The sequence below is a fragment of the Schistocerca gregaria genome, chromosome 5 (genome assembly GCF_023897955.1).
Source record: "Schistocerca gregaria isolate iqSchGreg1 chromosome 5, iqSchGreg1.2, whole genome shotgun sequence".
In the NCBI taxonomy this organism is placed as follows: domain Eukaryota; kingdom Metazoa; phylum Arthropoda; class Insecta; order Orthoptera; family Acrididae; genus Schistocerca; species Schistocerca gregaria.
This window is the reverse complement of record NC_064924.1, coordinates 277,179,796-277,251,884: the sequence shown is the minus strand read 5'-3', so window position 1 is coordinate 277,251,884 and position 72,089 is coordinate 277,179,796. Positions and strand designations below refer to the sequence as shown.

Here is a 72,089-nt window from a genome sequence, read left to right as displayed (position 1 = left end):
AAACACACACACAACGTAATATTCCCTTCCCGCTGCAGATGTTAGGCCTAGTGGGATAGGAAAGTTTATTAGTTCGGAAGTTGATGTGAAGTTTTCACCGGTTGCGGAGTGTCAAGTCAGTATTGTCTCGCAGAAAAACATGACATGGCTCTTTTTCCGTGACATGCAGTTTTTTTATACATGACACCGTTTTCGTTAACTTCAATTTTAGTTCTGTTAAAATCATTTTCGTTTTTCCGCTGTACCCTCAGGCACTTTTGAGAGTGCAAATACGAGTACGCATCTTAGCCCAAAACATTTGCTGCTGCTGCTGCGTTCGCTGTATCTACAACATAGCATTCCAAACTCACACTGTTGTACTTAATGAAAATACAGTCTGTCCCAAAAACATTGGTTGTGGGTTCATTTCGCATTACAAATTTATATTTATAAGGACACTCATAGTTTTTCGTGCATAATATTGGCATTTTGCGTGTTCACCGCTATTGAACGTTCAATATCTGCACTTCACTGTCTATAGTCACCGTTTCACTTTCATAGTTTTTTGCTGTTCAAAGTAACTATCTCGGTTAGTTTACCAGCACTAATACATTTAACTCAATCGGAACTGGATTTTGGTTCATGCTGGGTTCCACCAGTCTCTTTCACCAAATACATAGTTCCAACTTTCAATTACAGATATGTAGTTTCCAGCAGATTTTTGACAATACAATGGTATTTGCGTCTGACCTGAGGTAAGTCCCTTGTCATGTCTGCTTATGATTACTTACTTGGCCTCCAGAGCTAGGCTCGGCTTTACAAATCTTTGCCTCAAGTATTCTTCATTCATTTTGCAACCTAGGCCTAACGTGCAAGTTCCTAGATTGTCGTTAGATTATGAATTGCAATTACAGCATGGCGTAGCAAGCTTCCTTGCCCACGACACATGAGGTACCTTAGGTTTATACCCCTTACACTCATGTTCGATAGCAAATGAGGATTAATTATGTCTCATGCTTGGAATACACATAGATACATATGGAATAATGTATACAAAATTTGCTTTCACAAGTTTCATTACTATTACAATTAAGAAAAACATTCTCTACACACTAACAAAATTCTTTCATCTATACATGCTGTTGCACGTTTTGAATAAGATTTTAAAACATCCTTTAATGAGATTTGAAAATATTCTTAAACCTACGTTTACTATTCTTTTCAAAAATGTCAATTATTTTCATGTTACTACTACTTTTAACATCTACACAAATGCATAGCACAAACTCTTTGTGCATCACTTTTCTTACATACTACACTGGAACTACAACATTTACATATATGAAAAATACATACAATAAACTTAATCTATCATTTACACATTTGAACACTGCCTCCTTTTTGTACCACTGGACGGTGTAGTTGGCATGAGAAAACGTATCGTGAGACACTACCTCGATGTTATAGGTGTAGCCTTTGACAGCACCTGGTTTCTCGGAGAACACATTCTCATAATTTACAAGTAGCTGAGTCAGTTCATCCTGTTGTGCCGCGCTCAAATATTCTGATTCCATGACCTTCATGCACATCAGATTCCTTTGCTCTTCCATGTCTTCAGTAATAGACTCTTTATAATATTCTTGTCTCCCACATAAGTCAGAATACAAGTTCATAGCCTGAAGGCCTTGAAATCTACACTGAAAGCTACGGCAGTATTTCTCTTCCATTTCCGGTGTTCGTAACAATGGCAATGTCACACATTTATCCTCGTTCATAATGCTTAATTCCCCGCACGAGAGGTCGATTTTTGCGTCCCTCTCGCCTAAAAATTCTATCCCCAGAATGCAAGCGACTCCTAATCCTTTAACCACTAGGAACGAGCTTCGTATTGCTTCATTTCCTATCACAAATTCTACTTGCACCTGGTGCTTTAAGTTTTGGGACTGTGCACCTATTGCACCTGTCACTCGACAATTCTTCACTGGCAATACGGGTATGTTATTGTTTTGACTTAAGTATCTGTAAAGGTCTACACTCATGACATTCGTTGACGCACCTGTGTCTACTATTATTTGGATTGGTGCCCCTTATACAGGGTGTTACAAAAAGGTACGGACAAACTATCAGGAAACATTCCTCACACACAAATAAAGATGTTATGTGGACATGTGTCCGGAAACGCTTAATTTCTATGTTGGAGCTCATTTTAGTTTCGTCAGTACGTACTGTATTTCCTCGATTCATCGCCAATTGGCCCAATTGAAGGAAGGTAATGTTGACTTCGGTGCTTGTGTTGACATGCGACTCATTGCTGTACAGATTTTCTGTGAACGTTTGGGCAGGGGTTGTTGGTGATGTCTTGATTAGGACCCATGTTCTTCCACCTATGCTCAATGGAGCACGTTATCTTGATTTCATATGGTATACTCTACCTGTGCTGCTAGAACATGTGCCTTTACAAGTACGACACCACATGTGGTTCATTCACAATGGAGCTCCTGCACATTTCTGTCGAAGTGTTCGTACCCTTCTCAACAACAGATTCGGTGTCCGATTGATTGGTAGAGGCGGACCAATTCCATGGCATCCACGCTCTCTTGACTTTCATTTATGGGGGCATTTGAAAGCTCTTGTCTACGCAACCCCGGTACCAAATGTAGAGACTCATCGTGCTCGTATTGTGGACGGCTGTCATACAATACGCCATTCTCCAGGGCTGCATCAGCGCATCAGGGATTCAATGCGACGGAGGGTGGATGCATGTATCCTCGCTAACGGAGGACATTTTGAACATTCCTTGTAACAAAGCTTTTGAAGTCACGCTGGTAAGTTCTTTTGCTGTGTGTTGCCATTCCATGATTAATGTGATTTGAAGAGAAGTAATAAAATGAGCTCTAACATGGAAATTAAGCGTTTCCGGACACATGTCCACATAACATATTTCCTTTCTTTGTGTGTGAGGAATGTTTCCTGAAAGTTTGGCCGTACCTTTTTGTAACATCCTGTATTTCAACTTGGAATATAGCTTGCACATCTTTATCTGTTTGGTTACATTTTGGTGGTACGTTTACCAATTCCGCATACAAATCTTATTACTGTCATGATTGAATGTGCCCTCACTACACCATCTCGCAGCCAGTAATGGAGAGCGGGTTGCGGCTGTCTTTCGTTTAATGTGTGAGTGACATTGGGCTGACAGTTATCTGTCACATCCACTATCCTCAAACTACGATTTTGGTTGTTATTATTGTGGTTGGGTTGGCTGTCCTGCGTCCGCGTTGGTGCCTTTTGATACGTCGCATTGTTCTGGTCCTGCGGCGGTCGGTTATAACCTCCAGCCATGTTTTGCGGTGGACCTGAATTTGAGTTCCACTGTGGCGCTGTATTTTGTTGCCACTGTGTTCGTGGTTCATTATATCCATGCCACTTGTTTCTGTTATTCCGTTACCATTATACCCATTGCTCATGCGCCCGTCATGACGTCTTTTTCGGTTTTGATGATTATAACCATTGCTATTATTTAGTTCACAATCCGGTTGCCTATGTTCATGCCTGTTCCCATTACCATTTGGTACTGAGTTTATTATTGTTACTATTACTGCAGTTGTAATCAGCTTTCTGTGGGTTACAGCCTGCATGACTTCACTTATTTTTGGTTTTCATATCTTCAAATAACAAATCAACGGAGTCAACTATCTGCATGAACTGCTCAATGTCATACTCGGGTTCGTTGATAAATACTTTTTACTCTCACTAGGTAATTTCATCTTTATCAGCCTGATCACATCCCGATCAGACATGGGTTCGTCCCGATACCTTGTTTTATTTATGCATTTTTCGAAGTATTTGCGCAAGGTTCCCACTTTCGGGTTGTACATCTCACGTCTGTACGGTTCCTTACGTAGTCTTTCTTGTAAGCAGTCTGACCAAAATTTCTGCAAAAATGCACACTCAAACTGCTGCATAGTTAGGAATTTTTCGGATATATGTGTCACCCACAGTGCCGCATCACCTAGTATAAAGGAGACCACGAACTGTATGCGTTGCCTTTCTGTCCAACTCCTGGGAAAAAACATTACGAAAGCTCTTAATGAATCCTACTGGGTGGACATTACGTTTCTCACTATTAAAAGGCTGAAATGTTTTGAGTTTAATTACATTATCTTCCTTCCGGTACAGTAGATCGCAACTGTCTATTTCACTCCTTAAATCATGGTGTGAACTACACGGTACTGCCGGCCGCGGTGGTCTAGCGGTTCTAGGCACTCAGTCCGGAGCCGCGCGACTGCTACGGTCGCAGGTTCGAATCGTGCCTCGGGCATGGATGAGTGTGATGTCCTTGGGTTAGTTAGGTGTAAGTAGTTCTAAGTTCTAGGGGACTGATGACCATAGATGTTAAGTCCCATAGTGCTCAGAGCCATTTGAACAATTTTTTACACGGTACTGCATATTGCTCATGTCCATCATAAACAGCTGGTTGCGTCTGCGCATAGGCGCCTTCCATACTGTTTGTGTTGTCATGACAATCGGTACGCGAAGTCTGATTAACTGTCGGTCCTCCAGTGTTTACATGATTTTCTCAGATGGCCTCTGTGCGACATCTCGTTGCCAAATTGGTAACTCTGTTGGCACACGTGACTTTATCTGTGCTAGTTCAGCTTGCATCGCGGCAGCGTTAGCGTCAGTGTTAACACTCATAGCCGCTATCGCTTGTTCCGCAGCTGACTTCACATCGCTCTCTATCTTTTCTGAGATTTCGCGATCTTTAAGCTCTAACCACTTGTCAAGTTCTTTTTCCACCTTGTGAGCTTGAAGATGCTGTGATATGCAAATGATTAGCTTTTCAGGGTTTTCGCACAAGGTTGGCGCCGGTGGCGACACCTACAATGTGCTGACATGAGGAAAGTTTCGAACCGATTTCTCATACACAAACAGCAGTTGACTGGCGTTGCCTGGTGAGACGTTGTTGTGATGCCTCGTCTAAGGAGGAGAAATGTGTACCATCACGTTTATGACTTTGATAAATGTCGGATTGTAGCCTATCGTGATTGCGGTTTATTGTATTGCGACATTGCCTCTCGCATTGTTCGAGACCCAATGACCGATAGCAGAATATGGAATCGGTGGGTTCAGGAGGGTAACACGGAATGCCGTGCTGCATCCCAACGACCTGGTATCACTAGCAGTCGAGATGACAAGCATCTTATCCGCATGGCTGTAACAGATCGTACAGCCATATCTCGATCCCTGAGTCAACAGACGAGAACGTTTGCAAGACAATATGCAATCGGCACGAACAGTTCGACGACGTTTGCAGCAGCATGGTTTATCAGCTCAAAGACCATGGCTGCGGTTACCCTTGACGCTGCATCACAGACAGGAGCTCCTGCGATGGTGTACTCAACGACGAACCTGGGTGCACGAATGTCAAAACGTCATCTTTTTTATGTATCCAGGTTCTGTTTACAGCATCGTGATGGTTGCATCCGTGTTTGGCAACATCGCGTTGAGCGCACATTGGAAGCTTGTATTCGTCAACACCATACTGGCGTATTATCCAGTGTGATGGCATGGGGTGCCATTGGTTACACGTCTCGGTCACCTCTTGTTCGCATTGACGACACTTTGAACAGTGGACGTTACGTTTCAGATGTTATGAACCATGGCTCTACCCTTCATTTGATCCCTGCGAAACCCTACATTTCAGCAGGATAATGCACGACCGCAAGTTGTAGGTCCTGTACAGGACTTTCTGGATACAGAAAATGCTTGACTACTGCCCTGGCCAGAACATTCTCCAGATCTCTCACCAACTGAAAACGTCTGGTCAATTGTGGCTGAGCAACTGGCTCATCACAATATGCCAGTCACTATTCTTGATTAACCGTGGTATAGTGTTGAAGCTGCATGGGCAGCTGTACCTGTACACGCCACCCAAGATCTGTTTGACTCAATGCCCAGGCGTATCAAGGCTGTTATTACGGCCAGAGGTGGTTGTTCTGGGTACTGACTTCTCAGGATCTATGTACCCAAATTGCATGAAAATGTAATCACGTGTCAGTTCTAGTATAATATATTTGTCCAATGACTACCTGTTTATCATCTATATTTCTTCTTGGTGTAGCAATTTTAATGGCCAGTAGTGTATAACTGACATCTGTGTGGTGCAGAATTTTAGACCACATTTACTGTGATCTTCCCAGAGACAAAAAATGTCCTTCGTAGGAATAAAACTATAGGATAAAACTACTGAGCTTGTAAGGGTTACTTTTAGATTGAATGGTAACTTTAATTAGTTTTTCATATATTTACAGAGGAATTTTTTCATTCTTTTCTCACCACAGTAATGTTTAAATTAATAATGTTAATGGAATGGCCAACTAAGCCAATGGCTTAAGAGAGCCAGGGAATATTAAAATTCTTGTGTGACATACATGCACTGTAACTTCAGGTACCTTTTGTACATCAATTTGAGGTTATTTCCCAGTCTGATTGACCACAAGTATCATGTATCAAATTTTTAATCTTGACTTCCTCTGAAATGATGTCATACATTGTAAACAGTTACCGTATGCACCCTGTCTGTCTGACCTGGTGGATATTGTTAAAAGTTCCATGGCTGTTCACAAAGGATGAAATTGTATACATGAAAGCTGCAATGCTAGAAAATTTTAGTGAAATGCAGAAAGACCTGTGAAGCAGTTTGTAGTTGACTCTCAAAACAAAAACTGTAATGTACTGTGCATAAAAGGAGGAAATACCCATTATTATTTTATAACACAGTTGCCAAAAAATCACTGGAAACATTCACATCCATTAAATGTCTGGGAGTATGTGAGCAGTTTAATATGGAACAACCACATAAAAGTAATTGTAGAAAAAGCAGATGCCAGACTGATTGACAGGCAGACGAGAGCTGGATCCTCGAAGGAGGTAGCTTTTGAAACTGTGACTCAACTGATACTGCAGTATTGGTCTTCAGTCTGGAACTCATAACTGGTAGGATTGATGGAGGAAATAGAGAAGATTCAAAGTAGGGCAATGCATTTTATCAAGGGTTCATTTAGTAAGTGATAAGATGACTACAGTTGCCCATCCAATACCAGTAGCAGATACTGTGAGAGAGGCTTTGTACATCATGCCATGGTTTAGTATTAAAATTTTGAAACTATTGGGATAACAGAGGTAACTGGCAACATGGATTTATCTTGGTGTGCCCTCATTCCCATCTTCCCCACCATGCTGACCTCACCCAATCTCACTGTCCTGTCTTGTTAGCTTGTTACATTTGAATGTGTCAACAAAGGACAATCAAAATGTACATACTTTCAGTAAATGTTGAGTATCGTAGGTACAACTAATTTTAGTTCTGGCACTCCTTGGTTACCTGATTTGAGAAATGTCATCAAACTTCTGCTCCTGGCTCCATCCAACTATACTGTCGAAACTTGCATGCTATTAGGAAAATGCAATGGACAAATGTTCTAATTATTTTGTATAATTAAATTTATTATTGTTTGGCTGCTATAGATCATTAATAGTTATTGTGTTTGACAACAGGAATCTCAGGATTCAAATTTTGTCCTCACAGAAAGAAAATATGATAAAATTAAAATTTTAAAATCAGCCTGTATAACATTTTAACTCGAAGAACGTTCAATGAAACCTCAAACTACTACAGGAAATCTTTTTTCCATTGCATGCTAATTGTCTCTTTTTAACATAGAAACTTGAGAGATATCTTATCTGAACTTGTACTTGCCCACTACACAAGAACGAAAGCTAACCAAATAATTAAAAGTAAGCTTGTTTTATTGTTATGACATTTTAAATGAATAAAAAGTATTAGTCTTTTTTATATCTGTGCAGCTCTTCAGATCAATGTTTTCACAACAACAACAAAATCATAAGAAATGCTATGCTTTTGGCACAGCATATATTCAGATAATATATGGTTTAACAATAACCAGATAAAAATATTAACCAGTTTCCTACTCACAGATGATCAACTTCATCACAAAAATACTTTCTCGCTTTTGCTGCTGAATTTGCTCAATCACTCTGTGCAAATTGGATTTGTCTGTCTCATGCCTTTCAATATGAAGCACAGGAAGTTCACTCAGTCCCATAGTGTTGTATTCTCATTGCCACTGTAATGTCTTGTATCATAGGAAACAAGGTAGAGGATGTTGTTGGCCAGTATCCTCTTTCCACAGCACAACTGCACACATGTATTAACAGGGTTCTTTATTTACATAAACAGGAAGCTACTTATCTTTAAGAGAGTCCATTTGTTGTGGTACAAACTTTTCCATAACAGTCCTCTTTAGACTCACTGCTGGAGAAGTACAAGTCCTGCTATGAACACTAATCTGGTTGCAATGTACTGACACCAACTTGGAGCGTGAGTTAGTGCGCCAGTGACTGAGACTGAGCTAGTGACTGAACGACTGACTGACAGAGACTGAGCTGGTAACTAAGACTGAGCCCTCTGGTCATGAGGGTGTTTGTGGTGTGTTGCTTGCAAGTCTGTCTTTGGCCTCTCTCCTGATAGGCATGCTTGAGCTGACACCTACTATTGATCTTCTTACTACCTCTTTGCCAACAGGTGTGCTGGCAACAGCTTATGCCAGCACATCCCCTGTCCCCATGTTGGGTAGGGAGGATGCTGGACACTGAGATGAGCTGGTAGCTGTTACTGTGGAGGACAGCATACTCCTAATTGTACTGCACCATCTGGCTTGTGAGGCAACATGAACATCCTGGAGAAAATTGCTGCCAATGCACATGTCCAGGCCTGAGGGCATTTTGTGGGGTGATGACTGTGACGTCAACAGTGATTGCGGGTACGGGTCCGTTGGGTCAGCGAGCAGGGACAACGTGGGCGAGGCCGCATCATCCATCCACTCCTTTGTGGTGCCCTGGTGGCACCAGTGGGTGACTGTGAAGGCCATGTGGTCCAGTGAGGCTGTGAATCTGGGGGAAGAAAAGCAGCGGAGTCACGGGGCAAATGACAAGTACAAATTTGGTTCTAGTAGTGGTGCTGCAAACCATCACTCAAGTACATAGAAGAGCCAAGGCATTCCTGAATCATGCCTCTTTCCCAGCATCCACAGTTGCCATAAACCCTGAAAAGAAAAGGATTGTTTGGCACGAAGTGATACTTGCAGACCATTGGTGGCACTGGATGCTGCAGTGGGTGTAGCAAGTGTAGCAGCGTCCTATGGCAGCAGCCATGCACGAGTTCCACCAGTGATGGTCCGTCTCATGGGCGGGAGCAATAGGAGGTGAAAAAGAGTTGTAGAGCCTGTTCCCATGCGTGGGTGGTCCGAAGTTTGACCATCTGTCGTTTGAAAGTTGTGTTCTGCTTCTTTGTTGGACTGATGGTGAAACAGAGCACTTATTACATGACAAATACCATTTTGTTCACAAAACTGTTCAAAATCACATGAAGTGAACTGTGGTCTGTTGACTGACGCAAGTACTTTTGGCAAACCTTCAATGCAAAATATGGAGGACAACTGTGCTATGTGCTGTGTGATGTGCTGAAGCCATAGGCACCACAAATGGGAACTTGCTAGAAGACTCTACCACTATGAGCCAATAAGTGTTCCAAAATGGCCCTGCAGAGTCTATGTGCAATCGTTGCCATGGCGATTGAATCTTAGGCCTAGCTGAGAATGTCTTTAGTGAGTGAACTGGCTTTCTGCACATTTGCAACGCTGTGATGTCATATGTTCAATGTGTTCATCCATGCCTGCCAAGTACAGTGCCATTGCGCTAAACTGTTTAGTGCGAACAATTCCCCAATGTCCTTGGTGGAGCAATCGTAGCACATCCTTTTGCACGACTTTAGGAATTAGCACATATGACTGTCCACTGTCATTTTGAACTAGAATTACACCCTGATGAATGGAAAGGCTATGCTGACTTGCAAAATATCAGTGCACAACTGAGGTCTGGATACCATTCAGTGAACAAGGCCAAGACAAGTGAGTGTAATGCAACAAAATCCTGAGATCTAGGTCTGATTCTGTGGCCTGTGCAATTTTTCTGTGGTGCAAGGGAAACTTTTCCAGCAATTGAGAGTCCTGAGCCTTGATTTGGCAACAAGATGTGGTAGATGCATCAAAATCAGAGCCTGTGCCAATCGGAAGGCAGGATAGGGCATCTGCATTGCCATGCTTTGCCATAGGTCTGTAAACAATTTCACACTGATAATGCAAAAGAAGCAAAGCCCAGTGTTGCAATTTTTGAGCAGTGTGTGTCAGAACCGGCTTTGATGGATGAGACAAGGACTGCAAGGGTTTGTGATCTGTCACTAAATAGAACTTGTGACCATACAAATAGTGATGGAATTTGATTACACCATACACAGTAGCAAGGGCGAATAATTGCACTGAGCTTGAGTTAACAACTTTGAGGCAAAAGCAATAGATCTGTCCTGTGCACCAATTCTGTGCAAAAGCAGAGCACTGATTCCAAAGGAAGGAGCATCGATATGCTAAACTACTGGCTTGGCAGGGTCAAAATGCATTAAACATCTGTCACTGAACAAAACATTTTTGAGTTTTTGAAATGCATCATTACACTCTTTGGCCCACATGAAAGGTAAATTTTTGTGATGCAATGGAGCCCCGATCTGAGTGGCAATCAGTATTAACTGAATGTAGTATGCCATCTTACCTAGTACTGACTGCAGTTCAGATACATTGTGAGAAACAGGCAGGTCATGGATTGCAAGCAAATGAGATTGGAGGAGGTGCACACCCTGAAAGTTCATCACATGAACTAAATACTGACATTCAGTTTGAAAAGAGTCACACTTTTCGAGATGACACATGACTCCTGCTTCTGACAACACCTGAAAAAGAGTATGCAAATTGGCAATGTGTTCCTCTGCTGTACGACCTGAGATGACAGTATCATCGTGGTAGTTTGAACGAAATAGCACTTTTGCTGTCAGCTGTTCCAAGTACTGGTGAAAAATGGTGGGTGCAGAAGCACTGCCGAAGGACAAATGCAAATACTTGAATGGTCCTAAGTGTGTATTTACAACAAACACTTTCTGTGATTCTTCACCCAGTGGAATTTGCAAATAGGCATCACGCAAATCTATCTTAGAAAAGTAGTGTCCTGCACCAAACCTGTCCTTTGAGTTCCTTAGGGCAAGGTAACAGATGAGTGTCATTTACTGTCTGCAGCTTGACCGTAGACTTCAAATCAACACAAATGTGAATGTGACCAGAAGGCTTAGGTAACAAAACGAGAGGGCTTGCCTACTGACTAGCTTGAAGGGGATCAATTACACCATTATCTTGCAATTCTTTCAATTCACTGGCTACTTGTCCCTTAAAGCAATTGGAATGGGACAGGGCTGGAAAAACTTAGGCTGTACATTGTCTTTCAATGTAGCATGCACTACAAAGTTATTAGCTTTTCTCATTCCCTCTGAAAATAGTTCAGGAAATTCTTTAAGCAAGCTAGCTACAATGTCTTTTGATGCAAATGTTGATACTGAAAGTACATTGTTTTGGATGCTGAAACCAAACAGATCAAAGGTATCTAAACCAAGTATGTTCTTACTGGCCCTTCATTTCAACACAGTAAAATTCACTGTCCTAGTGTGAGATTTGTAAGTGGCAGGCAAATTATACTGTCCAAGCACTGGAATTTCTTGTCCGTTTTAAGCAGTGCGGTGCTTCCTAGATTTAGAAAGGCATGGTGAGCCTAACTGTTCATACATAACATGATCAAGAAAAGTTACTGAGGCATCTTTGTCTAATTGGAAGTTCACACAATGGCTAGTAATTCATAGTGAGATGAATAGTTTGTTAGAGCATTTTTGCACAGCACTAAGGTCAGGAGGAGGCACAAACTTGATCCTACTTTTGTCCAAACCTGCTGTAGGTTTTCGAAACACATTGTTCACTGCATGTGAGTGAGCTTGTTTTTTTTTCTGGGAGTGGGCAAAATTGGCATTTTTGTGCAACTGCAAACAAAGTGCTTGGACATGGCCTTTCTCTTGACACATGTGACACATTGCATTAAGTTTGGGCAGTCCTGTCTTTTATGGCAAGTGAAACATCTAGGGCAAGACTTCACAAGATTCACAAGCCCATTTACATGTCTCCGTGACTTTCTGTGGGGCTGTGTACGTGCGTGTTGTTGTGGCTGCTACTGCGGTCATGAAAAAGGGGTGACTGAACCCAACAAATTGGGTCTGGTCAAACTTATCAACGTCTATGGCACCCAAATCATATAGCTCTAAAATTTTCAATACTTGGGGAAGTGATGGATCTGAGTACTGTAAGATCTGTACCTGTATTCTACTATCTAGAACACTGAATGTTATTGCATCACATATCATGAAATCACTGTAAAAGCTGCCACAAATACACTCCAATTTACACCTCCTAGTCATGCCTGTTAATACTGTGTACCATTGGCAGTATGTTTGTTCTCGCTTTTTTTGCAAGCGAAAAAACTGATTTCTGGCTGCAGCTACTTGGACTTTCTGGTCATTATACTGATTTAACAAAGCGATTACTTGGTCATAACTGTGTTCATCAGGAGATGCAGCTGGGAATAGTTTTTATATTAATCTGAACACTGGGGACCCTGCAATAAAAAAAAAAGTATTGTAGCTTGACAGTACTTTGAACATGATGAACTTCACAATATGCTTGGAACTGAGTAAGGTATTCAAACCATTTCTCTTCTGTGTCATTAAATTGTGGGAACAGTGGTAGACTAGTCAGCAGCACTTGTTGGGTTGGTTGGTTGGTTGGTTGGTTGTACGGCCGATGCAGCTTGTGCAGCCAGTAGTTCTTGTACCGTCATCAGTAGGGTAGCAACTGATTGGTTCTGCAACTAAAAAACTTGTGTTACATTCATCGCATTGGCCATCTGTAGGTGAGGTGCAGGGGCACGGGGTGATGGGGTGGGGTAGCTCTGGGTTACACAAATACGTTATAGCAAAAAATCCTCTGAAAAGAGAAATTTGATTAGGTACTTCTGCGGCTCCCCTCCTGGAATACATGCAAGAACACAATTGAGCAAATAGAAATGAGCACCTCTGAAAGTTAAAACACAACAGAAGCAAGCATAATCTCCAGCCAAGTTGATTATCTTTGATCATCATTGAATTATCCTCGTCACCACTATAGTGTCTTGTTTCATAGGAATCAAGGGAGAAAATGTTGTTTGGCGGCTGGTATTCTCTTTCTACAACACAACTGCACACTTGTATTAACAGGGTTATTTATTTACTTAAACAGAAAGCTACTTGTCTTTAAGGGAGGGAGTCCATGTGTTGCTGTACAAGCTCTACCATAATAGTCCTCTTTAGCCTCACTGCTGGAGAAGTACGAGTCCCACTAGGAACACTAATCTGGTTGCAATGTACTGACAGACACTAACTTGGAGCACGAGTTAGTGCACCATTGACTGAGCAACTGATTGAGAGACTGGACTAGTGACTGAGACTGAGCCCTCCGGTCCACGGCGGTTTATCTAAATACTTGCGGTCAGGAGGCCGTTGGTGGTGTGTTGCTTGCGAGTCTGTCTTTGGCCTCTCTCCTGATAGGCAAACTTGATCCAGTGCCTACTATCAATCTTCTTGCTACATCTTTGCCGACCGGTGTTCTGGCAACAGCTTACACCAGCATACACAGTATGCTCTGAATGTGAAAGTATGACCTTAAGTTTGCTAAAGAATCTCTTGTAGTTAGCAATGAATACAATGACTGTTAGTACAGCTTTTAAGGCTACTCTTACATTCAGGAAGACACTTTCATCACTGTATTTAACAATGAAATGGAATAGATATTCTGGTATTGATAGTTTGATGAAACTGCGATGTGTCAGAAGAATTCTGCAGTCCAAAGTTTCTTCATTCAGCTGTTCAGCAGTCACATCTCAGTTGTAAATATTGCCAAAACCTTTGTATTAAGACTTGAAATCCTCCTTACAGTACTACCCACTTGTGCCGAGAAGAAACCAGAACTCTTCATTTGTTTCATTCAATAAGGAGAGTCTTCTGGACATTTAACAAGTTTCCTTTCACCACTTTCTCTATTTCTTGCTTAGCAGTTAATCCTGCATCTCTGGACTTCTCATTAACCACTGATTTTCTTTGTCTGATGCATCTTGTGAAGTTGACATCCCATGACAGGCTTAAATTTGTTCCTCCCTGTGGTGACTCAGCCACTAACTCAGCTCTTTCTTCATTGAAAATATAAAGAGAGCCTTTTAGATTGAGCCAAAGTCACAGAACTTCATACAAGGATCTTGGAATCTTTTCAAACTTTTTATTCAATATTACTGCTGTAATACTCTGCACTCTTACATTTCTTACCTTTGTCTATGCAGGTTGAAAATGTTGTCCAAGAATCTCAGAAGAGTCATAGCTCAACATGCACTATCACAATTAACTTCCATTAATTCTGAATTTTTATGCATTAATTATACATAATAATACATACACATCATGGCCAAAAACACTAAAATATGCACATCATATAAAGGGCTTATTTCAATAGTGGTACAAGTCAATTTTTGTTCATTCTGAGATACAGAGTCCTAAAGTTAAATGAGCGCTAAAAAATCTGCAGTTGAGATATCAGAAATATTCAAGCATGGCTTCTTGCTAGAGATGACCCTTTCTTTCTATTTGTTTGGACCATTAATTTCAGAAGCATTATAGACAAAAAAGTGGAGGTAATGGACTTGTACCACTATTGAAATAAGCCCTTCATATATTCATGTCAGTTATCAGAGGGGTGAAGCTTCAGTCTAAGGTGTATGTGAACCATAGTGCTGTTTAGCATATATCACATACCCAGAGCATTAACAGAGGTAAAAGTGAAAGAAACTACAAGAAAAATAAAAAAGAACACAGGGCCAATTGGAGATCAAATCCATAACACTTAGTATCGTAGTCTGATTTTTTTTTCACAGACCATAGAACATGAACACTTTTTATATGCAGTATAAGACCATATATGAGTACCAAAAAAGGAATTGTGTAATTACCTTCAAATCCAAACTCACTGATTCCCTACCTCCAAAAGTGATACTGCTGATGACATGGAGGTTCATAGTAAGGAATGATGATAATACAGCTGATTAGATTAAAATCACACTAGCGGTTTCATCACCTCACTGCATGAAATACATTTATGCTTAGTGTTTAACTGCTGAGCGTGGAGCAACAATGCACCTGCTCACTGCAGTCAGGTATGCCTCATACCAAGATGCTTTTGTTGCAATTATGCAAAGTCCTGGCCATGCTAAATAATGATTGTTGCTTCACTTATTTATTTATTGAGATGAACATGACTTAACAGTGAAATAAAAGCTCCAAATTTCAACCATTATCTTTTGTGCCATACAATTCAAAACATGGAACAACATACCATCCAAAGTCACATAGCTTGCAACACTAATGTGGTTCATTTTCATTACTGACCAATTCAAAGTGTAACAAGGAGAAAAAAAAGAAAAAAACTACACCTCACACTTTCATTGCATTGGCTCACCTTGCGTACTGAAAGTAGCCAAAAGCAAAAACCAGATACCTCAGTGGCAGAAAGATGTAGGTCTCACAAAACTATTGTCCAACACAGTTTAATCCAAATCTCCTCATGAGTTATTTTCATAAATATCCATCACCTTCCAATTTTAGTGCCCTTGTAACCTGCCCCTTATTCTTCTTCTCCCTTCGTGCAACCTCCCTCTTCCCCTTTCTTTTACCTTCCTTCTTTTCTCCATTACAGATCTGTGTACCTATGAGAACAATACCCAGGGCAAGAGCCCTAGCTGCCTTACATCACCAATATGACTGCATGGGAGTCTATGATCCTAGAATAGTCCAGCCAACAAAGGAAAACTAGGGAAAATATTGTTTAGTTGCAAATTTTTGTACAGTGCTATGAGGAAGTCTCCTGGACAACACACCAAGAATCCTGATGGGTGTGTGTATTACGTTTTTTTTTTTTTTTTTTTTTTTTTTTTCAAATAAATCAAAAACTGTTTAATTATTGTTTACTGTTAAACAAAATGAGTTAAATGCAAGTATTAAATGTGTGTATCATGTCTATGTTCAGTAGAGCCATATTAAGGGGTAAATTGTGTTCTGTGACTGAAGTAGGATGTACACGTCTGGGGAAGAAGTGTGAGGGAAGATATATCACTGGAGTCTGTTCATGCACTTCCCACCTTCACAGATCTGCAAACGGAAGAGCAAGGGCATATGATTCCACACTCTGTCTACTGCACTACATCACAAGAAGCAACTACAGGGTGCAAAATTATATCAACTCTCCACAGTGTGCTTTATGAATCTCTGGTGATGAATTGTGCAGGCAAGCCAGATGTGAGTTTATTTTCCAGAAATTGCATTAAAACCACAGGGATTGCATACATGAATTGCTAACAATATGAAGGCAAGTAACACAGGTGGACAGAATCTACGTAGTTCTCTACACATGTTCAACAATGTAGAGAGGAAATTGATTCTTAATAATCCTGTATGGAAACTTAGCATTCTTCTAGGAATGGCAACTTCTCCCACCACAAGCACTGCTTGCTTTTCAGGTTACAGAGAGACTATAACTCCCCAGCTTTTCCTGTCCAGTTCACTTATGTGTGTAGACAAAATTACTTCACTGAACTTATTTTTACATAGTGGAGTTGTTTTCAGTTTATTGAGTGAGTTCTTATTTGCAGTGGTTAAGCGAACTATTGGGTAAAAAATCTCAACAGCTGCAGCTGTCAGCTGTCTGCTACACTGAAGAGCCTGTCAAAACATATTCAACAATGCCAAATTCATTATCTCCACTATCACTGTCTGGAATGCTTTTCACAGGATCAGGGCTATCGAATGCATCACCCCAGCCTCAGTCTTGACAACATCTGAAGACCCCATAAACATAAATTACTGCTCTCTGCTACAGAACTTCAGATATTTCAACATAACTCAAGCAATGCATTATGGCAGATTAGTGTACTAGACTCCAACATGATCAGTTCCATTCCACCTAATATTCAGGCCTATCTTGAGAGATAAACTGTGAATGTGTGGCAAGTGGTTCCACACAGTGTTATCAATGCCTGAAAGGATGGCATTTATGCAGACTATGTGAGAGAGGAGCAGTAACTTTCTGGTCCTTTTTTTAATTCACCACCAAGTGACTACAACACAAATACACAGCTTTACAGTATGCTGTCAATGGCAGACAGCACCAAGATGCCACCTTCACCAATCCTGTCTCTTTCCCACCAGCATTGCAATGATCACTGACAACATCACACTTAAAATTTAAACACTTTTCAGTCATTGTTTATATGAACATATTTTACATAAAGGCTTACTTAATAACTGTAAATAAGTACTTTTAAATAAATCAAAAATAACTTCAATATACAGGGCGGTCCATTGATCAGGACCAGGCCAAATATCTCATGAAATAAACGTGAAACGAAGAAACTACAAAGAATGAAACTTGTCTAGCTTGAAGGGGGAAACCAGATGGTGCTATGGTTGGCCCACTAGATGGCACTGCCATAGGTCAAACGGATATCAACTGTGTTTTTTTTAATAGGAATCCCCGTAGTTTACTACATATTCATTAGTACATAAAGAAATATGAATGTTTTAGTTGAACCACTTTTTTCACTTTGTGATAGATAGCACTTCAATAATCACAAACATATGGCTCACAATTTTAGATGAACAGTTGGTAACAGGTAGGTTTTTTAAATTAAAATGTAGAATGTAGGTATGTTTGAACATTTTATTGCGGTCATGCACTGAAACATCTTGTAGTAACAACGGTATAACATTATGTAGGAAATCAGCATACGTTGCACCATTTAGATTGCCATCGATAAAATGGGGGCCAATTATCCTTCCTCCCATGATGCCGCACCATACATTAGCCCACCAAGGTCGCTGATGTTTCGCTTGTCACAGCCATCGTGGATTTTCCGTTGCCCAATAGTGCATATTATGCCGCTTTACATTACCACTGTTGGTGAATGATGCTTTGTCGCTAAATAGAATGAGTGCAAAAAATCTGTCACCGTCCAGTAATTTCTCTTCTGCCCAGTGGCAGAACTGTACGTTCAAAGTCATTGCCATGAAGTTCCTGGTGCCTAGGAATAGGGTATGGGTGCAATCGGTGTTGATGTAGCATTCTCAACACTGATGTTTTTGAGATTCCAGATTCTCATGCAATTTGTCTGCTACTGATGTGTGGATTAGCCATGACAGCAGCTAAAACACCTACTTGGGCATTATCATTTGTTGCAGGCAGTGGTTGACATTTCACATGTGGCTGTTTCCTTAAATAACGTAGCTGTCCGGTGAACGGTCGGACACTTGGATGATGTCATCCAGGATACTGAGGAGTATACATAACACACGCCTGTTGGGCATTTTGATCACAATAGCCATACATCAACACGATATTGACCTTTTCCGCAATTGGTAAATGGTCCATTTTAACATGGGTAATGTATCACGAAGCAAATACTGTATGCACTGGTGGAATGTTACGTGATACCATGTACTTATATGTTTGTGACTATTACAGTGCCATCTATCACAAAGCAAAAAAAGTGATCCAACTAAAACATTTATATTTCTTTACGTACTACACGAATATGTAAGAAAAGATGGGGGTTCCTATTTTTAAAAAATGCAGTTGATATCCATTTGACCTATGGCAGCGCCATCTATCGGGCCAACCATAGCACCATCTGGTTTCCCCCTTGAAGCTAGACGAGTTTTGTTCTTTGTAGTTTGTTTGTTTGATGCTTATTTTATGAGATATTTGGCCTGGTCATTATCAATGGACCACTGTGTATAAATGCGAGCTCAGTGAAGTTACCTTGTCCACGATAATAAGAAACATAGACAGGTATAGCTCATCTGCAAATTGGAAAGTGAACATTGCTCGTGGTGGAGGAAGTCTCATTTACTGAAAGAACGATACAGCTGCCATACAGGATGACTAACAACCAGTTCCTCTCCATAGTGTAGAACAAGTGCAGTGATTTACAAAGATTCTGTCCATACAAGTTTCTTGTGCCACTATTATTAGTAATTCATATACAAATTCCAAGTAGTGTTATAGTACTTTGTGCAAAATAAACACCCCTGGCATCTCTGTGCACTGTCACTGGTGATTCATAAGTCACACTGTGGAGGACTGGTGTAACTTTATAAAATACCCTGCAGTTGCTTCTTGTGGTGTGATCGTGTAGATACAGTGGGGAATCACTTGCTCGCTCTTCAATTCGGAAGCCTATGAAGGAGGCAGATGCATGAACACAATCTGGTGGTCTACCATCCTCACGCTTCTACCCCAAAATCCACTCACCCTCTCCATTTACACCCTATTTCGTCCACATAATACAATTTATCCCTAAATAGGACTCTACTGTACTTAGACGTAGTACACACATTTAATATTAGTTTTTTATCCATTTCCTTTAAGAGTAAACATAATTGTAAAATATTAAAACACTGTGTTTAATTATCTGTCATTTTTCCAACCTTTGAAACAGGGGAACTATTACTCCTAGAGAAAAAATCATTAGGGTCTATTTTGTAGAAAATTTGTATTTTAATTTTTTACTCTGAAACATTTTCACTAGAAGTCATGGTTTTCATGTTATTCAATAGAGACATAACAAAGTGATCTTTAAATGCCCCTTCACCACAACTTGCAAAACCCACAGGTCAGGATTTTTAATATGTTGCTCAGGAGACTCCCACCTAGCAGTTTTTCATAAATTTGTGAGTACGGTACATGATTTTTTCGCCCCTAAATCGAAATTTTTTGGTCTTCATTGGCCAGGCTATGAAAGTCAGTTAAAGCATCGCTTCCTCCTACATACACCTCATGAAAAAATCATGGTGTTAAAATTAGAGATATTCAAGCTTACATGTGGGTTTACCAACAGTCTTCCCTGCACCTAGAAAAGCAATTATTGACTGCAGTACACAAAGTAACCACAAAGAGAACACATGAATATTATAGCATCAGCCCAGTCACAAACAGCTGATCATCTTATGAAATTGTAAGAGGTAGAACTTACCTGACATTGACACAGTTAAAAATATTCAAGGTATTCATAGACCTGGTTTTAAATGTTTTTGGTGCAAGAGTTTGATCAATTTCTCATCAAATATGAAGCACAGGAACCTTACATTTTTAAAACCACAGGTCTCTTTTCACAATAATTAAATCTAATAATGATTAAAATGCAGATTTGTTAAGAACAAACCCAAAATCCACAGTTTTTTTGTCATTTCTCCCCCCTTCCACTTCTCTCTCTCTCTCTCTCTCTCTTTCTCTCTCTCTCTCTCTCTCTCTCTCCCTCCCTCCTTCCCTCTCCCTCTCTCACCACCTCCCTGCTGTAGCATGGTTTGGGAAAAAAAGCTTCTGCACAAATAACAAACATGGGAGATATGGCGTTTTGCTTGTATTTGTTAGACAATGGTATATCAAAAAATGCTGACCTGTGGCATGCTGTTCTCATCAGCAAGTTTCCTTGAGTGAATATGCCATTATTTAATGGAAGTACCATTAATAAGCAATGATTGCATTAGAATTGTAAGGTTTTCTCAAAAACCATTTACATAACAGTTTCACAACATGGTTCTGTCAAATGGTATCAGAGGCTTTTCCAAGTTATTGATGTGCACCAGGTTTACCTGAACCATCTACAAAAAGATTGAGAGATTCTTGGTTTTCAGAATTCATTGCCGGTAGTAATTAATCATTCATAATGCATTTTGTACACTGCTAGTCCATGCAGTGTTATGATATCCACCGGGTGAGAAGGGATCCGTCTCCATTGCAGAAGCAAGATCATGAGGACCTCATTATCATCACATATTTATTGCAAGATCTGAGGATGTTTTTTCTGGTTAGGGGCATGTTATACTGAATTCCATTTTCCACAGCCATGCTTTGTTCCACGGATATGACGTATGCCATCTCTCATGAAGATAATGAGTAGTTATAAACTCTGCTATTGTCAGTATAGAAACTCAGCCTTCTACCTACTATCTGCCAGTGTTAATGAAATGAAGAATTTTGATAACCTGTGTGGGAAATGGAGAAGTGGTCTGCCACTGCCATTATCTGAGAAGGGTTATAAGTTTCAGATGATATGGAGATCATTATAAATTACGACGTGCATCCAGAAAGTAAGTTCCCCTATTTTTTAAAAAAAACAGACAACATACTTACATAAAAAGTTTTTTGGTAACAGGCACAGCAATGCTTGAGCCATTTTTCAACATAGTCACCAAAAGATTTGAGACATTTGTCATATCGTCGGACCAATTTTTGTATTCCTGTGTCATAGAACTCTGCCACCTTTGAATGGAACCAGCGTGTGACAGTTGTCCTTAGCTCGTCTGGAGGACAGGAATTTCTTAAGTTGCAAGAAAAGATGGAAATCACTGGGAGTAAGATGAAGACTGTATGCTGGATGATACAAGCTGAACTTCTGCAAAACAGGTGTTGTGCACTGAGCCGTGTGGGGACGAGCATTTTCATGGAACAGCACAACACCTGCAGTAAGCATTTCATGCGTCTTGTTCTGAATGGCATGTCACAGTTTCTGCATTGTTGCACAGTAATGGTCAGTGTTCACTGTTTTACCTCTCGGTAGGAAGTCAATAAGCAGAATGCCCTTCGTATCCAAGAACACAAACACTTCACTTTCTGCACCAACACAATCTCTTTGAACTTGTTCATGACCTGAGATCTACTGTGACACCAATGCTGCTTGGTTTCTGAGGTGGTTGTCTCATCATCTGTGACAATCCTGTCAGGAACTCGTCACTATCATCATGGTACCATTGCAGAAATCTTGGTGCTGCTTCAAAGTGTTTTGTTTTGTGCTTGGGGTTTTCGGCATCCACCTGGTACACAATTTCTTGAACAGCAGGTGCTTAGTGTCAATTTTATGCAGCAAGGACCATGATATCTGTGGAAAAGGCTGCTAAGATCTGTAATCATGAAGCAACGGTTTTCTAGGATGTGCTGCCGCATCAGCTCAACCAGGTGATCATTGATGAGGGATGGTCATCCACTGTGTTCTTCATCATGGACACTTTGACAACCATTGGAAAAAAGCTTAAACCAGCCATGCATCATCTGTTTGCTCATGATGTTCTGCCCACAGGGCTGATAGAGCTGATGATGAATTTCAATGGGCGCTATATTTGGTGCATTAAGAAACATTATCACTCACCGAACGTTGCAGGCGGCAGGACAACGAATAAGAAATGCCATTTCCGTGCACTGCTGCCAAAGTACTGGCACTAGGCAGGACCTGTCCAGCCGGCATTTGATTGTCACATCATAGATCTGTTGCACATATGCCATTTTCCTGGCTAAATACGTTTACTTTAAAGGAAACTACTTCAAGAAACTTACTTTCTGGGTGCACCTTGTATACTATAAGGCTCCACAAGGATGTCCAAATGGTACAGTATGTGCTTTATATGAAGAGTAAAAATCCAATGCATATTTGAATAAGATATGAAACTGTGCTGAGCAATGTCCATGTGTAAAGAAGACACACTGAAATCGACCCCCCTTCTCACGAGAGAAGAAACAAATCTCAAGTGACACAGTTAATGTAACTATTACACGCCAAGCACAAGAGTCATAGAGAAGTCAGAGCAACAGTTCGTTACATCTGCCATTATAATAATGTAATAAAAAGACTGCATTATTATCATCCAAAGATACTATCTACAGTGTATGTTGGCATTGTGGCATGGTCAACTTCCCTCATGTGACTGGAGGCTATGTTTACAAATTGGCTGACATAGATGTTTGCTTTCAGTGGTATGCTGTTATTGAATTTTTTGTTAAAGAGGACTAGTCTGCTGTTGAAATTCCACTCGCGACTTCAAAATGCATGTGGGGATGTCACATGGACACTGACATTGTCAGAAGATGGGTGCAACACACAAAGATGGGAATATGAGCAACCAAAATGAGCCTCATGGTAGTCACACTCAAACTACCCCCTGGGCACACAAGGAAGGCAAAAGTTGACGGGTTCATTACAGAAGACAGATGCATCACAGTGGATGAAATCACAACATAAGTTGCAATTAAACATGAAGTAGTCCAGGAAATGATGTAAAGCTTGGGCTTATTAACAGCTAACATAAATGGCATCCGCTACAACCAGACACTTTTGAAGCCTTGTCATGCAGTGCAGAATAAATATCCTGAGAAGCAGTTCATCCTGAAGTGTTATATGTTGGCTCTGCTTATTTCAAATTGGAGAAAACTATTTCATCTGGGTGGGAAAGTCATCTGTACCCTCTGTTTCAATTATACACCTTTCCCCCAACTTCTCTTCAGTTTTGTGGAAGAACAGCTGCAAGGCCAGAGCTATGAGATGCAGGACATCAGAAAGCCTTGTTTCAGTGCATTCAGTCAGTCAGAACAGATTTCTATCACAAGAAGATTTTCAGTCTTACAGAATAGTGGAGAAATATGTAAAGATAAAGGGAAACTATATTGATAACTGACATAAATGTATGTAGATTAAGATCTTGGTATGGATCCCAAACATGGTTTAACCAAAAATTAAAATAACTAATAGTAATAATGAGTTGTCCAATATGATCCTCATACATCAACCAGTTTTTAATCAGTGTGTGGCATGAGATGCAATGGTAGAGTACGTATATAAAAAAATAAAATATTGTGATGAACTGTAGATCACAAGTTTATTAGAAATGAAGCATAATCTTAGATGGACAAGGAAGAGGATGGAAATTGCTTATGCCCTTTTCAGGGGAACCATACTAGTATCTTGGTAATAATGAAAAACCTAATTCTGAATAGAGGAGATATCACAGTAAATAAGATCATAGCAGAACAAACAGTACCACACTGCATTACTGAGCTAAATGAACTATTAAGTTATGCAAATGAAAGAGGAGCGTGAAACAAAGACAATAGCTCTCAGTATCAACTCAGGCCATTCAGTTTCAACTACACAGTTACTCCCATCAGTCATCTTGCAGAGTGTCTTAAATGTGTGTAGCACTGCTTGTAACTATTACGTTTGTGAATGAAGTGTTGTTGATGTTTGTTTTAAGTGGACGTATACTGTTTTTCTATTGCAGTTTTAAAATAGAGACTATTATAAAGAGAGACAGGAAGATTCTTGCAATGGATGAAAATGTAAAACTTTTTGAGAAAGCTGAGGCTCATCATGGAACACATGTTGCACTTGCACAGGGCTTAAGGATACCTTTGTCCACATTGAATAACAATAGTGGGACAAAAGACTAAATGAAAAAATGCCATTTACTCAATATACATGAAGTTGGAAGAAATTACTATAGTATCTAACTGTTGCTGCCCACTTTGGTTTCCTGCTCAATGGCAGCACCCTGTGGGAAGCCTGGTGCAGGCGCTATTTCTTCCAGAAACTGTGCACGTCACTAGTACCTTGTATGTTATGGACATTTCCTGATTACAATGAGTTTGTTGCCAGACTAAATGCTAGCAGGCACCATTATCATTCACAAATGGTTCACATATCAACAACAGCAGCATTGCTACTTAAGGGAATTAGCTGGCATCTATGCATCATGTGGGCATCAAACTATACTGTAATTTATACAATATAATGGTGATGGAGGTGATATAATGGTGTGATGGACCTTACAAAGTTAGTAGTATGTTACAAAATTCATTACAATTGAATCATCATCATCATCGGTTCCTGAGTCAATTTTGGAATCCATGATGTTATTAAAAAGTATGTCAGTTTTTAGTATGTTCTTACCAAGCCCTCGTGCAGTGATTTTATTTCATACATGAAGAAAATTCTTCTGGCATCTTTTATAGCCATGATGTTGCATCTCCTCTTTTTAACTATGTTTCCTAGATTTTGAAATAATGAACTTTTCTTCTTAGCATTACTTAATGAGAAGGACCAAACTTAATTTTGTTTCTTTTGCAACTGTATTCTTGATATATGTGCAGCAGTGGTGCATTGCAACTGATACAGATTTTCATATTGGTGATAAATTAACTTCTACTTATTACTCATAAAAAAGCTTTTTTATATAGCAACTTTCATCACATTCATGAGAAGCAGCTCAGGTCATATCATATAAAGTTCATAATACTTCCTATGACACCAAGTTTTTTAATGTGGAGTAAGCTACAATCGAACTCTAATAACAATCATTCCATGACACAGAACATTTATGATCGAAGTACTAATAACAACAAAGTAGGAAAAGACAGATTGCTACTTACTGTAAAGAAGACACATTAAGTTGCAGACAGACACAATTAAGACACTTACATAAAGCTTTCATCCACAGTCTTCATCAGCAAAAGAGAAACACACACAATTCACACACTCAAGCAAGCACACCCCATGTATACAGGACCTCCAACCCCAGCATCTCAAGCTTTACAGTTACTGGTTTCTCAAATATTTTGAAAATATATCTAAAATTTTCTTTTTGTCTTATCCAGGTATAGAGAAATCCTTTGTTAGGGACCATGTCTGTTTAAACTCTCTGATGAGTAACTTACTAGAAACAAAATTGAAAAATCAACTAAAATGCAGATACACTAGTAAGACTGGTAAGTCTGAATCTATTAAAGTGTCCATTGACATTTCCAAGTTCAAATATTCATCCCATACAGCTTATACAGGGGATTTAATGTAATGTTTATCTTTTACAAATTTCTCTATTCAAATTCATGAAAGTGTTTTGTGGGTTATTGTTGTTCATGCTATGTTGCCAAATCCCATTGATGAGTGAAGTCTATCTGCTCTTGGTGGTGTTTTCCTCAGTGATGCATACAGTTAGTAACCGAGAAATGTTCATTTGGATCTGAATCAACATAGTGCTCTGCAAGCCACCATACAGTACAAGGCAGAGGGTATCCTGCACCATTACAAGTCATTTCCTTTCCGGTTCCGGCTGCAAACAGTGCGAGGGAAAAACGACTGTCTATATGTCTCAGTATGAGCTCTAATTCCTTGTATCTTATCTTTGTTGTCCTTACGCACAATGTATGTTGGCGGCAGTAGAATCATTCAGCAGTCAGCTTCAAATGCCATTTCTCTAAATTTTCTCAAAAGTGTTTCTTGAAAAGAACATTGCCTTCCCTTCAGAGATTCCTATTTGAGTTCCCAAATTGCGTAACACTTATATGTTGTTCAAACCTTCCAGTAACAAATCTAGCAGCCCACCTCTGAATTGCTTCGATGTCATTCTTCAGTCTGACCTTGTACTAACCTGAAACACTTGAGCTGTACTCATGAACAGATCACACCAGCATCCTATATTCTATCTCCTTTACAGGTGAACCACTCTTTCCCAAAATTCTTCCAATACACCAAAGTGACAATTCACCTTCCCCACCACAGTTTTCACATGCTCGTTCTACCTCATATCGCTTTGCAACATTACGCCCAGGTATTTAAATGACTTGACTGAGTCAAGCAGGACACTAGTAATACTGTATCCAAACATTACAGGTTTGATCTTCCTAATCATCTGCGTTAAATTACATGTTTCCACATTTAGGGCTAGCTGCTGTTCATCACACCAATTGAAAGTTTTTTGTAAGTCAGCTTGTATCTTCCTACAGTCACTCAACTTTGACACCTTACCATATGCCACGGCATCATCAGTAAACAACCACAGGTTGCTGCTCACCCTGTCCGCCAAACTATTTATGTATGTAGAGAACAACAGTGGTCCTATCACACTTCTGTGGGGGCACCCCTGATGATACCCTTGTCTCTGATGAACACTCGCCATTGAGGACAAAATACTGGGTTCTATTATTTAAAAAGTCTTCGAGCCACTCATGTATTTGTGATCCAAACATTACAGGTTTGATCTTCCTAATCATCTGCGTTAAATTACATGTTTCCACATTTAGGGCTAGCTGCTGTTCATCACACCAATTGAAAGTTTTTTGTAAGTCAGCTTGTATCTTCCTACAGTCACTCAACTTTGACACCTTACCATATGCCACGGCATCATCAGTAAACAACCACAGGTTGCTGCTCACCCTGTCCGCCAAACTATTTATGTATGTAGAGAACAACAGTGGTCCTATCACACTTCTGTGGTGGCACCCCTGATGATACCCTTGTCTCTGATGAACACTCGCCATTGAGGACAAAATACTGGGTTCTATTATTTAAGAAGTCTTCGAGCCACTCATGTATTTGTGATCTTATTCCATATGCTCATTCCTTCATTAAGAGCCTGCAATGGGACACCGTGTCAAATGCTTTCCAGAAATCTAGAAATATGGACTCTGCCTTTTGCCCTTCACCCATAATTTGCAGTACATCATGTGAGGAAAGGGCAAACTGAGTTTCCCACAAGTGATGCTTTCTAGAACCATGCTGATTCGTGGCTACAAGCTTCTCAGTCTCAAGAAAGTTTATTACACTGAAACTAAGAATATGTTCAAGGATTCTGCAGAAAACAGAAGTCAGGGATTTTGGTCTGTAATTTTGTGTGTTCATTCTTTTACCCTTCTTGCACACAGGAGACCTGTGTCTTTTTCCAGTCCCTTGGGACATAGTGCGGGTTGAGAGATTCATGACATGTTGCCTTGTCAGCATCGGGTGAAAATATTCCATCTCAAGATGTACAATGGCGTGTATGGAGTTACAAAGCCGAAGAGTACTCAACGCACGGCACACCAGCCACTGTATTCAGTCAGTAAGTATCCAGATCATCTTCTCCTCTTTTACTCATTGTCGTCCGTGATCATGGAGTTCCTTAAAATCTGTAGCTGTTCATCGTTGATGTGCTGATCAGCAGTTTTTTTAACACCACCTCACTTACCACACCACTATGGCATTTTCACATGTACCTTTTCATGTAGCATTTGCAATTAGCTTCTGTTAACTCACACTTTTCTTGATTCTTGAACATTAATTTCCCATGAGTACATTACATACAATACGATAGTTACAATAAAAATAATATTTTCTACACAGTTACACATACGTTTCCATTTAGGAACAGACACATATAAATAATACTATAATTCTACATTTTTGTCTTACAGGCAAGGGTAAGTTTTCCCATCCCAATGGTCATGTCTGTGCACCATCTCAACATTCTGTATCCCATTGAAAAATTAATGGGCTCATTTGTATCCACTGCTGTATTTAACTACAGAGCGTACAATTTTCTATGAAGTTCAGTGTAAGAGACGACACACCACAGAATTTAAAAAGAATAGAAAGAATTACTATTCACAAAGGAGAATAAAGCTATTTCAACATATAGTTACTTCATATTTTCAACCAGGCCTTACCTGATTGTCAACACTTGGCTCAGCATCTTGCTGCATCCATGTTGTGATTCAATAGTACTTCTTGTTCTTATGTGTTCTTGCATGTTGCCCTATAATGTGTGACATAAATGTTTTCTTGCAGCTTTCAAAGGTGTATGTCAGTACAGTGCACGTTCTCCTTTGCAAATGTATTTTCCTAGTACAACTAATTATTTCTCTTTTATGTACCAATTTGCATGCCATAATGTCTGAAATAGCACTGCTTTTTGTAATTGTTGATGTCTTAAGAATTGTCAGCAAGTATAGCTAAGACAATCATAAACAACTACAGATACTCATTTCATTTTATAACTTATTGTCATAATATTGTATAAGATTAATGTATACAGATGTACTCGCATTTGTGCATATTTGGAGGCATGTGGAGTTTAGAACATTAGTAACTGGGATGGCATTTCATGTTCCTTCAAGGCTAAGGTAAAATATTCTTTCTGCCTTTCTTAACACTCATATTTGTGTTTTTCCTTTAACAGGTAAATATACTGATGTACTAGGGTTCCCTAATCATTATTTTCCCATTCATAAAACACTTTCCCACAAAATACTTATAACTAGATTACAACCAGGACCCACCACCAATACCTCTGCCTTAATTATATATTCACGTCATAGAAAGTAGAAGTGCAAAGCATTATTTCCATCATCTTTAAAGTTAACTAACTAGTTAGATTCTGGTTTCCCGCAGGTCAACCAGCATGTTCATACATTCATACTCGTTCACACAGAGGGTTTCTACAGAAAGAATTATCTGCCAACAAAATAATGTGTTCATATTTGTATCCTTTTGGATTACAAGTATTTCAATTAAGTTTATACTACTTGCCTGTTGTTGGTTGAGCACAATTCTGCTCTCTGATGCATTTAATAATTTATAATTTCTCCTCCATGTAGTATCCTATTTTCCTTAGAAGTAGCTCCTTTTTAGTATCATATGGTACTGTACATTATAGCTGTAGGTGTAGTATTTAGCTTAGTTTTAGAATAATTGCTAACTTAGACTTAACCTATGTATGGCATTTACCAAGATGTAGTTAGTTTTTAGGTTGTTGTGTTCACATAGCTGTATATATTAATGTATACTTGTATACAACCTGTAGCGTAATGTAGGGGTATTCGGTGTATCACATCCTAAAAATATGCCACACAATTTATACGCATCGACTGCCTCTCATAAAATATTCATAACTCTCCAACATGTCATAACATAATGTGTGTTCTTATTTGGCACTTGTGCCCAGATAATGTAAGGTCATAGTAAAATGATATTCACTACATGCATAATTATCAGGTTTGTTCCTTAGTAGTGATGCAAAATGGATCTTTATCCAGGTGCCTTCTTACAGGATAATGCTCATAATTTAAAATTATTACTAGCTATTTACATGTTCACACTCTTCTACCTTTTATCCCAGGCTTCCTGTGTTCACATGTTTACTTCTTCACATCTTTGATGCATACTGTCCTTTGATCTTTCCCAATTTGGGATGTGCTAATAAATAGCATCCTGGATGTGGAATGTCCATTACCAGGAATGGTCCTGAATATAGAATTTTCAACTTCTGGTTTACCTTTTTAACTCAACTAAATTTCGGATGTGTTCATAACAACAGGTTGTCTCCTATCTGGAAGGTAAAAGTCTGGCTGAAATTCTAGTCATACTTGGCCTTCCTTTTTTGTTCTTGTTCACTCAGAATAATTGGAGCTTGTCTTATTTTCTCTTAGAGTGAAGGTTCATGTGCTGGAAGTACATGGTAAAGGTTTTGACCTCTTGTGAAGTTCATTTCTCCTTTACGTTAGTTTGGTAGGTGTAAATACTGTACATATGTGTGAGAAATTATCAACCATGTGTTGAAAGGGAGCAATATACTCTACCCATTTCATTTGTTTGTTTGGTATACAAGTCCTAATAAAGTGATTAAATTTTTGAATATACACTCAACAGGTCTCGCGTCTGGGTGAAGTCAGGGTACTACAATGTATTTCACATGTTGTTCTTTGAGAAAGGTTTTCCATTTAGGATTTGTAAAATATGATGCATTGTCAATTAATATGACCTTAAGTTTACCTATTCTAGGAAAATAGTTCTCTACAAGGTGTACAAAGTTGCTTCTGCCGTTTTTCCCCCAACATTTGAGGCTTTAATGAAACAAATTGGTTACACATGTATCATTAAAAGTATTTCCCATCGCTGGCCACTACTTTCTCCCATCTTTCGGACAGTGTACGAATCCCATGCTGAAAAAATTGTTCACCTTTTGAAGCAATCCACGAATTGATCCAATTTGTGACTTCTTCATGAGATCAGAAGTGTTTGTCAGCCAGGCCACGCGCCATTGATCTAAACAGGTGATTGTCAGAGGGAGCAATGTCTGGAGAATACGGCAGGTGGGATAGGACTTCCCATTTTAATGTTTCCAAGTACGTTTTGACCTCTTTTGCAACGTGGGGTCGAGTGTTGTCATACTGCAAAATCACTTTATTGTGCACCTGTGATTGTTTCACTTGGTTTTAACACCTCATAGTACATGACGCCGATCTGGTCCCACCAAATGCAGAACATGATCTTGGAGCTGTGAATATTCAGTTTGACCGTCAATGTGGAAGCATGGCCGGGATATCCCATGACTTTTTGCGTTTAGGGTTATCGTAATGAACCCATTTTTCATCCCGGGTCACAATGCGATGCAGAAATCCCTTCCGTTTTTGCCTCTGAAGCAACTGTTCACAAACACACAAAGGCCGTTCAATGTCTCTTTGTTTCAGCTCACACAGGACCCAAGTTCCTTCTTTCTGAATCATGCCCTTAGCCTTGAGACGTTTTGAAATGCCTTGTTGTGTCACTCCCACTAATCGTGCCAATTCTTCTTGAGTTTGATGCAAAGTCTTCACTCAGCAATATCTCCAATTCTGCATCTTCAAATACCTTCTCTCTTCCATGACTATGCCGGTCTACGACATTAAAATCACCATTCTTCAAGCGTTGAAACCACTCACGACACATTCTTTCACTAATAGCATCCTTACCATACATGCTTGAGAGCATTTGACGAGACTCAGCTGCTTTCTTCATATTGAAACAAAACAGTAACACTTCCCGCAAATGATAAGAATTAGGCTCGTAAACTGACATTTTTCAATCAAGAAACTGATGCAGACACAAATCGACTAAATTTTGAATGAGGTTATGTTGACCGATGTCCAAGCTGTCTGACGTTTGCGATCTGTTTCTTTCGACCCCTACTTACTGTTGTCGCCACTTATGCAAAGTTGTACTCTTGTACTAGCCTCCTAATAACTGTATTAGTGACAGGGGTTCACACACACACACACACACACACACTTATTTCATAAAGATATCGTACACAGCAATCAAATATTTGACACGACACCTCCCTTGAGGAAATGATCCAGCTGTGACAAGTGACACCAATTCTAGTGGTTTTGTTGTAATGATAGGATGTAATTCATTCAGGGAGACCAATTCAAGTGTTAGACTTTCTGACATATGATACACGTTTTTACTACTCTTTGCAGTTTGTGGCACAAATTTGGAAAGTAATAATATGACACAACTTTCTCACTAAACTTCTTTACTCCATAATGACCCCACTTGTTGTGTATAAACCTAATAAAATCAGTTACGTAATCTTCACATATACAAACACACCAACAGTTCGATTCTGGCACTCGCCGATGAAATAGCACACCTTTATATATTGTGTAATACTTACCTGGATTTCCAGCTTCCTTGTTATTGAGTTTCTCCTTTACCTTCCTCCAGTGAGGATCCTTTTCTTGTAAACTTGACAATTCTGGATAAATTTTAAGTAATAGTATCTCAGATTGTAATATCTGAAGTCTGCGTATTTAATTTTGTAAATTTATTTAATCGTGGGAGTCTAGAAAGTGCCTTGACTATAATGTTTTGTGCCCCTTTTATATGTCTTATTTCATAACTGAACTCTTGTAAAAATAAGTACCAACAAGCTCTCTGCCTTGCATTTTTCCCACAAACAGTATTCAAACTTCTGAAAGGCCCACGCAATGGCTAATGTTTAAGAGTTCGGTAGATGAGTATGATCTTCCATACTTGCTGAGTGTTTGGCTCTTTTTGAGATATTCTACCATACACACTTCAGGCCTTTCCGGTGTTGTTGTTCTGAGAGCCCATGGCACCCCTACCATCCAGCCCCATCTCTGCCCTCTGGGTGTGTCCTTTCCTCTTATATGCTGTCTTCACACACTTTTCCTTTTCAGTGACCACTATACCACTGGTTTTGTTGCTGTCGTATTATTGTGTTTCCAGCAGCTGCAATGGTTGAGCCCTGTCTCCCACTGCCACCAGCACCGTATGAGACATCACATCAGCAGCTGCATTGGTCAAGCTCTGTTTCCCAGTGCCGCCAGGGTCAGTCATTGCCATGTCTGCTGTCAGTACTGGCAGCCACACTCGTCAAGCAGTCTCCCTCATTGTCACGGGTCCTACCGTTGTCCTCCCTCCACTGGCTGCTTCTGTGGTTTCCTTCTCTGTTTTCGGGAGTATACGTGCATCTCACTGATAAGTTCCAGTCAGTCATTGGGTTTGCTTCTGTGCACCACTTGGCTGGTCATCTTTGGCCCTGTGGTCCCTCCTTCCACTCCACCAGCCGCCTATGTCAGTCTGAATCTCCAGCACCACAATTCTCCTACAGTTGCTTCATTTCAGGCTTTCTTCACAACCTCATGTCCTGGGTTCGAGGAGTAGTCACAGCCACCAAGAGCTACCTCTCCCTTTGTGACTGTCTGCATCGACCTTAGTGAGGTGCTCCTCCCTGTGGCTACCATCCCCAGTTGAAGAATGCCTTGCAAGGTCTTTTGGCTGGTGTCAAGATGGCTTTGCCATCTTTTCCTTGAGGTGGAAGGAAAATCTAGTACATCGCCATCACCGACCTCTTCACTTTCCAACTCTACAGCCCCACCCCGTTGCAAGCCCGCCCTTGGCTCTTAGGTGCTCCTCCTTTTCGAGACTGTTTATGTGTCTTGCTATTACATTCTATTTTACGGACATGGTACTGAGAAGCTAAATGCTAGCAGGTGAAACCAGAGGCACCATCATTGTTTATAGGCAGTACTTGCAGCAGCAAGGATGCTACTATCAGGAACTAACTTGCATCCATGGGTCATGTGGGCATCAAGCATCTGCAGATATTCCTCCACCTGCTATGTACTTAAGTTGTGGCTCAATCTCCAGCAGGTTGCACCTCAACCCAACCCAGGCCAAGAGCCAGCCACACCAGGGATGACAGCCCACCGTGGACTGGCCTTGTTACAGTGGACTTTGTCTATGTACTTGCGGTAGTGTCATCATCACATCCAACATTCCTGTGGGCTTTCTGTCAAGCACATCTCATCAAGGATGATCATTTCAGTTGTCATTTTATAATATGATTGGAAAGATAAAAAAATCTACTCACCAAGTTGCAGCAGGAGAACACAACACAAAACTTATGCAAGCTTCTGGTGGCAGTGACTCCAGAAAAGTTGAAGGAGAAGGAAGGACAGTGAAGGAAAAGGATTGGAGAGGTTTGTGAAAGGATTACAGTTCGGAAAAAGACACACACAACCCCAAGTCAGGGAAGACTTACCAAACCAGATGAATCTATCCAAATCACATTACATTGTCAAAAATTGATCATTTAAGTTATTCTGTTTTATACAGCACTGGACTATGTTGTAATACTGTAATAAAAGTGAACTCAAAAGCTACTTGGAATTGTCACTCAATCATGTGCTTGCAGTTAAAATAAAGAAAACAAAAATTAAGGAGAACTGGTATTACACAGAGCATCTCCAACATCCTGGTGAACAGTGTGATGTTATGGGAACAGGCACAGAGTGTAGGAAATGAATTGAGGATTTCTCTGCATCTAATGTAGTGGTTCCCAACCTGGGGGTAACTACTCCCTGAGGGGTAAAATGAAATTTTCTGAGGGGTACAAGCTAAATGATTCAATTGTGTTTCAGTCACAAAGTTATTTTCAAAAGATCAATACTATTATGACAATTTTGTAAAAATCTAATACTGATTATATAAGTTACCAATCATTACTTTTTCTCAATTAGTAGCATTAATGCAATGCAGGTTACAGGTTCCTCACATAATACTATCCCCATACACGTCACATGTGAAGCAGTAATAGCCTGAAGTCTTCAAATTTCTGCCAGTTCAAGAGTAAGGAGTGCAGCAGTCAAGTGGTTTACAAACAGTAAGCAGAGTGCACACATTTTACCTTGGTTGACTGTAAATGGAGTTGCAGTATGCAGGTCAAGTGCCGCACTGGAGAGAAGTAATGCAGGGGAAGTATGTTTTGCAACAAGTGTCTACCCACACTGCAGATAGTTAGCTTTCTTATCTGAAAAGGAGTTGTGATAAAAGTGCTCCAGGAACAGCCTTTCATTCTATAGTTTGTTAGATGCTGAAGTTAGTGATAATGTGGGGGAGGAGGACAACAGATCGCAGGACATAAAAACTGCTGGTAAGTTGAAAGAACTTACATAGCACTCTGAATAAAAAAACTACTTCAATACCAATTATATGGTCTCCTCTTCAAATTACTTCCAAATAAAACATTTACCTTCACAGGTAAAAATTGCTATTGAGGGGTGGCATAGCAAAGCTCACCTTACCATAATCATAGCTGATTGCTCTGTAAAGTTGAGGCCTTTTGAGACTGGAAAATAAAGAAAGCATGTTGTTTTAAAAATGAAAAATTCTAAGCATGAACCACAGTGCCAATCATAAGGCATGTCTGACATCACAGCTATCTTAAAAAAAGTTCTACAGCCTGAATACAAAAATGGGAGCCTGTAACAAAAATTTTCCTATTTGTCGATTGCTCAATGCAAACCAAAAAAATATATATGAAGTTATGAAACGTCCGGTTAGAGTTCTTGTCACTGAATTGCACCAGCAAGTTGCAGCCCTTGGATCTGAAGATTATCTATGCCTTTAAAACACACCATAGAAGAATCATTGCGCAGATTTTGTGCTTTACTTAGCAAACACAAAGATGAAGGTTAAGGAATCCATCTCCAACTGCTTCAGGAAAGCTGAGTTTTTTAAACAGATGAAGAAAATGTACATACAGTGCAAGATTTCCTTAATGTTAATAACAATGGTGTGACTATTGAAAGTGTTTTAGTTGAAGATTTGGTTAATTCTCATATGCAGAAAAAAGGTGACAGTGCAGGAAGTGACAGTGGTGATAATTAGGACAACAATGGAGTGACTTGTACTGCAGCTCTAAATGCAGCAGTGAAGACAATAAAGAAATACATTTCTGCTGCAGATCAGCAACGCTTTCCATTGTACCGTGAAAACTGTAATGAGTTAAAACAGACGACAACTCTGATTCTTTTGTGAAAAAAACTTTAAATTTGTTCATATAATCAAATTCATGCAAGACTATTGGTTCCCAACTGAAGGCCAGTACAATTAATAAACTGGGTTGTTGATGTTTTATAAAGTATTTGCTTAAAAAATAGCTTTCACATTTTACACCATTTTTTTTAAAGTTCCTTGAAAAATATTAAAGAGGGATTTCAATGTGTGTTGTTTGGTCATGCCATAGAATGAAGTTGCCCAGTTTCTTGGTTTATCAAAGTAGACTGCCAAACATACCTGCAAGAATTGGTGTACCATCTAACAGCATAAGAATGGTGGAAGTAAAAAGATCATAATCAAACAGAGACTGGAGGCTGAGACAAGGGTTATACCTTATCGATGACAATATGTTTCAATACCAAAAGTAATTGCTGTTGCCAGTGAATGTTAATTCGTCTCAACCAGTTTCTAAGTGAACACTGCAAAGACAACTGCATGCAATGGAGTCCAGTATCTCACAAACGACCATTTCTCACAGTGGCATATAAAACTGTACTTCTGCAGTGAACCTAATAATACAGAAACTGGACAACAGCTGACTGCTTCATTTCAGAAGACCACTTTACACCAACTGTCCAGTTAAGTGTTTAAGCTGCAGAGTGAAATAGGTTAAAGAACTGGGCCAATGTGGTTCTGTGATCTTTTGCACTTGTTTTTCGTATCATGACTTAGGTCCACTCTTATTACACAAAACAAATACCAGGATGCTTATTTCAGTATTTCCAGTGAAAGTGTGTTGCCTTTTTTCCTTCATCATGATGCTGAGTATGCTGTCAAAACACCCATCTGCCAACGGGCTATAGCCATGTTCACAATGTTGCAGGCATATTTTCCGGGTTTTACAATCACTCAGGTGCCATATCACACTTCAACTATCTCACTATTTCACCTGCCATAGCTCTCAAATTTGGTAGTGCCACAGGATCTTATCACCAATGAGTGGTTTCTGACGGATGTAGCATACCTGAAGAAACTTGGGGCCTCCCTGCCTCACCAAATTCACACCATAATGAACACTAGAGGCTGCGTTGCACAGTATTAGCCTGGGGTCGACATAACTTTTCTTTTCTAAAAAAAAAAAAAAAAAAAAAAAAAAAAAAAAAGAGAGAGAGAGAGAGAGAGAGAGAGAGAGAGAGAGAGAGAGAGAGAGAGAGAGAAAAGGTGGAGTGAACTTCAAAGGTGAAAGTCCTTAGGAATTCTCACTAAGGGCTACTCAGATTTCCAGAAGTGATAAAGACTCAGAACACTGTAAGATAACACATACTCTATATTTGAACAAATAATGTATAATAATATGAAAGCTATGAACACAACATTACAAAATATTTTCTTCTTTTATAAGGTAATCAGATATTCATTATTCCTTAGTCTTCGTACAGTATGATAAATACTTTACACTCCAAACATGAGATGAAATTCATTCTGTACAACATAAAACATTTACCCGAAACCACCACACACACAACTACCAAAGCAACCACAGTAAGTACATTGTGTTTTTGAATACAGAATGTTGTTAGGAAGTTGTCACCTTTCACTTAGATTACTTTCAATATGATATCAAATTTGTGTGCTACAAGCAAAGTCCATCAAAATAAGATCAAACTATTGAATGTAATAGTAAATATTTTCCTAATAACCTATTTTACTGGAATACTGATACTTCTTCCAAGCGCCTTTACTTTTAAAGAGTTATATGGAATGTTGAATTCCAATGTTAATAGCTTGGCACATTGCAAAACAAAAATCATAAAATATTTGGTATACTGTGACACAGTCATAAGTTAACCAGCCTCTTATGAGTCAATCAAGTTACAGACACAATAAATTAAGAGCATCGACATAGTGAAAGCAGGTACACAAAATGATAACTATGTTCCAACTGGCTTGAACAGTCTGCTGAAGTAGTTCAATCAAGTAGATGTTACACCTTTCCTTGCAACCAGTAAATTCAGTACTGGATGTTTCTTTATGTAATCCACAGCTTTCTTATGAGTAGCCATTGTGAAGTCATACCCATTGCACTGGAAAAGACACAATGAACATTAATTATTATTAATATTCTTAACTTACACAGATATTCTGGTGTGTCGGTCAATGACTTGCTGAAGAGCACAAAATACTTTTGCAAATATGACAGGCGTGTGGGTATTCAACAAAAGGGCAAAGCACTGGACATTTAACTGAAAACAGGTGTCAAGCATTCCAGAACAAAAGTTATAAAAGGATTTAACTGAGGTCCAAACAACCAACTTTGGGATCACAGCAAGTAACTTATGTTTGGTTTTTTTTCCCCACTTATATCTTGTACACTTTAATCTACAGACGCAGAAAAAACATATATGCCATCACTGTTATCAATGAGATGTTAAAAAACCACAAATTAAATGACATATGAACAAAGGAATGATGACTAAAATGAATTTTCTACAGTCAAGATTGCATAAAATGTTTCCAGAGAGTTCGTAGCACTGCTGCCAGTTTCAGCTGCAGGGAACTAATGGTTACGGGCAAAAGCAGTAGCCATCTATATAACTGTGACAACACTGAGGTGTTAGCATTACAAAAATTGCATTCTATTATTGGCTGAGGTAGGCCTGCAAAGCTGCCATGCCCAGTCCTCTGCAACTGTCAGGGATCAACTTAACCAACTCAACTATGTTGTTGTTGATGTTGTTGTCTTCAGTCCTGAGACTGATTTGATGCAGCTCTCCATGCTACTCTATCCTGTGCAAGCTTCTTCATCTCCCAGTACCTACTGCAGCCTACATCCTGAATCTGCTTAGTGTATTCATCTCTTGCTTTCCCTCTACGATTTTTATCCTCCACGCTGCCCTTCAATACTAAATTGGTGATCCCTCGATGCCTCAGAACATGTCCTACCAACCGATCCCTTCTTCTTGTCAAGTTGTGCCACAAGCTCCTCTTCTCCCCAATTCTATTCAATACCTCCTCATTAGTTATGTGATCTACCCATCTAATCTTCAGCATTCTTCTGTAGCACCACATTTCAAAAGCTTCTATTCTCTTCTTGTCTAAACTATTTATAGTCCACGTATCACTTCCATACGTGGTTACACTCCATACAAATACTTTCAGAAACAACTTCCTGACATTTAAATCTATACTCGATGTTAACAAATTTTTCTTCTTCAGAAATACTTTCCTTGCCATTGCCAGTCTACATTTTACATCCTCTCTACTTTGACCATCATTAGTTATTTTGCTCTCCATATAGCAAAACTCCTTCACTACTTTAAGTGTCTCATTTCCTAATATAATTCCCTCGGCATCACCCAACTTAATTCGACTACATTCCATTATCCTCGTTTTGCTTTTGTTGATGTTCATCTCATACCCTCCTTTCAAGACACTGTTCATTCTGTTCAACTGCTCTTCCAAGTCCCTTGCTGTCTCTGACGGAATCACAATGTCATCAGCGAACCTCAAAGTTTTTATTTCTTCTCCATGGATTTTAATACCTACTCCAAACTTTTCTTTTGTTTCCTTTATTGCTTGCGCAATATACAGATTGAATAACATCGGGAATAGGCTACAACCTTGTCTCACTCCCTTCCTAACCACTGCTTCCCTTTCATACCCTTTGACTCTTGTAACTGCCATCTGCTTTCCGTACAAATTGTAAATAGCCTTTCGCTCCCGGTAATTTACCCCTGCCACCTTCAGAATTTGAAAGAGAGTATTCCAGTCAACATTGTCAAAAGCTTTCTCTAACTCTACAAATGCTAGAAACGTAGGTTTGCCTTTCCTTTTTCCTTAATCTTTCTTCTAAGATAAGTAGTAGAGTCAGTATTGCCTCACGTGTTCCAACATTTCTACGGAATCCAAACTGATCTTCCCCGATGTCGGCTTCTACCAGTTTTTCCATTCGTCTGTAAAGAATTTGCATTAGTATTTTGCAGCTAAGACTTATTAAACTGATTGCTCGGTAATTTTAACATCTGTCAACACCTGCTTTCTTTGGGATTGGAATTATTATATTCTTCTTGAAGTCTGAGGGTATTTTGCTTGTTTCATACAACTTGCTCACCATATGGTAGAGTTTTGTCAGGACTGGCTCTCCCCAGGCCGTCAGTAGTTCCAATGGAATGTTGTCTACTCCGGGGGCCTTGTTTCGACTCAGGTCTTTCAGTGCTCTGTCAAACTCTTCACGCAGTATCGTATCTTCTATTTCATCTTCATCTACATCATCTTCCATTTTCATAATAGTGTCCTCAAGTACATCGCCCTTGTATAGACCCTCTATATACTCCTTCCACCTTAATGCTTTCCCTTCTTTGCTTAGAACTGGGTTTCCATCTGAGCTCTTGATGTTCATACAAGTGGTTCTCTTATCTCCAAAGGTCTCTTTAATTTTCCTGTAGGCAGTATCTATCTTACTGCTAGTGAGATAAGCCTCTACATCCTTACATTTGTCCTCTAGTCATCCCTGCTTAGCCATTTTGCACTTCCTGTCGATCTCATTTGTGAGACGTTTGTATTCCTTTTTGCCTGCTTCATTTACTGCATTTTTATATTTTCTCCTTTCATCAATTAAATTCAATATTTCTTCTGTTACCCAAGGATTTCTACTAGCCCTCGTCTTTTTACTTACTTGATCCTCTGCTGCCTTCACTACTTCATCCCTCAAAGCTACCCATTCTTCTTCCACTGTATTTCTTTCCCCCATTCCTCTCAATTGTTCCCTTATGCTCTCTCTGAAACTCTGTTCAACCTCTGGTTCTTTCAGTTTATCCAGGTCCCATCTCCTTAAATTCCCACCTTTTTGCAGTTTCTTAAGTTTTAATCTACATGTCGTAACCAATAGATTGTGGTCAGAGTCCACATCTGCCCCTGGAAATGTCTTACAGTTTAAAACCTTGTTCCTAAATCTCTGTCTTACCATTATATAATCTATCTGATACCTCTTAGTATCTCCAAGGTTCTTCCATGTATACAACCTTCTTTCATGATTCTTAAACCAAGTGTTAGCTATGATCAAGTTGTACTGTGTGCAAAATTCTACCAGGCGGCTTCCTCTTTCATTTCTTAGCCCCAATCCATATCCACCTAGTATGTTTCCTTCTCTCCCTTTTCCTACTACCGAATTCCAGTCACCCATGACTATTAAATTTTCGTCACCCTTCACTATCTGAATAATTTCTTTTATCTCATCATACATTTCATCAATTTTTTCATCTGCAGAGTTAGTTGGCATATAAACTTGTACTACTGTGGTAGGTGTGGTCTTCGTGTCTATCTTGGCCACAATAATGCGTTCACTATGCTGTTTGTAGTAGCTTACCCGTGCTCCTATTTTTTTATTCATTATTAAACCTACTCCTGCATTACCCTTATTTGATTTTGTATTTATAACCTTGTATTCACCTGACCAAAAGTCTTGTTCCTCCTGCCACGGAACTTCACTAATTCCCACTATATCTAACTTTAACCTATCCATTTCCTTTTTTAAATTTTCTAACCTACCTGCCCGATTATAGGATCTGACATTCCACGCTCCGATCTGCAGAACGCCAGTTTTCTTTCTCTTGATAATGATGTCCTCTTGAGTAGTTCCCGCCCGGAGATCTGAATGGGGGACTATTTTACCTCCGGAATATTTTACCCAAGAGGATGCCATCATCATTAACCACACAGTAAAGCTGCATGCCTTCAGGAAAAATTATGGCTGTAGTTTCCCTTTGCTTTCAGCCGTTTGCAGAATCAGCACAGCAAGGCCGTTTTGGTTAGTGTTACAAGGCCAGATCAATCAATCGTCAAGACTGTTGCCCCTGCAACTACTGAAAAGGCTGCTGCCCCTCTTCAGGAACCACACGTTTGTCTGGCCTCTCAACAGGTATCCCTCCGTTGTGGTTGCACCTACGGTACAGCTATCTGTATCGCTGAGACACGCAAGCTTCCCCACCAATGGCAAGGTCCATGGTTCATGGGGGGGTAAGTCAACTATAGTACTTTCTAAAGTAACTGCACTCATCAAAAACAACATAAACACTAACTGACAGTTTTGCTAGGTTTCCAGAAACACTTATGGATATAAATGAAAAATAACTCAAGTTACAACTCTAAGATTTGGTTACAATCCATGCAGAAACTGACAAGAGATGATGTGAAGAGTACCGAGAAAATTTCATAAACAGAGGATGTTGCAATACTGGAGAGAGAAAAGGAGTATCTCTGTATCATCCACAAAATTTAGAAGAAATGAAGTGGGACTGGTATTCCCAGCTTGAGAAATGTGGATGAATGTCTCATATTTCTTCTTATTCTTCTGCCACTCCAGGGTTAGGCCTACGCTCTTTCTGGGTTCACCATGTTGTCTTTGATCTTCCCACAGTTTATATCATTTCATACTAGAATTGTAATTATTTCATTCATCACAAGACAGGAAAAATTCATAAGATGTACACACTAGTAAATTCTTGTACTATCCTGCACCAGAAAAAATACAGTGTGTACAAAAATTAATTCCAATTTGTCCCCTATATATTATAACTCTCCTCTTTCAATGTTTGGAACAAAGGATAGCTAAGTTACAACCATATTCTCTAAATTTCTCTCTCTTTCAGTCTCATGTAGATTGGTTAGTTTGATGACTCCCTACGAGTTTTGGGTTCACTGCTATGTATGTCAGTCCATGGGAACAGGCATCAGCTGCCATTCTCTTGTTCTTGTTGGACATCTTTGATGCTTTCGCTCTTGATCTGGACTTCCTACCAACTAAACATTCAGTTACATATATGCCATTTATTCAGTCACCTGTATTAACCTACATTTTATAGTTTAACAGACTACTCTTTTGCTGAAAGCTTTTCCCTGCTAAGTGGGCTCGAACTGAGCAATAATTAGGAGTTAATGTTGTTGTGTATAACACTAATTTCCACTGTTCTTTTTAACAGCAAGTGCTTGCCTATAGTTTATGGGGTCATCCCAACCCACCCCCAGATAACACTCGTACATTACACATTATTATTGACAATGATGTCCTATACTGTTATTTTCCCCACAGGACTCGCAGAAGCAAAAGAGTTAGTGTTTATCAACTTTTGCTTTAATTGACTGGGAGCAAATATCGAGTTTTGCAAAGACTTAGTTTTCAACATCCTACAGCAGCAGGGAATATCAGATTTTGACCACAATGTTTTGACAGGTGATGCATGACAACATGTTTGATTTGTAACTACAAAAATCTGAATTTTGAAAAACTGATCATTGACTGACTTACAAAAAAATGCTCCTTATGTTAACACTGTTTCTGAGCTGGTACAGCTATGGTATGGAGCAAGATGAGTGTTGTTATGACCCCTCCACCCACCACCACACACTTAGAGCAAGATGAGTGTTAGTATGCCCCCCCCCCCACACACACACACCAACAACAGCAACTTAACCAAACTGTTCAATGGTAAGTGCTTAACTCATTGGTGTTAACTTGAGCAGCAAATATAATGGAAGAAAATTACCAGCTCACTTGCTATTTCCTAAAGACTGCATCCATTCAGGCTATTCAAGGAAGAGACAGAATACATAGATACAATACACAGGACCTCAAAAGGGTAAGACACTCGATTTACTAAATAGTATGTGAGAGTATTAGAGAATAAATGGTTAGGTACTCATTAATATCAACAAATAGTTAAATAGTTGTAAAGAAGCAATATTATGTTATTACAGTAAATTCATCCAATATTGTTTTTAGCACAGTTCAATAAAGATGAAACAGACATTATTTACAAATCCTATGGCCTGTCACTATAGCCTACACAAAGATTAAGACATTTTAATAAATAATGTCGAACTGAACAGATCTTGAAATGACAGACAGAGTGGCCTAACCCAAAGGGAACCTGTCTCCTAGTCTTTAAGTAACCTAAGTGTGAGAAGTCATGTATACCATCTTTCTCTAAATTACAAAGGATAACCAGAAAGTACATTATGTTTTTGTCTGTAGGACAATGGGCAGGGACAGCAAGGTCATACTGTTGTTTGAATGTTTGTACTTCGTCAGCATCCAGCTACACCAGCATGAGGTTCATGTCGTTTCTCGTTATTTCACAATAAAAGTTTTAAATGTGTGCCACAACTGAAAACCCGGCAAGCTGTGCAATGTCGTCAGTAACAAGGTTGCTGTTCACAAAAAACATAAACCGATTGAATTTTATCCAACTGTGTGAAGTGTACACAAACAACATAATCACTGAATGTGGAATGCGCCAATGGCGCATTTGGTTTAAAAGTGGCTGACTAATGTTCATGATGAAGAGTGATGAACTGCTTGTACAAATTTATGAAAGATTCAAGAAAACTGCCAATTCAAAATGATGGAGTTTTCATTCAGTTTTCCACAAATTTCACGAAGATTGCTGCATTAAAGTGTTGCACAGAAGCTAGACTACCACAAATTTTGTGCAAGATATGAGGTTGTGACTAACTGTTTGAAGTCTCAAATGGCAGAATTTTATGGCAATGGAATTTCATAGCTTGCTCATTGCTATCATATGTGCGTAAATTTGTGTGGCGACTACACTGAAAAACAGTATTCAAGTGGCACTTCAAAGTGAATATAACATTTTTGTCCTACTTAGTTTTAATACCAAAACATAATCTACTTTCTGGATAGCCATTGTATGAAAATTTTGTTCTGTGCATTATTGATTGTTAAATGTTTGTGGGTCACATTTTCTGATCAGAAATTCAGAAAAAATATTTACAATATAACTGTTACAAATTTTCAAAATACTATCTCTCTGAAACAACGTCAAAAATGTCTCAGTCTGAACTTATTTAGGGAAGTCGCTGTACGCTGTGATAGCCTCTTCATCGGATGAAAAATGCTGCCAATGAATGTTTTCGTTTGTCTTTGCGAATAGGTAGAAGTCACATGGACCCAAGCCAGATGAATATGGTGGGTGCAATAACACTCACACTTTTAAGAAGATGCACAGGCAGAGGTGTTGATGTGATGGGGCTGATGGGGCACATAGTGCCTACTCCTCCACTTTGAGTGCTATTTATTTATCATTAGGTACCAAATCAAAACATCTATAGCAAGTTAACAGAGGCTAATTCCATTCTTACTTGCATAGCAAGATATGACAACTGTAAAATATTAAAAATGCTTAATAAAATAGTCCAAAAAGACTTGCAAAGAACTCATTTCTTATATTTCTACTTACAACATCTTAAATGCTGAACAAAAATATGTTCCATTCATTACCTGCAATATTTTGTCATGCATCCGAAGGCCTGATTTAGCTGCAGGACTCCCTTCATGTACTTCTGTAACATATATGCCCTAAAAGTAAAAATTATTTAAATTAAGAGTCTTGAATTTATATATATGAGCTGTTTTAATGGGTTTAAATGTTAATTACAGACAGAATAAACAGCAACACAACATACAGTGATCTTTCGGTATTTTCATCATCCATTGCAAATAAAGTAAATAATGTGAAACAACCTTCTTCACTTCTGTTATGAGAAGTAATACACACTGAAAGCTTAATTTCTAAAATATTAATGTGAGGGGAAAAGTTAGTTTCAACAATTTTGTGAAGATTTACCATACCCATGTCAACAGAATAAACACTTAACTATACGCTGGTGTTTAAAATTAAAGCAACAAGTGGATATTTTGCAAGGCAAGTGGATATTTTGCAAGGCAAGTGGATATTTTGCAAGGCTGCATTTGTTCTGCCACAAAACATTATAAACAGGTATAGCATAGTAGAAACAGTGTACAGAATACAGAATGTAAACAACTGCAACGTGCGTAACGGAAGACAAAAATTTTCTTCGTTTTTTCCAACTGAAAAGATTTGCACACACATTCCGATAACCCATGCTTAGTATGGGGTGTGACCACCTCTGACAGCAATACAGGTCTAACAACGTCAGGATATGCTGTGAATGAAGTCATCACTCACATTGAGGCAATAGCGCCCATTCGTCCTGCAGAGCCGCTCGCAAGCTGAAGAGTGGTTGGTGGATGCTGATGTGATGCAACCTGCCTCCCTAACACATCCCAGACATGCTCTATAGCATTCAAATTGGGAGAGCAAGCGAGTCATGTCATAAATGCAATATCTTCCATTTCCATGAAAACATGAACAACCTGTGCCCTATGAGGTCAAGCATTATTGTCCAGCAGTACGAAGTCTAGGCCCACAGCATCTCGCAACAACTGCACAAGGTCCGAAGATCTCATCATGATACCTGACACGAGTTAAACCTTGCTCATTCACCCGTAGTTTCACGAAGAGCTGTTCAAGTGGTCAACATAATCCTTGCCCACACAATTAGGGATACTCCTTGATATCGGTCTTTTTCCATAATGTTTTGAGTCCTGAACTCATTTTCCATGTTCCTCCAGATGCGAATCCGTTGAGAATCACTTACCAGATCTAATCGGGACTCATATGTGAAAATAACATTGACCCACTGTTAGACTGTCCATGAGGCATGTTGACGACTCCATTAGACGTTGCCTTCTGTGCAGATGCATCAGAGGTACACATACAGCAGGTCTCCGACAGTAAAGGGCCACTCCATTGAAGCTTCCTGTACACCATCTGCTTCAATACAACACATCCAGTGGGTGCTGCGAGGTCAGATACCATTTGCCATGCAGTACCAAGGCAGTACTGCCGTGTCCTTACAACCGAATAACGATCCTCTCTGATACTGCATGTGGTCGGCCCTGCACTGATCTTCAGGATACAGTTTCGCTGTAAACTGTCACCTCATCCGAGAAACAACAGAATGATTCACATTATGCCATTGGAGCACATCAGCTTGTGACTGTCCTCCTTCCATTCTTCCTCCACCGCAGAGAGTCTGGTAGGTGGCTTCTCTATGCCTTACTGTAACATCTATGACAGTGTACACTGTGATTGTGGCTGTGGGATTATTTGGTAAACACTGACCCATTTGATAGGTGCCCTGACATCATCATTGGCATGGTTGTCTGTTGACCGGAATACCATCTTCTGTACAGAACACAATCATATGGAAATGATTATATCGTGAATTAGACATAGGACTGGGCAATAGTGGTTTGTTGCTTTAATTTTGGACACCAGTGTATATTAACATACTGAAGAAAGATACTCATCAATATTAACTCACCACACAGGGGAAAATGACACACTCTAATATTTTTGGTTATTTTTAATGTTGATTAATGTACAGTATTCACAATGCCAAACTATCAGAAACAAGTGATATCAGAAAGTTAATTGCTTGATTATTCCCATGTTTTACCATTTTAATCATTATTGCAAAAAATAAATAATTCTTTCATTATGGCATTTGTGATAGTTTTAATCTGAAAGAGACATTTATCACAGACATTTTTGGGGAAAATTGGTGCTCATGTCAAAAGGGAAACTGAGATCTATTGGGTTGGCACATAAGTTTATACATAGTATCTGCATCAGTTTGTAGTATTTGTCACAAATTTAATAAATACAACAGACACACACAACAAAGGCTTTAAGTCATCAATAACAGATTGTCCTTCACTATTTACAACAGCCTGCCAATGTTGTGGTAACTTCGCAATTCCCCAACCGTAGAAATCACACAGTTTTCCGGCTAAGAACTTGTTGAGTAATGCTCAGAGTGCATTTTCATCCGGAAAGAAAGTTCCTTGAAGGTTGTCTGATAGAGTATGGGCAGGTGTTACCATGGAATAGCATCACTTCACACTGTGTTCCTGGTTGTTCTTGGATTGTGTCTGCATGGCGTCTCAGTTGTTGACAATAAATGGCAGTAGTGCTGGTTAAAACTCAGGGAAGCAATTTGTTGTACACTGTAACATCACTGTTCCACCAGATGCATAACATGATCTTTTGTTGACGAGAATAGCTCTCTGTACATGGAGCAGCTGCTTTGTTTGGACTCAGGCATTCCATTATTTTCCTTCTTTTAGCGTTAAGACATAATTTCTTGTCACCAGTAACGATAGAGGATAAGAATGGTCAGTGTTGTTTATGAGCCAATTGATGACAAGCAAGCACAGATGTACATGTGGACACCCACTGATTTCTGTGACTTTGGTTTAAAGCATGCAGTACCCATACTCCTGATTTTTTTAACCTTCCTCATTTCATGCAAATGTTGCACGATGGTGGAATGATCACAGTTCATCACATTTGCCACTTCTCGAGTACACTAATGTGGATCATTCTTGATTAATGCATTTAAATGATCTTTATCAAACCCATAAAGTCTTCCTGAATGTGAAGTATCACTTATATATAAATGAGAAAACCATTTTCATATCATGCTGTCAAATGACATTATCTCTATACACAGAGCAAATGTTTCTGGCTTGAGGGGTAGCATATCACTTTGGGGACAGTGATGCGTTATTCCCTCCATCTCTCTAACAGACAAAGGATAGTCATGACCAAGTGTTTACTTTGGGCCACATAATGTGCGCAAAATTTTTGTTTCTTTTGTGTGTGTCATGAGAGTGAAAGTGGATGCAGCATATCTGCAAGGAAGAGGCGATGGGCACCTGGATTTCCTGCATGTGGAGACACCTGTTCATTGGGAAAGTTATTCCATGAGAATGTGCCATCCCACCTAGGAGATTCGCTGCGGACTACAGAACCTTCCCATGCAAGAATGGTCATGACATCACTTGTCAAGGAAGGCTCATACAAAACAGACAGAGCCAAATGACAAAGGCATATACATGCTGTGAGCTTTGTTAAAGCTATGCTGCAGTAGAATCTAACATGGAATGTAAAACGGAGCTAAAATACATGTGCAATAAAGAAGCAGCGCATGAATTTATTTTGTAGTGATTGGTGTTTGAGATTTCCATCTGGCATGGACACAGCATCTTCGAGAACAGTCTGCTGCCTCAAGATAGAACAACTTGGTCCAGTCAAATAGTTAACAGAGCTAAGTAAAGGTGACCACAAAAAGCTGTAGCCTCCACAGTCCACCTCCTTTATGATGCCTGAACAATGGTAGGCACATTCCATTACATTCTGGTGCCCTCTGAAACTGGACTTTTTTTATAAAAAGTTTGATTAAAACACAAATAAAGGACCAAAGAAGAAAAGTTTCGTTGGAACACAATGTCGTCATCCCCAGCAAAGGAGGCAAGAACTTGGATTTGTGGGAGCATGTAAACTTATTGGTGACTGCAAATGAACAAATTCTACAAAAGCTAAATATGTTGAAGGGAAATTGCTGAATCCCTCAACAGCAACTCTATTAAAGGAGCTAAATAAGTCCAAGGGTGGGAAAAACAACATGTGAGTTGGCAGTAAGCTGTTATCATCTCCTTGGCACAGCTTCAATGCATCTGCAGACAACTGCATACAGTTGTGTCAGCAATGCTGATAATCCAGTGTTGGCCGCAGTCGAAGGTGACTAGTCACCGACAATGAGGTCCGCCTCATCTAATGAATCAACTTCTCACTCAAGGCAACAAATGCTGTTTTCAACCTTCGGCGAGCTGTAGTTGAACATATATATATATATATATATATATATATATATATATATATATATATATATATATATATATATATATATATATATATAGTGTGTGTGTGTGTGTGCAAGCGCGCGCTAGAGGAATCATAATAGCTTTGAGTGCTTCAGAAGTAGACGTCAAATTAGAACCTTGTGATACTGATTTGGCTAGTGCGTGTCAGTAGTTACCAGAACGATCGAAGGATTTGAATAACAGTATTTAAAGAATGGAATGTCAACTATAAAACCTCAAAATTCTTGTATTAGTGACCTAAGAATTATCTTTGTCAAAAACAAGTTGAGAAACACACTTAGGGAATCTTGACAAGAGAAAAAAGAAATAAACTGCAATAAAAACATTAACCGGGGTCACATGGGTAAAGAATGTGCTCTAGTACAAAAGGAGGTTGATGAACAATTTCATAAGGTAAATAATTAAATAATGAAAATGCAAGATTTTGCAGAACAGCAATTTGAAACAGTAAAGCAACAAATGGCTAAATGTTATGACTATTGAAGAAAAAGGCCCTTATTGTGTCACACATTCTACACTCTATAGATGAGTGGAGAAATGTTAGACAGCTTAGCAGGAAGTGAAGACCTGAAATGTGTCCATTGGCCAAATCCAATGGCGGATATGTTGTGTCATGTTGAGAGCACTGTAAATCATTCAGGATGTGGTATGCCTCATGTTCCTAGTCAGAGGGCTGGGGAACCTACAATTACCATATGTTAAAGGTTGAATAACAGCATTACGCCATTCTAGTTCTTGGTATTTATTTACTTCTGAGGACAGCATGCATATTTATGTAGTTATTTGTTTAGAGCTGCAGGAGAAGAATAGCATTGTGATGAATGTCTGTCCTGCATAATGTAAGCAAATTTCTTTTTCCTGCTGCACGAAATTTAAATATTAAACAGAACATAGACAGGTATGGACAGACACAAATTTTAAGTTTGGCACTGAATTAATCCTTTATAGGTGCTAAAGCATTACTGCATGTTAAATCATATAAATACAACTATAAAACCTCAAAATTCTTATAATAGTGGCCTAAGAAGCAAACTGCCTTTGACAAAATCAAGTTTAGAGACACACATTGGGATTTAATACTAACGAGTTAAATTAAGAGATGTAATCGATGTTCAGTTCTGTCAGCCATTGCTGAAGATTTGTAGTGGCTATACAATCTCTGATTTGGTACAACCACATGTGAAGCGTCAGTTAGAAATATTCTCATGAGCGATTTTAGTGCGACTGCTTAATATATTTGGGATTTACTGTGATTAAGTACTAGTAAAAGGATTATGGGTCTGTGGAATTCTAATTATTTGATAGAGAAGCACTAAAAATAAAAGACCTAACCTCTCAACCACTGGGAACCAGCTCTATGAATAAGTTTAACATTAAAAAAGTATGTGATATCAAAGTTTAAGTATTGACAATGCCAAATTTTAATCCTGCCACTGTACCCTGGATGCATGGTTAAATAAATATATATTTTCGGCTGTGCATTCCTAGGGATATGAAAAAGCCTGAATGTTACTGACATCACATAAAATGCAGGAAGGGTGAAGCAATCCAAAATAGTGAAGATGGTGTATCTATATTCGAGCTTACTGTACCGCAACACCTGGCAGAATGCTCTTGAGCAGCCATAGTGGATGTGCAAGCTAAAGATGAAGAAATGAGTTCTAGATGCCAAAAGGAGTAGGTTTTGTAAAATGAAATGTAGACAGAGACTTTATATGGCAATAGATAATGACACTCTATATTTGTGTAAGAAAAGGTGGAGTGGACCAAAAGAATGCCCTGCACCACAAGCGCAGTGCAGGAAGGAATAAGGGGACACTATCTCTGTAAAGAATGTAAGTATGTAGGGAGTGTCTTTCTGCAATAAGTAGTGTATTTGCCAGTGTTAATAAGGAGAGTAACCACTGTTAAATTTTTATTTTATTTTTTAGTTCAGAACTGACAAGTGGTCTCACAGGCTCATATCAGACTTGTCCACCAATATTAGTGGCAAAGAATCCGAATCCCTACCAACCAGATTAAGGGTATTAAAAAGGAGTGTTGCACTCACTATTCAATGGACTTCCCTTAAAACGGAGAATAAGACATGAGAAAAAATGGGATATCACATTTAAGAGCAACTAGAACAAAAGAAAACAAGGAAGATCAACACAGCTGACAAGGAACGTAGGGACGAGTGTCCCACAGACAAAGCATGTGGCACGAGACTCCATAATCACCCTGGTCTCACCTCGAAAGTAGTTTAAAACATTATACCTGAGAATAAAAACGACTTTCACAGAGAAATTGGGGAACCATTTCAACTATCTGTGAGATGTCCACCAATATTAGAGGCAAAGAATCCGGAAGATCATGTTTATCATGGAGAGCCAGACAAAGGGAGCATTCCACTAAGGTGTGAGGCACTGTATGTAAGGCTCCTTAAATAAAACTATGGGTTAATTTGGTATGACCAATGCAGAGGCAGCATAGGACAGTGAATTCCTTTCACGAAAAAACAAATGAGAAGTGTCATACAGCAGTAATCCTGAACATGAGGCAGAATTTATTTGAAGACGGAGTAGATCTGATCAATAACTTGGAGAAAGCTCATTGAGTTATCATAAATTAAACTGCACTAACGAAAGATCAGTTTAATAAACAATATGTCTCTTTTAATGGCTATCTGCTCTGCCATAAAAACACAACAAACAAAGCTTGTTCCTGACCAGTGAGAGATGTAAAAGCATACTACACCCCATTCATAATTTTACGCTCTGATAATCTTGAAGACCTGAGAGAAACAAATGGCAAATAGTCATGGGGTTGGCTGAAACTTTAGGTCCTTGAAACAGATTGGTCCGGAAACTGTTGGATGCTGACTGTATCAGTGAGCAAGAGTTGAGACCATTGGAACTGAAGAGGGAATACCCCTGCTTCAGGAAGGAGACTATCTTCAGGACTAATCTGAATGGCATCATTGGCCAGACTTACTCTATAATGATGGACTGGATCCAATAATATCAAAGCTAAAAATGCACTGAGCCATTAAACCCGGGAACCATAGTCGAATTGGAATAATATCAGGGCCCTTAAATATGGAGGAGAGCATGGCATTCTGCACCCCAGCAAGTGTGGGCAAGGAGGTAGAGTGAATTAAGCTTTCACCACAAGCAGCTAGTCTTTAATTGACTTATATGGGACAGCCATTTGACCTTTTTTAATATGAGCCGCAAAAATCAGGACTATGTAATAATGTACCAGCACTGAATAAGAGTTCTGAGTCACGATGACCAAGGTATGATGATGGAAATGCATGACTAGCATTTTCACATTGGAGAAATGAAGTCATGGAAAATGGTCTCAGTGGAGTTCTAAGTGTACCGAGAAGAAATATGCAAAAAGTACTGGTGTTTAAAACATCGCATCAGAGGTAGGGAAAAACAGTTTCACACTGCAGTGGTAACACATGATTCTGACCTTTTTTTAAAAGCAAATACCCCTGAAAAACAAGGATGAATTTGCTGGTGTCCAGCTCTGTTATACTGCAGGCCTCAATGTACATGACATTCAATGGGGATCCCTCGCCTCTCCAAGTGTTCTTGTATTTCTTCATCTATCTGCAGCATTATATCCCATTGAAAAATTAATCATACCACGTTGAAACATTCTTATTGGGCATGATAGTGAAAGGTACTACCCCACTACAATATTATTGCACTTGGCCCCCGGCGTGATGATGTTATAGTAAACACATACAGTGGTGACTACCAAAAATGCATTGCACTGTGAATGATTTCAAAACAGTTCTGCACACCCTGTCAAGTGATTTAGAGTGTCATCATGAAATGTCACAATAAAAAGTAATGATCAGCTGAACAAAGTGCCTTCACTCCCAGGTGCAATTATATTGTAACCGACTAATACATCACCATGTTGTTTACAAGACACTGTTTACTGATACCTGGTAAGATTTTCTGTCTAATTAAAATGTAACCACTTTGAAATTTGCAAATGGAAGACAGTTTGCCAATACATATTCAATATCCTCCGCATACAGCACTGGCTTTGTAGAGAAACCTGCATCTGGGTGCAAACCAGAAACTTCGGAGAATAACTGTCTGCAAGTAGCTTGATTTTTTCCCCCACCCATGTCATAGTGAAGGAGGGAAAATTCCTTGAGTCATTATCTATTGGCACTAAACTGTGATGTGTCTAACGAGATTGCCAGGTCCTTGTGGTCACTAGCTTAACTTTGGTCGTTTCATGATGCCGCCTACTCCAAACTAGGTCTCTATCCACAGACAGAACCCAGCCAGAGCAAAGGGCACAATACATGACAGCCAGTGCTCCCATATGGGCCAGAACCTTCTCCTCAGCATTCACGATGAGGTGGCTTATTCAGGGGGCCACCACTGTTGGAGTACCAGACAACACCTCACATAGACTGGCTACCAAGCTGAGTACTGAGAGCAACGTTCTCTGAATCCGTGAAAAATTTTGTAAGCCTTGGGACCAAATGCAAGTTTATCTAAATATGTGGTGTAAAATAATGAAAGAATGCAGGTGAAGCCAGAATCAACATACTATGAACAAACTATGGTGTCAGCTGGGAAACTGCCCAACAAAGTAAGTCGGGAAAAAGATGCAGTCAGGATGCAAGTCAAATCATCATTATTACTTGTTTATACAAATAGCCCCCTGCTCTTTTAGCACTGATGATAGCCACATTATGATTGAAATATAGATCTGCAGTAAACAGGTTATTAGTCCCTGATTCTGTACATTTTCTCAATTTTAATAAACACAGTCGCTAAGCACATCCATTCTGTATGGAATCGAACTTGATAAGAGGGATTGAGGCACTGTTTGGTACTGATTCTGTTCTTTCCATTATCCCTTCTTTCTTTTCCACAATAATGTCAACATTTGGGTATATGGAGAAAAGAAAATAATCTAATGCAAGTACAGGATTATTCAGAAAAAAGAAGCAGATTCAGTGGATTTACTTCCAACAAACCACAAAAGATACAAACACAACTAAAATACTCCTAGACAGAACTGTTTCATGTGTTGCAATTAGCAACATTAGAAGCTAATGTTCATGTGCAACACTCAACTTGCAAAAATCATACAAATAAGTGCCTCATCTTGGTCTAATTTATGAGTGCCATCAGAAGTTCATAGAAGATGGTTGCACTGCAAGCAGAAAAGCACAGGATGTCCACAGACATTGGATGAAATTGTTGTGTGTAATCATGCAACTTATGAAAGATACCTATAAAATCCCCAACACGAGCAAGCAATAAATTTAAAATATGTTAACAAAAAGTATGGAAATATCTAAAACACGACCTTCATCACAAACCATACAAACTGCAGCCATTGCAGCCACTGCATCCTAACAACTATATAGTTATGAATTTTGCACTGGCATTCTAGAGCACATGGGAGAGGATAGTTTTTCTGAATGATGAATTTTTTGTATGAATCCAGTTTTCATCTTCCTGGTACAATTAATCACCATAATGCTCCATTCTGAGTGAATGAAAATTCATTCAGTTTTGAGTGAATGAAAATTCTATTGCAGTTTCGACACAAAAGAGACTTGCTGAAGGTTAACACCTTTGGTACCACCTCTTAAAAAAATAATTATGGATCACTCTTATTTTATTGATAATATTGCCATTGGAGCCTCACATCTAGACATGTTAGAAAACTGGTTTATTTCCCCAACTTCAAAATGGTTCATGAAAGTTCATCTTCTTCCAAGACCCATGTCTCACATTACTGAATCACGATATTCCGGACATTGCATTGGAAAAGGATGTACAAATCATTTTTCAATCTGTGACGTCCCACCTCATCTGACCTTACCCTCCTGTGTTTTTTCCTAGTTATGCCAGCAACTCTTCTAGATCTGCGACATTGAATTGTTAAAGTTATGAATTCGATGACAAGAGACAAGCTGACTCGTGTGTGGCAAGAAATGAGCTATGTATATCTTTTTGAATCCAGAATGAGATTTTCATTCTGCAGTGGAGTGTGCATTGATATGAAACTTCCTGGCAGAGTAAAACTGTGTGCCGGACTGAGACTCGAGCTTGGGACCTTTGCCTTTCACGGACAAGTGCTCTCGTTTCTTCCAGGAATGCTAGTTCTGCAAGGCTCGCAGGAGAGCTTCTGTGAAGTTCGGAAGGTAGGATACGAAGTACTGACAAAAGTAAAGCTGTGAGCACGGGGTTTGAGTCGTGCTTGGATAGCTCAGTTGGTAGAGCACTTGCCCACAAAAGGCTATGTGACACATAGTGCTCATAATTGACTGTATATTCATTTGAACTTTCACTATGTAGGAACACTGGAATTGTGCTTACACCCTTTTGTAGCCTGTGAGAAATATATTTTTGAAATCCAATTTTCCTTTTTGAATAAGCTTGTACAACAATTCCAGAAATGGCGAACACTACAACATGTTCTACTTCATTGCAGAGTACTGATAACAAGATAGTAACAGGAGGAATGCTTATACAATTGGACCTGAACACTGCTACAGCTGACTCATTCCTCAAAAGCTCATACACATATCACGTCAGTATAGCTCCATACATACCCTAAACTGCTACAAATGTGCAGAATAATCCACAGGCAATGTATAAATCAGTACATATTGAGCTACTAGTTGAAGATAAATGGTAGCTATTTATTTTTGAAACAGCAGCCTTTTTTCTGAATTAGTGACTTTCCTGCTACTGATCTCATGTAGAATTATGCAATGTAATAATAGTTTTATTATTAACTCATTGCCCAAACTTATTTTCTAAGACTAGTTTTTCTTTTATTTATGTTTACTTAGTTACTTATTCCAGATCGCTGAAGATTCTGCTTCTTTTCAGCATCTAAAAACACAGTGAATGAAAGCTTATCACACAGATGTAGCCATTTTTCAATGTCCACTGTAAATCTGAAAATTACCAATGTGTTACTGGATAAATATATGTTTACAAAAAACTGAAAGGTTGCGCAGAGAAGGCAAAAATATACATAAAGGAAGTTGCCCTGTAGGTGAAAAGAATGCTGTAGGTCCTTGTGCTGTGCAATTCCAAGATATTAAATGTTACAGAAACTGTGGAATAATGTAAATATTCCAAACACAAATGTTTCAGCACTTAATGTCCTTTGGGAGGTGTGTGTAAATCTGATTCACGAGTAAAGTTAAGGACACAAGGCCATGGCATTTGGACTAAAATTTTTCCAGATACACTATGAAAGATCACATCCAATTATCTTCATATTGACAATATTTCTATACCACTGAATCTTTGGTCCTTTTATTTCAAAACCCAAGTGTAAGGGTTCCCCAAATTATTAAATACTGTCCAAAGGTCATTGGCCACATGACAATGAGCAAGACAGTGAGGAATGAAGAAGTTATACATCTTGCTTAGTTTGGAAAATCATAATATGAACAGCATTTAAGAAAGCAACCTTCGAATCCGCAACAGAGGTATACAAACCTGTACAGAAATAAAAAAAAAATAAATAAATAAAAAAAGAGTAATAGGTCATACTGACCATATGCTGATTAGCTGTCAATACTGTAATATAATATGAAAACAATGTCCACTATGAAAGACTAAGGTTTAATGTCCACCGAACAACACTGGCATTAGAGGTGGGAGCACAAACTCAGATTAGGAAAGGATGGGGGAGGAAACAGATCATGATCTTTTCAAAGAAACCATGCTGAAATCTGTCCTAAGAAACTTGAGAAAACCCTGAAACACACATATCTGGATGGCTGGACAGAAGTTTGAAGCACCATCCTTGCAAATAGGAGTCTAGTGTCTTACCACTATGCCACCTTGTTTAATTCAAACATGAATACTGTGTGCCATTTATGTGAGATTTTTAGGAGTTCAGCAGATCCCATCAAAGAAGTGAACGTTCAGTGATGTTGGGGAGTCAGGTAAAAGTGCATGGTAAAAGCCTATATATCAGAACCAGTGGCATACTAGGCCTACATGTTTCATGTAGCAATGGTGTCAGCACTCACTGTAAGGTATGGTGCAAAGGAAAGAGAGTGTGTCCAGCTGATGGGTCAACACAGCCAACGAGACAGCAGCTGACAGATGGTGTGTTTCAAAGCAATACAGTCACAACATTCTAAATGATATATCACAACCTTTAAAATCCTAATACTTTCCGAAGAAGTGAGCACATATAAATAAATATTTTGACAACCACGATGACTGATTTAATTGAAGTTGTGATATTATGTCAACCTAAACAATCCATGACATATTCAGAGAAAAATCTTTCTAATAGCAGTGAAGGAGAGAACAGTTTCTATTCTGGCACTAGAAATTTATTGCATCTCTATTCCATCCCATTGGTTATGTGATTGTATCATCCCACTGCCTATGCAAAATTGACTTGCTGCCAACATACAAGCAGTAAAGAAACACTGCTATTACTGCTGCTGGCCCCAATCTAGACTTTAGCAAAAATGTACTTATGGTGTAGCCAGCTTGTTTGTTGTCTGCTGAGTTTGAAACTATTGGTGCAATGAATGATGCAAAGTCAACACAATAGACTGTGGATTGGCTGTCGGTAGCCAGTCAGAATGCTCATTCGTAATTCCCTATGTTTCAAATGTAAAGTTAGCTGGAATTTTGTCATTCCATAGTCCCAAAAAGAGATAACTCTTGCAGGTGTGGAACAAGGCAGATAGTATAAATTAATAAACATAAAACATTTGAATATAAAACTCATGACCCTGATCAATTGTCAAGAGAGTGTCAAAATATGTGAATATGTTATGATAAACTGGAACTGCTAATATTTACAGCATTAATACACTGTTAGAATGAAACATACTTAGGCAGTTTTAATAAATTTATCATATACAAAATATCTAATCTTGACTGTTGTGACCAAGTGCTTCGAATTGTTCAAATGGCTCTAAGCACTATGGGACTTAACATCTGAGGTCATCAGTCCCCTAGACTTAGAACTACTTAAACCTAACTAACCTAAGACATCACACACAACCATGCCCAAGGCAGGATTCGAACCTGCAACCATAGCAGCAGCACGGTTCCAGACTGAAGCGTCTAGAACCGCTCAGCCACAGCGGATGGCACCAAGTGCTGTCAGAACTGAAATATAACAGTCATTTTTACTTAAGCTGGTCTAATAGTCCCTGTTATGATATTAGTCTATAGAGTAGAAGGACTTGGCTATCACAAAGTCTTTCAAACTCTGTTTAAACTGTGCTTTATCTCAACCCAAGTTTTTAACAGTTGCTCGCAATTTACTGGCAATGTCTGTTCCTGAATATTGGACACGTTTTTGGATGAAGATAACTGAGTGTACATCTTTATGTAGTTGTTCTTGTTCCTAATATTGATACTGTGTTTTGAACTATTGGTTGGAAATGGAGACGTAATACTTGCTAAAAAGTTCTTTAAGGAATAAATAAACTGAGAAGCAGTGGTCACAATACTAAGTTCCTTGAACACATTTGTACATAATGTTCTTGAATTTACGCCACAAATGAGTCTTATTACAGACTTTTTGTTAGCTTGGTTTGATGAATGACCCCAGAATATGATCCTATATGACATAATAGAATGGAAGTAAGCAAAGTGGGCAAGGATTTTTATATTTATATCTCCTACATCTGTAATCATTCACACTGCAAATAATGACTTGTTTAGCACTTCAGCAATTCTGTGGTATGCCCTTCCCAACTGAATTTATCACTGAGTTGTAATACCTGAAATCCAGCAGTTCTCATTGGTTACTGTGTACTATCACTTTATTGGGTGCGACCAATGGAAACGAACTAATAACAGCTGCAAGCATTCGAAGAGGAGTAAGTGCACTACAGCCAAGAGTGACATTAATATTAATAATAAATAAATCGGAACAGGCAACAGCCTAATCCTTGAAAGGAAGATGACAATGATTAATTGAAAAGAAAATCAATTAAATATACACTCTACACAGAACACTGCTAGCAAATTATCACTATAGTGCTAAGCACTACTTGTGCTTATGCTAGCGACATATAACATAGTAGATAACAAACCACACCGCTACTCAGTTGTAGCAAATAGCTGCTGTATATCTTCTATCATTAAGTTTAATATTTATCTGATTACAGTCATGGTTCTCTGTAACACCAGCAACTAACATGATTGTTATAAGATTTTAATGTCTCTTCCCTACACCATTAGAGAATAACTGCTTGGACAGGGGTGGGGAGGGAAATCAGCTGAGATCAAATTCGTGGAAGTCCCCTGGCAATCACTTACAACTGTTTTGGGAAGTCTTAAAAAAAAATATGTCAATACAGAAGGGTGGGAGTTCAAACTCTGTGCATGCAATGCAACTAATGTGTCTTTAATGCTAGCAATTGTTGCGTCTGGATTAGGCCCTATGAAAATGATAGGAAACGAGCAGGAACTATGGTCACTGGAGCAGACTAATTAGATAAGCACTTGAATGATATGATAATTATGGTTATTGTATACATATTCATTTTTCTGGTGAGGAAACATCACAAAATTAACTATGTGTCAGAGACGGAGTTAATTATGGTACCTTCCAAACTTTTTCTAACAAACTGTCTGCAGAAGTTTAACAATGAGGCCACTTCACTTCACACTGTGAAGAAACAATTTTAGTGAGACTGCAATTAGGTGAAAAGTCCTCCTTTAAATTTTGACGTATCCCACAATGTTATTGCTTCATTTAGAAGAATTATCTTTAAAAATATTCTTAATTACTCCACACACAATTCTATAAGAGGTCACAAAAGTGAGCCAAATATAATGTAGATAGAGAATGTAAGTAAGAATATCATATTCATTACACAATTAACATACATAAGAGATTTAAGTGTGATTCATAACAGGCACCACCAAAAAAGTATAATATATCCATCTTAAACAACAGCTAAAACACAGTAAAAGGTTACTTGCATAATGAAACTGAGTGTTAGGTAATCACATATTTCCACCTGAACACTTTTACAAAAACCCGCAGCATTCTACGTAAACTGTTAGAACAACAGAAGCATCAGTAAACAAGAAAAATATTTCGGAAACCAGCCAACGGAACGTTGTTTCACATTCATGTTAAAGTAAGTTGCTAGATACGTAACAATCACGTACATAATCCGTGTATCCTTGCGGGCTTTTCCTGTAGTCTTGGTCTATGCCTCCACCAATCTTGAAACCGCATTTTAATACTTCCCGACCTTCACTGTCTATTCCAGGTTCCTTATGCAACGTTATGGGAATCTGAAAAATATTAGTAGGAAGATCACGACACGTTAGAAGACGGCTCCCGATGCAACAATTTCACAGTGTCGTAAACATCTGCTACATAAATAATTTTCAATCTACGACATAAAATGCTAGCAGCATTTAATATTCCAGAACACGCAGCTGACATACACTAAGGCATTCCATAGCAGTTCCCGCCTCATGCTGAAATGCCATTTTGGCGCACATTGCATAGCCTGATTTAAAACAACTCTGTAAAGAAGACTGTGTTAAATTTCCTCAACGCTGCCCTCAGCAAAAATCTAACCACCAACCACGAAAACAAGCACACAGTGTTAACACACACAATTCACAGCTACTTCACAGCAGTACAACGCCCATCTGACAAAGATAACACAACAGTGTATGTCATACGCGCTTCTCCATAAACGAAACCGATGAATCATCGGAAGAACCTCGTTTAAGCGCTCATACGCTCACGTACAGACAAGTTATAAAACCAGGCCATAAGGGAAAAAAAAAGAGAAATTCTGCTGTCGTTCTGCTACCGGAAAATACAAGTGCGCTTCATTTCTACAAAGCCGTCTAGAGATACTGTATACATGAAGAAAAATTGACTTACAAGCGTAATTTGGGGCCTAAAAACACTAAATTTCGTTTCTGTAGCAATACTTAATGATTTTTCTTTAAAATGTTAGTAACTGTATATTGTTGTCAAGCACACAAGGCGAGAACTTACGATTTGTGCCAAAGTAAATGCATCACGTGAATTGGCTGTGAACTTTCATTACACTGGTGCTCTTTCCAAGGGGATGCAGTTTATAAAATCCGTTGGCAGGTGAAGGTGTATTTAAAACAGGTTTCAGAATAACACATTTATTTATATGATAAACCATATGATAGTGGGCTTACTGTCAGACATGCCTCGAGAAGCCACAAGCATCTTTAATATTAATAAACAATTCTTTGTATTTTTTGCCATCTGTTTCTCGGTCTTTATTGAAGGCTATTTCACCCTTAGTTGTCCCACATATTTTCAATCAGACTAACAGTTTACACCTCATTTAAAATGTTTGCCTTATTTACATGTTACATAAACATGCAGTCATAGTTACGAGGGTACGGTACTACAAAAACACTATAAATCAAGATAAAGTGGTAACAAAAATAATTAAGATTTTCATAATCATAATTTCTATAGAGACACAAGAAAACCAGCTACCACTCTCTTCATGTTTAATTGTTTGCCAATATTTATTCAGAGATCTGAAATATCTAACGAAATATTTTTCATGTAGCTGCAAGTAATGATTTGTATGACAATATACTGTACCAGACACACTAAAATATAATGCAGCTACGATAATTCTTATACAGTATGAATCTTATTAACGTTTAAAAAGCCCCGAAGCGACGTAGATGATGTTGAGACTAGTAATTTAATATAAAACACATGGAGTCGCAAATACCGGGAAATCCCACAAAATTGACGACAAAATAATGACGAACGAGGCCCACGAGAATGAAAGGCCCCGGCGCGTACGTCGCGAAGATAGGCCTGAACTCGCCCGCCCGCTCGCTCAGCTAAGTTCAGCTCAGCTGACAAAAGGCGTGTCGCGTTCCCACTGTGCGTTCGGCTCGCGACTGACTACTGGGTTCTTATTGTGGAAGAAGTAAGTCTTCTATGTTTATCATGTTTTTACTGAAGATCAATCAGGAAAGAACTCATAACACAGGTAGTGATTACATAATAATAACAACCAATGGAACGTTATAGAAAACTTGGGTAGAACTCCCCAGAAATGTTCTGTGAAATTTACAACGTAACACTTATATCGTAGCACATCGTTTAGAAGTTATGGAACGCTCGCGCGCCAGCCGTCGTATTAATGTAGTGTACTGTATCATGACGTATCTTTTGTGGGGCTCCTGGAGGCCTCGCGAGAGCAGTGAACCGTGCTAGCAGCTTAGAATACGTGTCGTCTGCAGCCTGAATCGCCTTGGCGTCGTAAGTTGCAGCGTGGCGCCAGAATCCAGCGTTGACAATTGATGCACGCGCGAGCCCACTGACGACAATCTTTTTGTGTCCCCGGCCACACGTAACAACCAGATACAAGCTTTGTCATCGCCTTCACCCATGAATGACATAAATCGTGGATGTTATTAAATATCTGCTTATGCAGGCCTGCCGGGACGAATGCGTGCGCTTTGTTGTTGGAGGTGCCGCAGTATCTCTTAGTGTCTGATCCTGGTACATCAATGAGCTTTAGCTGCAGTCCTGTTGTCTCATTGTTTAGGCAATTTTTAAGTTCTTGATCTGGTTGTTGTGTTTGGGCTAGGTGTGCGAGGTCGATAGTCTCCTTGATTGCATTGACACGCGACCAGCAGTCTGCCACTACATTGTTTAACCCAGAGATGTGTTTAATGTCGATGGAAAATTGAGCAATAATTTCCAACTGATTAAACTGCCTCGGCGAGCATTTGTTGTTATTCTGGCGGAAGGCGAATGTCAGAGGTTTATGGTCTGTAAAATTGTAAATACTCTCGTCTCCAGCTGCGTTCGTAAATATTTCACTGAAGCATAGATGGCCAACAGTTCACGGTCGTAAGCGCTCCATTGTTGCTGTGGAGGCGATAATTTTCGAGAGAAAAATTTGAGGGGCTACCAGGCTTCACCCACATATTGCTGCAATGCTGCGCAGATGGCCACCTGGCTATCATCGACCACGAGTGCAAGAGGCGCGTCTAAGGCAGGGTGAGCAAGAAGCATTGCCTCAGCTATGCTTTTCTTAGCAGTTTCGAAAGCGTCTATCATGGTCTCTGACCACTGCACAGGCGCTTTTCCTTTTGTTTTTGGACTGGCCAGTGCTGCTGTAAGTGGTTCTTGAAGTTCTGCCACATGTGGCACCTGATGGCAGCGACAGAAAGTGAGGATTCAGAGGAATCTACGTAATTCTTTGGCTGTCTCTGGGAGCGATATTCGAAATGGCTTTAACTTTCTCTGGAAAACAACGCGATACTGCAGAAGAAATTAGGTGTCCCAAAAACGTTATCTTCGGTTGGCCAAACACACACTTAGAGATGTTCAAAACAATGCCATACTTGACAAGGCGCTCAAAAACTCTGGCGTCGCTGAGGAGATGAGTAGGCAAAACAACATGGTAATCCTCGTAATTCAGAATCAATGAATCGTTGCCATGTTTGTCCCGCGTTTCTCGGGCCAAACGTCATAAATAATTTTTGAACAAGACAACAGGCATTGTAATGGCTGTCTTTGGGATATCTTTCTTAGCAATCAGAATTTGTTTGTATGCTTTGGCGCAATCCAACACACTAAACACTTGTTTGCCAGAAAATGCGTCATTGTAGTCTTTTAGAAAACGTACTGGATGGCAGTCTGGCATTGTTCTTTCGTTTAAGGCTCGGTAGTCGCCGCACGGCCGCCATATGCCGTTCATTTTAGGCACTAAATGCATGGGTGATGACCACGCCCCACTAGATGGGCGGATAATGCCCTCGGCCAGCATAGCATCAAACGCTGCCTTAGCGATCGCGTACCGGTCGGGAGCTAATCGTCTGGGTATGCAAGAAATGGGGGGGGGGGGGGGGGGGGAGCCGTCGTATTAATGTAGTGTACTGTATCATGACGTACCTTTTGTGCGGCCCCTGGAGGCCTCGCGAGAGCAAGCAAGTGCTAGCAGCTTAGAGTACCTGTCGTCTGCAGCCTGGATCGCCTTGGCGTCGTAAGTTGCAGCGTGGCCCCGGAATCCAGCGGTGGACAGCCCTGTGACTGTGTCCAGCATCCGAGCGTTAGCGATGTCAGGCATCAGGTGGCAATGCACCAAGAGGTCTGTGCCAATGATAGGCTCCATCACATCTGCGACTATGAAGTTCCACACCAAAGAATGTTTCAGTCCGAGATCTAGTTCCAAATGATGTACTCCATAAGTCGTGATCGCAGAATTATTAGTGACCGACAGTTGAAATGCGGCGGCCGGACGGTATTTATGTAGCTAGCTAGTGTGGTAGAATGCTGACCGCCACCCTGAGATACCTTGGCCTCACCCTCGACCGACACCTCACCTGGACCCCTCATCTCCAGACCGTCCAGCAGAAAGCCCATTCCCGCCTCCGCCTTCTGAAACTCCTGTATGGCCGGACATGGGGATTGCACCCTTCTACCATCCTCCACACTATCCCTCATCCATCCTATCCTTTGTCATGCCAGCATTGCCTGGATCTCTGCCCCCACCCGCTTTTACAAGGCCCTCCAAATCCTTGAACGCAATGCGCTCCTCCTTGCCTTCCGTATCCGCCTTCCTTCCCCCCACACGGCTCCTGTATGTACTGACCTCCTTCCCCCACCTCCACCTGTTCCTCCAACATCTCCACATCCTTTACATTGTCCGCAGGCTTGATCCCCCCCTCCTCTAGTTTCCTCCCTCTACACCCCCACCCATTGCCGCGCCTCTATCGCTGTATCCCTCCCTCTCTCCACCTCCACACCCTCCATCTCCTTCATCAGGGCAATTTCCAGCGCCTCCCCCTCACGGATGACGAACTTCGCCGTGACATCTACCCTTCGTTCCAACTATAACCTGGCCTTGTTTCCTCTCCCCTCCTCCTCCCAGAGCAGATTTTCCTCCTTCCCTCCCCCCCCCCCCCCCTGAGACCCTGCAGCCCATACTTGCCTCTTTCCTTCCCACCTCCCTCCCTACCTGGCCCTCTTCAGCGCGCCCCCCGCCCATCTCCGCCCTCTCTTCCCCTCCCTCCCTCCCTCCCACCGTCCATTCTTCCGGTCTCCCTCATCTCCTTGCGCCTGGTAGATCCACCGTTTTGATAATCGTCAGTGTGCCACGTCAGTGTTGTGTTTAGTGCTGCTTCTCCCGTGCATCAAGAGGTGTGATTTAAATTGTGTACTGCCTTGAGGTCGGATGTCAGTGTTTGTTATGTGCTACGCCATCCGTCGATACTTTTTATGCTCCAGTCATACTGTGCCTTGTGTTGTTTTAATTGTCGTAGTGTGTGGCTTTTTGTGTTAAACAGTTTTTATCTCCATTTTACAGTCTCCCCTTTTTTTCTATTGCCTTCCATGATGTTCCCCCTTTTTTATATCTATGTTCACCATATTCTCTCCTTTGTTATTTTTAAATGTCTTCTATTGTTTGTTCTATGTCTTTTGGCTGGAGAGCAGCGCATATGCTGCTGCCAGCCCGCCCCGATGGTGAATTGAAATACAATAAAGAAAAAATAATAATAATAATAATAGAATGCTGAGGTCAGACCCGGTGTCGATCAAAAACTTTCGGTCTGTCTTGCGGTCTGTTACGATTAGACGTACAGGCGATCTGCGCAGTTCGTTTACTTCCGTGTGATGTTCGTTGCTAGTATATGCACAAGGCAGATTACATTTGCGTGCCTGTTCTCCATATTGCAGGTGATACCAACATATATTAGTAGGCGACGCGTCACACGAGGCGTGCGCGCGCGATAAAGAGCTGCTTCGGGATCTCCATTGGAATTGTCCAATAACGTTTCGGTCGGCGAGCAATTCATTCATTTGTCTACTGAGGGCGTCGACCTTGCTTAATAAGTTCTCGTTCAGCTGTTTGTTAGGCCGTGTCCTATGTGAGCGACAGAAGCGAGCGACAGTTTCAGGCGACAAAACACAACCGCAGGTGTAGTTACGGAAGTGTCCTACGTGAGCGACATCTGTGTCGCTGCCTGTCTCCCACTGCAACTGGCGACGTTTGAATTCAAACGTGTTTGAATCTTGTCGCTGCACACTCACTACAGAGAGCGACAGCCATGTGTTTTCTCGTCAAAGCGGGTTCGACAGGAGCTATGAATTACTTAACATCCGATTTTAAGAAAACTATTCGGTGAAAATATAAATTCTTCCGCAACCTTTAGCTTGATATCTTTAAACAATAAAGGTCTGAATTTATTTTAGTTATTCCTCATAGTTACTGTGCTGCACGAAATTGAGTACATGGCTGCACGAAATTTTTAAAAATTTGCAGAGGTAAAATCACATTGTGTAGACTTTCCGTATAGTTCATTTAAGGCCATACATTATTGCATATGAAATGTACACAATATATCTAAATTGTATTTAAAGTTGAGACCGGAATGATATCTCTTGTCATTCTTGAGATATTGGTTCTTATATCCGCGGGCGGGTCGCTCGTGGTGCATCCGAGCGTTTCCTGCGCTTCGGGAATCAAGTGGTCGTAAAAATCGTCGTATCCCATAAAAGGTTCAAGATATCGAAACGACGAATCTTGGAAATGACAGCACGCAGAAAGGATTATTTTATCCTGTGATTAACACTCGATAATGTTTTGTAAACGCGTGAGCAGAGCGAAAACAGGACTCCCTATAACTTGCACCGTGAGGTTTTGTCCAAATTTTCACAGCCAAACAAAGTGAGAGAAACAGGTAAACAGGGTATCAAAGTGACCAGCATGAGGTCTACTTTGGCATGAAAATATTTAACTGCATGAAAGTAATAAGGGTAATTAACGAAGACTTAATTAATAAGCTGAGGAAAAATTGAAATATTTCACGAAAAGCTGCTGTAAATTAAATGTCAAAAATTTCATGTGCACATAAAAAGATACATTGATGCGGTATTTAAATGTCAGAAAGGCTTCCTGCGAATCAGGTACGTTAGGAAGGCAAGCGAGGAGTCAGTAAGATCATGGTTTCTGAATAAAACTTTAAATCAAAAAATGAAAGATATCAGTCAAATATTTTATGAAATGATTTGTGTAAAAGAAATAAGTAGATCAGAGAAACTTTCTACGTGCCTTTGAATGATGCTCGAAATCATGAACAGCAGATGAAGTGCACCAAACGTTTCCCTAATATTTTTTATTTCAAACTTTTAGACAAATCGTTTAAAAGTTATGGAACGTTCGCACGCCGCGGCAAGGAGTAAGTACATGTCAGCGCTCCTCGCGGCCGCCACGCGAACTTCGTTGACGCTTGCGTTCCGTCAGCTGATCGCGGCTGCCAGCCGCGCGACCGCCGTAACAGCATCACAACAAAATTTAATTTAAGATCAGTACTAGATATAAGTGGTATAAAGGCTTGTTTATAACACTTAATCTCTTCTACTTAACAGTCCTCATTTGATACAAGGTATGGTGACTTATGCAACTGATAATCATTTTGGCATGATTTTAATTTTTTTTTGTACCCATAAAAATTATAAGTAGGCCTATGGACTTCCGATAGTTGTAGGACTAATAACAATAAGACTCCATAACAGCGGATTCCAGTAGAAGGTGCAATTCTCGTTTGTACATACACACCTAGTTACGAGTTAACAGGTATAGAAACGTAGTTTGTTCGCTGAGTTGAGCGAGTGCAGGCCTACCTTGGTTACGTAAGCTAAGCGACCTGACTTTCTCGTAGGCCTCGAATGTTGAACATGTAACGTCTTAGGTTAGGTTAGGTTAGGTAAATCAAGTAGCTCGTCACACTTGCATCGATTGGGCTTGTCGATCCTACCTTCACAGGTAGGGGGCAGTGCTACATTGCGCTCCGCTAGACTCGTCTGTTTCCGAACACGTTTGGTAAATGTGATCTGTTGTAAACGTAGATGTTACAGAATTATTGTCCTCGCTGTAACCAAACAAAAGCTGTTCTTATTTTGTACTTATTTCCTTTTGTCGTTTTTTTGTTTACAGACTGTATTTGGTAACGAAGAAGTAGGTTATTTACCTGTATCCATCCCATTCGGACGTTTTAACGCAAAACGATAGGTTTTGTCTTACTGTACTCTGCAGTTAATCAGCGGAGACCACGAGACTGGTTAATAAAATAATGAATATCACCTCAATATAAACACACATTCGCCTAACGCATTGCCAGACGCAAGACTCGAATCGTGAGCCACACGCACACGTGATTAATTGACTTGGGTTGGGACTACCAGGTTCGGCAGACCGATTGGCTTCACCGCTGCACGTGCGACGAGTTCCGTCATCTGGTGACCTCACATGTTCAACATTTTTCATCCCCTTTTGGGGTATTTCCCGACATTCTCGGTTCCGTGTGTCTTATATTAAATTATTTGTCTCAGCGTCATCTACGTCGTTTCGAGGTTTTCTAAGCGTCAATAAGAATCATCCTGTATGTAAGTTCCTGTGACAACCATAATTTTATCTTCCACCAACAAAAAGTAACTTTCCATGTCACCCAAGGATCGAGAGGCCAATGTTTACATCTTCACAGGTACTTTGCAAACCACTGTGAAGCACATGGCAGAGGGTATTCACCACAGTATCATGTATTTCAATTGTGTAATGGGAACAGTGTGAATGACTCCTTAAATACATTTGCAGGCACTGGAATTCGTCTGATGTCGTCTTCACAGTCCATATGGCAGTTATGCGTAGAGGCTGCAGAATCTTAGGCCGGTAACGCCCTAGGAAACCCATCTGCTACAGCCGAGAAATCTATGGAAATTCACTGCAGCCCGCAAATTAGACAGCCAGGATTTTCTTACTGCAGCAGCCATTAGAACACTTTGGACTGCACGACAGCCAAATGGCTCCGTGCAGCCAGTTGCAAGCATGGTGTCCCACAGAGAGCATATGTAACTGTCTTCAGTCTCTGTGCACTTGTTGAGACAGCCAGACCTTGTCTGTATCCCAAAACAAAAGTTGTGATGACATTCGAGACAGATACATTTGTTATGAAACTGAAAGAGGAAAGGCAGTCTGAGATGTGTCTCGGGAAGAATATAGTGACTGTACATGATGGGAAAAAGATAGGGAAAAAAAGGCAAATATGTCTCAGAGAAATATGACTGAAAATAAAAAGAATGTATTCAATAAGTAATTTTTTTATTTAATGTGCAATAAACATTTTTGTAGGTACAATAATATAGAGGAGGGTATCATTGTACACTTAACAACAATGTACAGGGTGGTCCATTGATAGCGACCGGGCCAAATATCTCACGAAATAAGCATCAAACGAAAAAACTACAATAAACGAAACTCGTCTAGCTTGAAGGGGGAAACCAGATGGTGCTCTGATTAGCCCGCTAGGTGCCGCTGCCACAGATCAAACAGACATCAACTGCGTTTTTTAAATAGGAACCCCCATTTTTTATTACATATTCGTGTAGTACGTAAAGAAATATGAATGTTTTAGTTGAACCACTTTTTTCACTTTGTGATAGATAGCACTTCAATAATCACAAACCAGTGCATACGGTATTTGCTTCGTGATACATTACTCATGTTAAAATAGACCGTTTACCAATTGCGGAAAAGGTAGATATCGTGTTGATGTATGGCTATTGTGATCAAAATGCCCAACGGGTGGTGGTATGTACGCTGCTCGGTATCATGGACGACATCATCCAAATGTCCGGACCTTTCGCCGGATAGTTAAGTTATTTAAGGAAACAGGAAGTGTTCAGTCACATGTGAAGCGTCAACCACGACCTGCAACAAATGGTGATGTGCAAGTGGGTGTTTAAGCTGCTGTCGCGGCTAATCCGCACATCAGTAGCAGACAAATAGCGCGAGAATCGGGAATCTCAAAAACGTCGGTGTTGAGAATGCTACATCAACATCGATTGCACCTGTACCATATTTCTATGCACCAGAAATGGCATGGCGCCGACTTTCAACGTCGTGTACAGTTCTGCCACTGGGCACAAGAGAAATTACAGAACGATGACAGATTTTTTGCACGCATTCTATTTAGCGACGAAGCGTCATTCACCAACAGCGGTAACGTAAAGCGGCATAATATACACTATTGGGCAACGGAAAATCCATGATGGCTGCGACAAGTGGAACACCAGCGACCTTAGCGGGTTAATGTATGGTGCGGCATTTTGGGAGAAAGGATAATTGGCCCCCATTTTATCGATGGCAATCTAAATGGTGCAATGCATGCTGATTTCCTTCGTAATGTTCTACCAATGTTACTACAAGATTTTTCAATGCATGACAGAATGGCGATGTACTTCCAACGTGATGGATGTCCGGCACATAGCTCGTGTGCTGTTGAAGCGGTATTGAATAGCATATTTCATGACAGGTGGATTGCTCGTCGAAGCACCGGATCTTTCTGTGGGGGAAAGTTGAAGGATATTTGCTATCGCGATCCACCGACAACGCCTGACAACATGCGTTAGCGCATTGTCAATGCACGGTCGAATATTACAGAAGGCAAACTACTCGCTGTTGAGAGGAATGTCGTTACACGTATTGCCAAACGCATTGAGATTGATGGACATCATTTTGAGCATTTATTGCATTAATGTGCTATTTACAGGTAATCACGCTGTAACAGCATGCGTTCTCAGAAACGATAAGTTCACAAATGTACATGTATCACATTGGAACAACCGAAATAAAATGTTCAAAAATACCTACATTCTGTATTTTAATTTAAAAAACCTACCTGTCACACCACCTGTTCGTCTAAAATTGTGAGCCATATGTTTGTAACTATTACAGCGCCATCTGTCACAAAGCGAAAAAAGTGGTCCAACTAAAACATTCATATTTCTTTATGTACTACACGAATATGTAAAAAAAAGAAATAATGGGGTTCCTGTTAAAAAAAACGCAGTTGATTTCCGTTTGACCTATGGCAGCGCCATCTAGCGGGCCAACCATACCGCTGTCTGGTTTCCCCCTTCAAGCTAGACAAGTTTTGTTCTTTGAGGTTTTTTCGTTTGACGCTTATTTCGTGAGATATTTGGCTCAGTCACCATCAATGGACCACCTTGTATACTAATTCACATGGAAGTAGTAATAGTTACATACAAAATCTAATTGACACTTACATGGAATTCTATTTTGCCATTCCAGTGGATTTGCTTTCATAAAATAATCTGCAAATAAATCCCTATACACTAATGATTGCGACCCTCTGCTTGTAGGACTTGGAAGAGTTTATAATTCTGGAGGGATGTGTAGCGTGTGTAAATAATTACGTAAGCCACAGCATGCCTTATTATTGCAAATGCAAATTCTTGTTGAAGATTCATTCGGTGATAAAAACTTCTCAATTTGTTTGCCAGAATGTCAAACATGCATTCTATAAACTGCTTAGTCCAGGACAGTCAGTAGTTAAAGATACTTTTATTGTTTGTTAAACACCTTCCTCCATAAAGAGGCATTAAATTTTCAGATGTAGCAAATGCCTTGTCTCTGTCAACGATGTATGGAGTTGGTACTCCGTTGTTTGATATCAGGCTTTTCTCCAGTATTCGTAAATTTTTATTCATGAGTTTTTCATACAAAATTGATACCTTCAAAGTAGATGAGCCACTACATTTTTCATATGCTCCAATGTTATGTTAGTGACCTTTTTATCTGCATCATGCAAGTAAAGTGAGAGAAAAATTATTTTTGTAATTATAGTAAAGTAAGCATGAATGACTGGGTTCCATTACCCTGATA

General features: G+C 39.7%; 1 protein-coding gene across 2 annotated transcripts; it reads right to left on the bottom strand.

Moving 5' to 3' along the window:
• Positions 1-37,072: 37,072 nt before the first annotated feature.
• On the bottom strand, positions 37,073-61,072 carry LOC126272855 (tax1-binding protein 3 homolog). Of its 2 annotated transcripts, none has more exons than XM_049976069.1 (4): positions 60,817-61,072; positions 60,532-60,660; positions 45,059-45,120; positions 37,073-37,847 (listed from the first exon to the last, which is right to left on the bottom strand). In XM_049976069.1, the coding sequence occupies exons 1-4, from the start codon at positions 60,871-60,873 to the stop codon at positions 37,793-37,795; spliced, it is 303 nt and encodes a 100-aa protein (XP_049832026.1). In that variant the 5' UTR covers positions 60,874-61,072; the 3' UTR covers positions 37,073-37,792. The 2 variants fall into 2 exon arrangements, with proteins under 2 accessions (XP_049832026.1, XP_049832025.1); XM_049976068.1 differs by having other exon boundaries at positions 45,059-45,136; positions 60,817-61,070.
• Between the last annotated feature and the right edge of the window lie 11,017 nt (positions 61,073-72,089).

Excerpts from the sequence above, each read along its gene's own strand:
- LOC126272855 (XM_049976068.1), bottom strand. The coding sequence starts at position 60,873 with ATGTGCGCCAAAATGGCATTTCAGCATGAGGCGGGAACTGCTATGGAA. Across the intron at positions 45,137-60,531 it reads CGCAAGGATACACGGATTAT|GGCATATATGTTACAGAAGT; the intron begins GTACGTGATTGT and ends TTTTACTTTTAG. Across the intron at positions 37,848-45,058 it reads TGCATGACAAAATATTGCAG|TGCAATGGGTATGACTTCAC; the intron begins GTAATGAATGGA and ends TGTCTTTTCCAG.